Source organism: Vicugna pacos, chromosome 2 (assembly GCF_048564905.1).
Source record: "Vicugna pacos chromosome 2, VicPac4, whole genome shotgun sequence".
In the NCBI taxonomy this organism is placed as follows: Eukaryota; Metazoa; Chordata; class Mammalia; order Artiodactyla; family Camelidae; genus Vicugna; species Vicugna pacos.
Genome location: NC_132988.1, coordinates 71,423,473 through 71,495,561, shown reverse-complemented (window position 1 = coordinate 71,495,561; position 72,089 = coordinate 71,423,473). Strand labels below are relative to the sequence as shown.

The 72,089-nt window shown below is 39.4% G+C and overlaps 1 protein-coding gene and 1 long non-coding RNA gene across 5 annotated transcripts in view; one reads left to right on the top strand and one right to left on the bottom strand.

The window, feature by feature from the left end:
- The window catches only part of LOC140700232 (uncharacterized), an 11,737-nt gene extending 7,519 nt beyond the window's left edge, over positions 1-4,218 (bottom strand). Inside the window, exon 1 of the long non-coding RNA XR_012078582.1 lies at positions 3,959-4,218. This is a non-coding gene — a long non-coding RNA (uncharacterized lncRNA). The remainder of the gene's footprint in view (positions 1-3,958) is intronic.
- A 24,943-nt stretch (positions 4,219-29,161) lies between these two features.
- On the top strand, positions 29,162-66,865 carry BTC (betacellulin). 4 transcript variants are annotated; one of them, XR_012060656.1, is made up of 7 exons: positions 29,162-29,511; positions 45,898-45,996; positions 53,859-53,976; positions 58,655-58,801; positions 60,519-60,629; positions 64,159-64,262; positions 66,086-66,865. XR_012060656.1 is itself a non-coding variant. In XM_031689250.2 (6 exons), exons 1-5 carry the CDS (start codon positions 29,448-29,450, stop codon positions 60,625-60,627), a joined length of 537 nt encoding a protein of 178 aa, XP_031545110.1. In that variant the 5' UTR covers positions 29,162-29,447; the 3' UTR covers positions 60,628-60,629; positions 64,159-64,587. The 4 variants fall into 4 exon arrangements, 3 of the variants coding, with proteins under 3 accessions (XP_031545110.1, XP_006212598.1, XP_072797528.1); XM_031689250.2 differs by lacking the exon at positions 66,086-66,865 and having other exon boundaries at positions 64,159-64,587; XM_006212536.4 differs by lacking the exons at positions 64,159-64,262; positions 66,086-66,865 and adding an exon at positions 62,093-64,129.
- The last annotated feature ends 5,224 nt before the right edge of the window (positions 66,866-72,089 follow it).

Genomic DNA, 72,089 nt, shown 5'->3' with positions numbered 1-72,089 from the left:
ACACACTGGGATGAAGTCAGCCTCTTCATAAAGACTTCAGGTCTTATACTGATGTTGGATCGCTGGGCTGGACTCACCTCTCCCTCCTGGCAAGTTCTCCATACCTTTCACTGGGGTCTCCATCTGCTAGCAGACCTTGTTCAGGGCCATCCTGTGCTATCCAACAGACTTTTCTAACTTGAATTCTTGGGGAGTGGGATTGATTGTTCATTTACTCATATATTCATTCAGTCATATGCAACAAATATGTATTGTGTACCTACTTTGTGCCAGGCACTGTTCTTATCAGTGGATAAAATAAAGTCTCTGTCTTCACTGACATATTTTGAGCAAGGGTGGAAAATAAATTAAATAAAAAAATGAATTCATAGACTGTCAGATGGTCATAATTCTATGGAGAATAATAAAGTAGGTGATGGAGGAAGATATGGGGGTACTGGTGGTAGTTGCTATTTTAAATGGAGTGGTCAGTGTAGGACTCATTGAGAAGGAGAGAGTTTATGAAATGCTCAAAGGGATTTAGTACTGCAGCTCTCTGAGGAAAGGGCATTCTAGGCAGAAGGAACAGAGAGGAAAAAAGCCCTGTGGGGTGAATGTGCTTTGTGTGTTCAGGAAGAGCAAGAAGGCTGGTGGATGGAGCAGAGTGAGAGGAAGATGAGAAGTGGGAGAGGAGATTAAAGAGGTAGTGGAGAGGTAGTAGGGACCAGGTTTGTAGGACTGTGTAAGCATCATGCGGCCTTAGATTCTACTCACGGTGAACGGAGAATGTGATCACTGGAGGCATCTGAGCACAAAAAGGATGTAATATGATTTAAGTCCCAACAGGATCACAATAAACTACAAGAGGAGAATGAATATATATTTTATATATATTAGATTTTTTCTTAAACTCAGTGTGTTGAGTATGTACATTTATCTCTGATTTCTCTTAAAATTCAATTAAAATTATAGTAGAGAAGTAAAATAATTATAAACTCATTAAGAAAGAGAAAATGAGAGAGAGGACTATTTCAGCTGTCAAGAAGTATATATATCAGATAGAACAGTGCTGCCAGGCTCTGTTCTTTGCAGTGAACAAAACAGAGTTCCTGCTTTCATCAACTTATATTTTGAGGAAATGTGGAAAAGGATTTTTTAAAGCAAATACTGATCAGATATTGCAACTTATCATCTTACTGAGGAGGATAAATACCAGGAAGCCTGCTCACTGTAGAGAACCCCAAAGTGGTTCACATATTGGAGGTACCAGGTACAGAAAGTGATGGCAAGAAGGAGGTTGAAAAGAGTGGGCATTGATTAAAAGACTCCATATGGAGCAGACAGATGCCAGCATCCTCTCTTCCACTCCCAGAGGAATGCGTGGGTTTGTTCTTTAGAGAAACTATACATGAGAGAGACAAGGACATTGGACACATCAGAAAGCAGAGTGAAAGCTGGAAATTAAATAAATATCTCCATGCTAAATGGTGAACCTCACAATCTTGTTTTTCCTAGTCTCCTTCCAAAAAGCTGAAGCCAGAGGTATACCCCTTTAAGTGTGAAGGGTTAGTGTAAGAATCTTCACTGTACTAGAAAAAGGCCTCTAGATACTGTCATTGGGGGAACCCGACAAACAATCTAATTGTTCTGGAGTAAAATGAACAGTCATGAAGCCTTGTCCTTGCACAGCAAGCTTCCACTGGGCATATATTTAATGGTTTTGCTGTACAGGTGGAAACAAAGAGGACCTGTGCCATCAGGGATGGATTTGCACAAATATTTGTCCTTGAACTGGATAAGGAAGGAAAGCAAGCCTCTCCATGGCCCATAATATGGGGTGTTTCTGGGAGAGGGAATCATTGAAATGAAGAGATGTGCACTTGGGACAGGAAGGAGATCAGTTAGACTTGCAGTAAAGAGTGCATCCCATAGGAAGGTGTTGGGGGAGGGGAGCATAACTTTGCATAGATTTGATGGCCAAATAGTAGAAATCTCTATAGGCCATCTGAAGAATTTATATTTGATGTAACTTAGAGTTCAGTAGATATTTTTTGAGCAGACAGTGTGCTTGTATGGATGTTGAAGAGAAAAAAATGAGTTAGGCATGCTCCCTACTGTAAGAAGCTCAAAATCTAGGGAGAGAGACAAGCTTATAAGTAGCCAAGGAAGGTTCCACTGTAATATGTAAATGTGGTGAGGGGACACGGTACCAGGGGCACTCAGAGCAGGGCTGCCCCCCGGGTACAGATTTGGGTCTTGGCCCCACCCCTGCCTGGGAGCTGCAGACAGGAGGAGATGGGCTGTGGCTGCACCCCGCCTCTCTTCTCTCGAGAAGTGCCAGTAATGGCGGCGCAGGTCTGAGGAGACAAAGGCTATGGCCCCCTCCCCCTAGGGCACACCAGCTGCGTTGCTTTGCTTTTTTTGCACTTTATGGGGGACCGAGGTTGTCCCGCTCCACATCCTCGCCCAGCCACGGTGCGCAGTCCCCTGCAGTCCCCTGAGGCTGCCTCAGTGCAGCCGCCCCAGTCCTCCGCCCGGCTCAGGCAGCCTGTCCCAGCCCCAGCTGCCGGCTCGCGTCTTGGGCTGGGTGTTGTGGGGACCCTTTGTGCCTGTTTAACTAAGTACTGTCGGTCAAGGGGTACTCGGGGCAGATCTGAGCCTCGGAGGCTCCCCCTCCGTCCCTCTGGCCTCTCTGTTGGAGAGGGGAGACCCAGCAAACGAGCACCAGTCCTCCTTTGCCACTCCCTCCCCATGGGATCAGTTCCACACTGTTTTGCTCTTTCTTCTTTCTTTTTTACTTTTCTCCTACCAGATTTTTGGTGTCTTTGTCTTTCGAAGAGGGCGATGTTCTGTGGGACTTCCACAGGTGCTCTGGTTGGCTGAGTAGGTCTGTAGATGTGAGGTTTGGTGTATTTGTGGGAGAGGGTGAGCTACAAGCGTCCTTCTACTCTGCCATCTTGCTTCTCTTCCTCCCTGTTCCCTTTCTTAATCTTTACTGGCCTCAACCTGCATTCCTGACACTGTTGGTACAAGCCCTTGCTGTGCTTCCATATTCTCCCCATATCCTGAGCACCCATCATACCTCTCTTTCAATCCAGGTTCACTCACATGCTGTCAGAGTCACATGAGTTTCTTATCAAGCCTTCCTTATTTCTTCACAAGGATCCTTTGTAATAAAATCCTTAGAACTGCATTTTTTAGAGTTTCCTTTGAGATGCTATACTCTGGAATAGCTGGTTTGTGTTCTCTTCTTTAATTTTTTTTATCTTGTTGATACACGCTCTCTAGAGCCCCACAGTCTGCAGTTTTTCAACACATTGAATTAGGTATCTCAACAAGTAAGCTTTCGCATATATTAGGTCTGACACTTTGAAGGCCATACCTGAGAAATAAAAACTTAACTAATATCTGTCTCTTCAGGGTTGACAGATGTGTGGAAGTTTAGATCTGGCGGCCTGTGAAAAGCATACATGGGCCTCTTTTTCTCTACTTGGATATCTTTGTAGTGTATATCTGCCCAATTGTGTTTAGACATTTTCAGAACTGGAAAGTCCCAGAGCATTCACTCAGGCACCTGAGGGATAATCTGCATTACTTAATTGAAGTCATAGCAATAAAAAAACCCTATCACCCCTAACAAAACGTGCGGTTAGTAACCTGGTACCATGGGGCTTTGCCCAGTCTCCCTGGCTGAGATAACTCGGTCTGGGACAACACTGCTGAGCACATTTTTCTCTGAGCCACTCAGAGGAACCACACCTCTCAGGTGCAGTTGGCTGCCTTCTGAAATGACTGTTACCCTAGAACCATAAAATAGCTAATGACATACTGTTATCCCATATGCTACTCAAGTCAGTATGACTTTAATTATTTCTCCTGGGATGAGCTCAAGGGCTCAGAGAGTCTCAGAAACCTTGGAATAAGACTGTGACTTAATATGCAGCCAGACAGGGCGTGATGGATCCCCAGTAGGGCTTACCAGCTGCGGCCCATCCACATCGAAGTGGTGATGTACACAGATGTTGCTATGGTGAACTCCATAACTCAGAGGGTGTGGGAATTTAGGGATTCCCAGGGGAACTGCAGTTCCTCTTACCAGGCCCCTGAAACCTGGCATTCACAAGTGAATACAAGTTGTGCCAATTAGGATCTCTAAAAATCTCGTCCCCATACGCAGGTGCAACAACCATGTGAACTTTAATGGAGGAGATTTTGTAGGTGTGTGCACATATGTGCGTGTGTGTGTTATGGAAATGTGATGGAAATTTTATAATACTTGTCTTAATGTCTCACAAGGCAGAACATGACCCAGGCATCCCATCTCATCTACAGTTCCTAGAATCATAATGGTTTCCTTGGTATCCAGTTAATTACCAGAAGGCCAAATTGTTTTCTCTTTACACTCTGATGTTCCTTCTTTGCAACAATCTCAACTTTAGTGTCCAAATTTTAATAAAAATTTAATTGGCTTCTTTAACAAAAGTTATTGAATACCCACTTTTGTATAGAGTTTTACTTTCTGGTTGAATCTTATTTATGAAAAAATTGAATGGAAGGAGAAGAGTTAATTTCAACTGAAGCTGTGAGATCTAGTGTTTCCTTGTTTGGTTTCATCACTTAAATTCTCTACCTTGAAAAATCAAAGTATCTGACTTAATAATGTAGATATACAGAAACAATGTAAGTCAATTTATAAAGTCTGCAGATAAAGAAAATTCCTTATCTGGTTGGCAATAAACTGGTTCTCAGACCTAGATAATCAATTAATCAAAACCCTCATTTATTCATTCAACCCATATTTATTAAGTACGTACTCTAAGCAGAGAGCAGGTCCTGGGCGTACTATGATGAATGAAACAATTAGAGTCTCTGTTTTCATGGGCTTATAGGCTAGTGGAGGAGGGAGACAACAAATGTATAAACTAACATGATATATAATTGTGACCTGAAAAATACATGCAATATTTAAATAGAACAATGTGATAAAGGATACCTGGAGTGTACATGAAATATGGACTGTGACTACATGTATGGTTAAGAATATGGTATCGTACTCAAAGGCTTCTCTCCACAATGGAGAAGAGGGAATTTTGTGTTTGTATCTTACACATTCCTGGTTCAAGTCATGATCATTTGTGTTCAGGGCCTGAGGATTTAGTACTTGAATAATGTAGGAAGATAATGAAGGAGAGGCATTAGTCTGGTTCCTTTTAAGACTGTAGTGAATTTTATTTGCTTACTCTAGGGGTGAGAGAAGACTGCAGGGGTAGGGGCGGTGGAGGTTGAAGATGAGGCTACCACTACCAAAAATGCTGGAAAATAAATTAGTGTTTTCATGGGATGTATTCCCAGGAGAACAAATTTTAAAAGAGAAAGAAAGCTGACATTTGCCAGACACCTACCACATGCCAGGCATTTTAAACATCATCTCGTTTATGCATGGATATTGTTTCTATCCAGGAGATTAGGAAGACAAGGCACAGAGATTAAGTAATTTGCTTAAATTTCTACAGCCTGTGAGTAAAGAATCTGGAATTCAACTCCTGGGATGCCTGATTTTATAACTTTTTAGTCTACACTATTTTTCCCCACCTCTATGCTCTCTAAGCCACAGACAGGCACAATCCCCCTTACGAGGTACATAGACCAATTTTTATTTGTATCTTTCCCACAAAGCATTTTATTTACACTTGTGTATTTCTCTTTAGTATAACAGTAGGTACCATAAGAGTTTAATATAAGTGTCTTAAAATGTTCTTGGAAAATCCTTAGGAACACGGAGAAAGACCATGTTCATGAATTAGACAATCTGTATTATAAATATACCCACTTGAATTAAACTAATTCTATAAATTCAATTTAATTCCAAGAAAATACTAGTAGAACTTATTTGGGAGAAATTTGACTAATTTTAAAATTTATATGGGTGAATGAAGGTCTACAAATAACTAAGAAAAATTAAAGACCAGAGATTCACGCTTCCAGGGTTATTTTGAAACTAGTGTGGAATAGGGTCCAGAAACAAATCCATGGATATTTAGGTTGTATCAGGAATCATATTACAAATCAGGACAAATTGGCTAACTATATGGAGAGAAATAAAGTTGGATTCCTCACACAGCATAAAAATGGATTAAGATTTAATTGTGAAAGATAAAACTACAAAACTCTTGTTAAGCTCCTGATGAGTTAAGCATTCTTAAATAAGACCTCAGAAGTACAAACACTAAAGGCAAGAAAATCCAAAATCAAAACCAAAAAGCCAGTAAGTGTAAGTAAGTACAGCAAAATTAAATAATTTTTTACAGTGAGGTTCCATGTAAACAATTAATATCTGGGTAACAGATTGGAAGGAACATTTCCAATACTGACAAGAGATTAATATTTAGTCTATGTAAGAAACCTTTGCAAATCAACAAACAGACAGAAAATTTTCAAAAAATGCCAAGGGGTATGAAGAGGTAATTGATAAAATAGGAAACTGAATGGCTGACAGGTACTTAAGGACTCCATCTCACTATTAAATACGAAGTTGCTAATTGAATAACAAAGAAATGGTACTTTTCCTTCATAATTTTGTCAAGAATTAGAAAGTTAATTAGAATGTTAGAAATTAGATAATATTAAGTGCTGACAAAAATGTGGATAAAATACAACCTTCATGCCTGTGGGGAAAGTGACAGCTTTCCCAGGCATTCTGGAGAGCAATCTAGCAGTACTTACTCAGTAAAATTATATGGGAAAATACCCTCCAACCCAGCAATCTTACATCTGGGCATATACCCCAAAGAAATTCTTCACATAGATCTATAATTCCACTCCTAGCTTGCGTAGAAAAGAAAAATGTGTACGTATGTTCGCCAAAAGATTTATACAAGAATGTTCAGATAAACACTATTCATAATAACAAAAAATAGATGTCCAATTTTAGAATAGATAAGTAAAGACAGTTAGATAAAATAATTATGATATATTAACAGAAGATTATACAGTAATAAGAATAAATAAACTATAACTACCGACAATTGCAAGGATGAAACTCGGAAACATTGTGCTGAGGGAAACAAGCAAGAATCAAGAGTATGTACAACATGAAGCGATTGTTAAAGATCCCAAAACAGGGTATTTGGAAGGAGGCACAGGTGGGGCTTTCGGAAGGTGCTGGAAATATTCTGTTTCTTGGTGTGGATGCCAGATGTGGTTGTGCTCATTTTGGAGAATTCATTGTGCTGTAGACTTAATAATTTGCCAACTTTTATGTGTGTTGCACTTGAATAAAATTTATATTAAAAAATAAGTACATGTACTAAACAACATTATATGGCTTTTCAAGTATCCATATCAATCTAGGTAACCATTGCATAGATAGAGAACTGGAAAATACCGATCATTTCCAAAGATGTCAAGTGGCAGATCATATACAAAATGCATGAATGTTGAGGTCTTACAGGTGGTGAGAGAAATGCGAATGAGGATCGGGAAAATATGGGTAGGGGTAAACTAACTGTAGGTTGAGAAACATGATTTGGGATAAACTAAAGGAAGGCGTGGCCTGGGCCAGTGCTGATGTTGTACCACGAGCTGAGGAAAGAGATGGGCCAATTTTGTGCACCTGAGTCTAGGGGAAGAAAAATACCATTTTTTCAAAACTTATTAGTTCCAGGCCCTGGAATATAGCAGAAAACAAGGAAAACAGTCCCCTCCCCTCAGAGCTCCATAATCTTGTAGGGAGACAGACATTCAGCAAATAAGTGCTCAGCCAATAATGCATTAAAATTCTGGTAAATGCTACAGCAAAAAGAAAGTGCAACAGAATGAGAAAGTAGGAGAGAAGATGTAAAACGAGGTCCCCTGCCTCAGTCGATCTGGTGGAGAGGGGTCTCCAGTATGGAAGCGTAGGTGAGTGGGAAATGTGCCCAGGGTGCTGGGATGGGCCCAGGGTGTTGGGTTGAGCCCAGGAGTGTTACAGACAAAGCAGAACAAAGTTAGTGATCACAGGATATCAAAACTTGAGACATCTCTGGTCAAATGAGGTTTCCAAGCTCCTTATTTCATATAATATTTAGATGTCTGCCTGCTGGCTTTACCAATATGGCAAAATGACCTGATTTTCATTTGAGGTTGGGAGTGAGTTAGGAGGGAGTGAGAGTAGAAATACCATCTCATTTAAATGGAGATTATCACTCTCTTGACTAACTTTTGAGTCTGATAAACACAGTGAACTGCTTAAAAACTGTTAAGGGGACAAACATCATAAATTATCCATATTTTCTAATAAAATTTTAAACTATTTGATAATATGAATATGGTAATATGATGACTATAGATGACTATTCACCTAAAAGCAACTGTGAGAATGTTATACATAGGGACTGACTTAAAAGTTAAATATTTTTCTCTCTCCTCTATATATGCCCTATGGACTTTTGCTGTAAAATGTACATGACCTGTGGCCTTGCTCTCAAAATAGGTACTAAGACATACAAGACACCAATATTTCACCTAGGACTACAGAATTTTCCACTAAATTTTAAAACTATAAAGCCTGTGAAAGATAGGCAACTTCATCATAAGAGGGCCCTTGAAAAATTTTGTTGTGATACACATGGATCTGTTTTAGCTACAGCAACATTAATGGATTGAAAATTCAAAGCCATTAAAAATGTGAAAACGAATATATGTATGTTCATGTATGACTGAGGCGTTATGCTGTACACAAGAAATTTTCACAACATTGTAAACTGGCTATACTTCAATAAAAAATACATATATATAAAATGCCTGCTATAACACAATGTGTGACACATGTGAATAATGTTTAACAGACTGTTTCTGGAGAAATTTCACGGGTTGTTAAGTACTGATATGATTATCAGAATCCCAACTAGGTCCTTAGCTTTTCATGTTTAGACACAGAATTTCTATGTAGTATGCAGCAGTGATTGGTCTAATGTGTTCTGATGCTTCTTAATAAGAGTGAGTGGGTAGAGTGGATCTGGATTCTACTTGGTTCCATCATTCTATGATCATAGGCAAGTGAGTTAGCCTTGCTGTGGACTGGTTTCCTCACCTGTAAAATTGTGGAATTGGCCAGTAGCAATACTGTTTTGATGGTCTGTGTGTTCATTTCAATGGGTAACCTTTCCCCTAGTGGCTGTCATACTTTGAGTTGGGTTTCTCAATGACTTCTTTTCCAGGATTGGAGTACCTACTAAACCAAATGGCCCATCTGAATGTTACTTAATGAACATGAAGCTGTGACTAAAGAAAGGGATGTACTTGGAGATATTTCACCTTGGCTGCAACAAATCTTGAGGAAGACCCCCTACTCCTTAATAGAGTGCACTGTCTGAGTGAGCCACGGAGAATAACCACTCCAACCACTCTTTAGGAAAGAATTTGCCTTCCAGCCACCCAGAGGGCAGAAAACTGACAGCCTCCAGCTGCAGCCCCTTTGGGGTCTACCAAAGCCTTCAAGCTGAGGCCAAACTCTTTCTGGGCAACTCCCAGTCAACCAGTGAGCAGCGTGGGGCTCCTCGGGCCTCGCCATTTTTACCCAATGGGTTTGGAATGACCCACTGAGTTGGCAGAGACCTGTTAGATCAGCATCACTATTTTGAGGCTTTCCCTGTCCAATCTTGCTTCCTTTTCACTTTCCTTTTGCAGGTGACAAGTCAACCTTGTGGCTAAAAGGCTTTTCCTGCCCAATCCACCTTCTTCCTCCCTCTTTGTCTTTTGTGATGGGCAATTGGAAAGATAGGGGGTGGGGAGAATGCCCTTGCTTTCTCCCCAGCGTCCAGAACTGTGAGAAAGACATTTCCGTTGTTTATATGCTAGCCAGTATACGTTTTTTTTTTTTTATTGCAGCCCTAATGGACTGAGACATCTTTCCAATAAACCTCTTGGATTTCTAAATCTGTCTCGGTATCCACTGCCTGGAGAACCTAAACTGACATTCCTTTACAAATTCAAATGCTTTTCCTATTAGGTTCCATCCTGTTTATCACCTTATTTTTGCCATTGTCTTGACAACATTATCTTCATTTTAATAGAGCCTCACAACAAATACAATTCTCAAAATTTTGTGTTTTTGACTTATAATTTTAGATTGGTTGTGTCCAGTTAATCTTACTTTCATGCTAACATGGTTAATTACTTGTATGCAGTCACTCTGGAAAGGAGTAGAGAGAAGTGACGTTGGGGGTCAGGGCAGCTGTGCAGTCTTGAGTCCTGATCCCATCTTATCACCTAGTATTGGTGTGCCCTTGAAAGAGTTACTTTACATCTTTGAGCCTCAGTTTCCATCTTCTGTAAAATGAGGGTAATATAATTTATATTATTATTATTATACTATATTATATTGTATTATATTATCATTATTCCAGGGAGTAATGACATGTGCAAAGACTTGCAGGTATACTCAAAGTTAGAAAATAATCACTTTGAGCCTAATCTTGACAATGCATATTCCTAAAGTACAATATATTATAAAAATATGTTGCATACAGAAAGAGGTGTAATTAAAGCAAAAAGAAGAGGCTTGTCCAGCCTGAAGATCAGAACCAGAAAGGAACATATCGGTGGTAGTTCTGTGTCCTTCAGGTAGAGAGATGCTTTCCCTGAGTGAGCTGCCTACCATGGTGAGAAGGAGCAGTTCATCACAGCACATTTCTCTCATGGTTTGGATCAAATAGCCCTTGGGATCATCTAGCCCCCTTGCTTAGTAACTCCCTGCTTAGTATGTTCCTGCTTAGTAACTTCTCAGTTTCTTCCCCTGAGTCCAAGGAAACTGAGGGATGGTTATGCATTTCTACTGTTTTGAATCTGCCACCCTGTGTAGATTAAGGCAAGCCACTCATTCATTCTCCCTGACACTTGTTTCTACAACAATAATAGTATTTGCCCTGCTTTCGTCACATTTCTGACATGAGACTCGGATGATAAAACCTGAAACAGCTTTGCCAAAGTCCAAGTCATCCCTCCGAATGTGTTACACGTTTTTTGTTATTCCTTGAAAATGACAGTTTAAAATGCCTATTTTCTGGAAGTTTTTTTAACAGTGACCCTAAGGGGAGAGAACTTCAGGCACTGTCACAGCTGGAGGAGAGACTGAATTTCAGGAAATCATATCGTGTATATAACTGCCTCATTTTACTCCAAATGAGGCTGGGTTCACATGGAATATAACAAAAGTGATGCCCTAATTTTATCATTAAAAACTATCTTATGTTCAAGACTATGTATCCTATGAGATCAATTACTGCTGCTACACATCACCTTTCTCTTTAATTAATGATAATGATTTTATATATCAGCCAGCTTGAGCTGCCTTAACAAAATACCACAGGTGGGTGGCTTAAAAAACAGAAATTTATTTTCTACCAGTTATAGAGGCTGGAAAGTTCAAAATCAAGGTCTGGCCAATTTGCTTCCTGATAACCCCTCTTCCTGATTATGTCCCCACATGAGAGAGAGAGGGAAAGAAAGAGGGAGAGTGAATGAGAGCGAAAGTGAGCGAGAGAGAGAAATATTGTGCCTCTTCTTAAAAGGGCACTAGTCCCATTATGAGGGGGTCACCCTCATGATTTCATCTAACCCTAATTACCTCCAAAAGGCTCTGTGTTCAAATACATTCATAATGCAGGTTGGGGCTTCAACATATGAATTCGGGGGGGACACAGTCAGTCCAAAACACACAGTCTCATCTCTGATGAAGCATCTGAGATTGTAGACTGTCTGCTTTACACACAGCATTCACAGGGGCATCACAAAGAAGCCTGCAGAAGAGAATGCACCTAGAGCTTTCTTGTTCCCAAGTCCAGAGCAGCTGTTTAGTGTGAATACTTCTTGCAGTCATACTACCATGGACGGTTATAAGACTGCTGGGCAGGAGGTGACGACATCACTGTCTAACTCAATTCCAGCTTTATTCACAGAATCAGGACAGATTCAAGCAACTAAACAGGAGGTCAAAGTTAAAGAAAAGGCAGAGAACTGGGCCTCTCACATACTTACTACAAATATAATTATTCTAGTCAAACCACAATCCTGCAACTTCCTACTTACAAAAGTCTCCAATTAAATTTAGGCTAGATTTTCTTTTTTTTAATTAAAATTAAAGGTTAAATACCCATAATATTTATAATATTATAAAATAATACTACTAATAAAATGAACACCTACGTAACTGATCCCAGCTTGAGAAATGGAATATTAACAATACCCATTCTGTGCCTTTTCTGGTCTCATCCCTGCCCTGTTCTCTCCTTAAAAGTAACCACTTGCTGGAATTTTGTGGGATTTTTTTTTTATCCTCTTACTTTTCTTTATAGATTTGACCACAGAGCCTAAAATCATATATTTTTAGTTTTGTACTTTTTGAACCATATATAAATAGAAAGCAAGATTTTCTTTAGCTATTTACTATGATTACATGTCCCCTTTCAAAATGTTACCACAGATACAATTTTAAAAAGAATCCTTCAAAGGCACCTCATTTCCAAAAACGTTCCCTTTTCACGCTTTCATTAAATGTTAATTGGAAGAAAAATGAGAAACAGCAATGCTGCACATTTTTACCTGTGATTACCCTCTATGATAATTTTTCCTTGAGTCTTTGTGGTGTGTGCATGAAATTGAAGAAGAAAGGCAAGGGCTGGAGGGGGATAAAGACCTTCTCATTGGCTGTATGATTGCTGAGATGACACAGATCTGACCGGTCAGAGCATTCCATCCCTTGGGCCATGGTGCTAAGTTCATGGTAGACATGTGACTGAAGTGAGGTCAGCAAGAGTCCAGTCCCTGGCCTTTTTACAATTATGCTTTACTTGTTAAGCCTTTAGATCATCACAGTCAATAGAACCCAAATTGCTTGGATAATCTTTTTTTTTAATCAAAATATATTTGACATATAACATTCTGTGAATTTAAGGTGTACAGCATGTTAATTTGGTACATTTGTATATTGTAGTATGATTGCCGTTGTAGTGATAATTAGCACCCCATCACTGTCACATAATTATCCTTTCTTTTTATTGGTTGGAATAATTAAGTTCTAGTCTCTTAGCAAGTTTGGTAATTATAATACAATATTGTTGTCTATATTAACTATACTATGCAATAGATCTCTAGGGTTTATTTACTACTCACTGTAAGTATGGAACCTCAAACATGTATCCTGTTCTCCCACCTCTGTCCCTGGTAACCACCATTTTATTCTCTGTTTTTATGAATTTTACTTTCTTAGATTCCACATATAAGTGACATCATACATTACTGGTCTTTCTCTGTCTGACTTATCTCACTTTGGTAATGTTTTCAAGGTCCGTCTATGTTGTTGCAAATGGCAGGATGTTCTCCTTCCTAACAGCTGAGTAATATTTCATTGTATACATATCACAGATGGCCCATTTACCTGTTGATGGACATTTAGGTTGTTTCCATATCTGGTTATTGTGAACAATGCTGCAATGAACACGAGAGGGCATATATTTCTTCAAAGTTCTGTTTTGGTTTCCTTTGGGTGTATACCCAGAAGTGGGATTGCTGGATCATATGGTAGATCTGTTTTTAATTTATTGAGGAATCTCCATATTGTTTTCCATTAAGTTATGTGGATACTTTCTATTGTAACAACATAATTAGTGATTTTGCTGAAATGAAGGCAAACAAGGAAAAATAATCTTAAAGAACAGATACCAGTACTTTATAAATTATGTGTGTCTTCTTATTACTCAACTGCTCATCACAAGGCCGCCCAGACTGAGCCACTGTCAACAGAACACGTAGACTTACATAATAACAATTAGATTGAGTCATCCTCAGTCAGAAGCAAAGCAAAGCTTCACACAACTTTTTACTTTGCTGTTATGAATGTGTATTTATTAGGGTAAGAGGACAGAATATACTCTACTGTTTGTTTTTTCTTTTTTTTTTAGCCTGAGTCAAATTTTTACAATACTTAGAAGTATGCTATGTGGGCCTCCATTTTCGTTCTTGCCCTAGGCCTAGCCGTTGTTTGGGGCAGCCTAGCTGGAGCCTGTTCCCATCTCTAGAGAACCCCTAGCTTCAATCTTTATTTTTCTCCAGATATGTGTAAGCTCTTCCCTTTCCATGTCCTATTGCTATTAGCACCTTCTGGTTTTCCGACAGGAGGAAGCCATCCTAAGTCTATGGGTCGACTTCTGCTGCCTCCGGCAGGTGATGCTGACCCCTTGAGCACTGCTACAGAGTTGCAAGGCTTCATCTCAGAGGGCTGAGGCCCAGGAAGATTGTGGTGAGGCCACTGTATGAGTGTGTGTGTGCGTGTATCAGATGGAGAGGAGTATGTGGGAATAAAGGAAAATGAAGAGGAAGAGGTACTTTGAGAGAATAAGTAGAAACAAGGTGTACATGGGTACAAAATGATAACTGATGGGTATTTGTCTTAAAATTTCAAAAAGAGACAAATGATGGTGAGCACAGGGTTCTGAGGATAACAACAAAGAGAACCATTTCTTTATCTGCAGTCCTGGGAAGCTCACTTTGAGAACTGCAGATATTCTGAGCCAGAATTTCTTTAATTTAAAGGGCAATTATGAACCAATTAACTTTAATGGACAAATCAGAATTGTGCTTACTGTTTTAGCCAAAGCCTAGTCAGATTCATTAAGAAGGCTTTACACTGCTTTATGAAGCTTTGATTCCACTTGGCACTCTCCTCTGTCTACTTCAGGCTGAGTTTCCCAATGAGGTGAAACTCTCTCAATCAATTGGTCAAGCCAGCTATGGCCTCATGAGTCCAAATGTCCTTTGATAATAAAAAAAAGCTAACAGGCATGTCTGGGCAATGGCTCAGGGGGTCAGAAATGTATCAATAGGAATTAAAGGCAGTTTAAGATGAAAGGAAATCCTTATACCCTCTTCTTGATGGCTGTAGTCCCAATCTGCTTCATAAGCAGAAATAGGGAGAAAAGAGTTCTGGGGAGTAACAGAATCAAGAGACAAGCTACAAAGCAGGGGTCTGGGGAAGCTTCATTACATTGTTACCCTAGTGGTTGTGATTCCAGTCCAATTAGAACACCAGTGGACACAAGTCCTAGGTTTGGAGAAAATGTAATAGGATGATTATGCTGCAAACCATAATCAAATCATAATTTGCAGTTCCTGCCTAGGAAAGGAGATGTGAGCATGCATCGAGATCTCTCCTAGGATGATCTGAAAATCAAACACTTGTATCAGAGTCACCTGGAGGCTTGTCATGTGGTTGATCCCTGCTCAACTGAGATTTGCTGAAGCAGAAGTTCTGAGATCAGGGCCTGGGGATATGCATTAAACAAAAACAAAACCAAACCAAAACGAAAACAAAAACACTTCCTAGGAAGTTCAAATACACAATAAAATTGAGAATTACTGGCTTAGAGGATAGCTAAGAATGTCAATTTTCCTTTATCCATTGTCTTAACTTGTGTCTTGATTGGTGGGGAATGAAGTCACACTGAAGGATACTAGGGCAAACCCAGAATATCTCTATAAAATGGAAGCTTAATTTCTTAGTATGTCACTGAAGGAAACAACTGCCACTGTGGAGGGTGGGTTGAATGTCCTTAGTGACGTCATCATACCTAATTTGAATCTGAAGAATTACAAATAACAGGAATTTATTAAGCTCATGAGTATAGAAAGGTACTCAACATAACTAAGATATAATGAAGCATGTAGTTACAATGACAATATAAGCTCTGAATCTGTAATGTTTGGATAAGATAACCACAGTCATTCTTACCTATTCATTGAGGCTGAGCAATGGTTACATAACAGGATATTAAAATAGAAGCATCAGATAACTGAGTTATGAGAGAGAGCATTGATTTGAATTTGAAAAATGTAGGTGGCCAAGACTTAGTTGCTTTATAACAATAGAGGCTTTGAGGAGGAAGAGGACTTTTGGGAGAGGACCATTTGTGTACTGAGTTCTGTCTCCTTTTGAAGGGGGAGGATGGGTGAGGCTTCCCCCTGGACCTCAACTCAAAAAGGAGGTGTTTGTTCTAAGGGGACCACTGAAAATTCATTGAGATCATTGAGTTGCCTGCAGCTTGAGAGGCTCATAGTGACTGCGTGGGAATCCTGCCTGAAGAAAGAAAGTGGAAAAGTCTAGTTGCTGATGGATGAGCTGATGGATCAGTGTCCTGGGTTTGGCTTGTACCCCCAGGGTGGTACAAGGAATGTGAAAGGATGCCTGTTTCCCTTTTGCTGATGTGGACTGCACACAGTGGGTTCTGCACACAGTGGGAATGCTGGCCTAGAGTTGTCTTCATTTCAGAAGACCCTCTGGATGGCCAAACAAGCCTCAGAAAAGAGAAGCTGAGGATATGGTCAAGTCCCTAGGGTTGAGGCCACAAGGTGGAATAGGGAGGAACCCAGGAGAATCAAGAGAACTTCAGGGAGAACAAGCCTAGTGATGGAAGTTTCCTGAACAGTAAGTAAATATGCCCAGCAAAGGAAAAGCAGGCTCTAATCATCTGCTGGGCTCTGAAAGTTCTAGATGAGCTTATGACAGGGCCTGTGTCAAATGAAAGCTTTCCTGATTTCCTTCCCTTTTTCTCCCTCTCACTCTCCCACACCCCTGTCTCTTAGCTCAGAAGCATTAGGGACAGCAGCTGCTGATGAGGGAGAATGTGAGAGAGAAGGGGAGAAGCCCATCACCCCTCCCTTCCCAGCTTCAACCTTGCTGCTGGCTGCAGAACCTGGCTGGAGGAGAAGGGCGACGTCTCACCTTTGAGTGAGGACCAGACGTCTTGATTGTGAATTGAGACTTAACAACTTTAATCAGATTTCGAAATATTTAAAGATATTTAAAAAAAAGAATTTTCTAAGTTTTCATCCAGAAATAAGGAAACCACAACAACAAAATAAGAACTGTAGGAAACAAAACATAAAGTCTCTTTGTAATTGCATCCTGCGAGATGTTTCTGATCTTTGTAACAGTTAGTGTAGCTCTAGAAGTGGTGTGCCTCAGGTGTGATTTGAGCATGGAACTTGGGGGTTTCATCAACAAGCATTCAAAAATGAGTAAACCTGATCCTCTTTCCTTCCAAATTTATATTCTATATGAGCATAGATTCTCTCTGCCCAAAGAGTCCAAGTTCCCTGGGTAAATCTCAGGCCCCTAGTGGAGACCAGACCCTTCTAGTGAGCTCACAAGTTGTCTGGTGCCTCTGGCCAGGGTATGGCCAGACCTGGAGAGCCTGCCTTAGATAGAAGGCTCTCCTCCCATCTTTCCCTGAACCTGGATTTATAGAGTCTGACCATTCTTGAATCCCCAGGCAGGAGGTGAGTTTGCCTTATGACACTTAGCAATCAGTGATGCTGCCAGAGAGATCACACAACCACAGAAGGGTGAGCCTCCTTCCTGCTGCTGCCAAGTGCTGTCTTTTCAGAGGTCTTTTTTTGCTTCTGGCTGGGCAAACACCCACCATGTGAAATCTTCCCCAGGCCTTACCGTCGATAACATGCCCACCTCCTGTCCTGTACTTCTTCTGTACCTTACTGTCACCTTCTCTTTATAGCGCCAAGGGTACCACTTTACTATCACATCTTTACGTGGCTCTCTGCTCCACTGAAACCGTGAGGTCTTAGGAGGCTTTTTGTATGTCCAGCACAGCACATGGTACACAGAGAGTACTCAGTGTACACCAAAAAGTAGGGTTACTTGGTCTGATTTAAATGCTTTAGGGTATGTGTCTGGGGTCAAACCAAGGCTTGGCCCTTTATCAACTAGATAAACAAATTACTTAACCTCTCTGTGTTTAATTTTTCTCACCTGCAAAATAGAGAACAGTAAGTCTCTGCCTTTATAGGGTTATGTGACTTAATATGTGAATGAGTCAAGTCCATGAATCAATCCATGAAAATGTGTGGCTGGCACATAGTAGAAATTCAATACATTTCAGCAACTATTCTTCTTTTCTTTAGTTTTATTTTTTATTGAAGTGTAGTTGATTTACAATGTTAGTTTCAGGTGTACAGCAAAGCAAAGTTATACATACACATACATATGCATATGCATATTTTCTTTACAGATCTTTTCCATTACATGTTATTACAAGAAATTGAATATGGTCCTTGTGCTCTACAGTAGGTCTTTGTTGATCTGTTTTATATACAATAGTGTATCTGTTAATATTATTATTCCTGTTATTGTTACTATCATTCTATTCATCATACTTTACAGCGATCTTTGATTTTCTTTTCTGTTCTTTAATTGTGCTAAGCATTCTGAGAGCAGAGACTAGTCTTATTTAATCTGATATGCCTGGTGGCGTGCCATGTACCTGACACAGAGTGGGTGCATTTCTCCTGATTATTGAGTGAATTAATTGAATAGATGTGACCGCAAAGGAGATTCTTTGGGAAGAGAGGGCAAGAAATTCTCTGGTCAATTAGTGCTGCAGACGTGCATTTTGCTGGAAAAGTGGAAGTGGAAGAAATGGAGCTGAGCCCAGGTTGTGTCGTAATATTCCCAGCGAGATGACCTGAGGGCACACTTGGTACATGTGGAGAGAACATTCAGCAGTAGCACTGTGGGCTCTTTTTATTCCTTGTCTCTTGGCCTGTAATTTGAAGTTTAACTGACCTTCATGCACAAAAATCCTAGTAATGAATTCAATTCATTTTTGAACAGAAGGTGATAAAAGTAATACTGTGCATCAGGAAAGTGGAAGAATTAATGAAGTAATTAACCTTAGTCAGCATGTTATATGACCCTGGCCCAAGGAACAGATAACAAAACAAGGAAAAATGCCTGGACTGAGAAAAGAGTTTATGATCAATGGGAAAAGGGGAGGATATTTGAAAGTCATGCTTAAGGGGCAGTGATAGAAAAAATCTTTATGAGACGCGTACTCTGGGACTGTCCCCATAGAAAGGATGTGGGTTGAAATTTGGGCTAATGACAAGCAGGGCATTGCAAGGGCAATTTTGGTGGAGAAAAAAGCAGCAGTTTCTTTCTTTCTTTCTTTCTTTCTTTCTTTCTTTCTTTCTTTCTTTCTTTCTTTCTTTCTTTCTTTCTTTCCTTTTCTCTTTCTTTCCTTTTCTCTTTCTTTCTTTCTCTCTTTCTTTCTTTCTCTCTTTCTTTCGTTCTCTCATTCTTTCTTCCGTCTTCTCCTCTTCCTCCTCCTCCTTTCTTTCTCTCTCCTTTTCTCTGTCTCTGCCTTCTCTACTTGTTCCTGTCTCAACATTTTATCTAGCTTACATTATTGGAAACTCCTTGGAGTAATCTTTGAACTAGTTGTTGCCCTTCCTCTAGCCCCCACACTTCAAAAGAGACTCCCTTGGAGTTAATGTAATTCAGGAAAGACCCAGAGATCCAGGTGGTCCAGATATGACCCTCCCTTGATGGCTATGCCTCCACCAACAGTTGTGAAGACCAGAGGTATGCATGCCCCAGACCTCTGTGTGCTACTGGTTAGAAAACTGTCCTTTCTCCACATTCAGCACTCTCTGCTTCACCTCCATTATCTTCCCTGAAGGCATCAGCATGTGTCTTGAGTTTGTTTGAATGACACGGGCAGAATCTTTGACCTGGAGGAACTTCACTTTCTAACCTAACCACTGCTAATCTTGCCACTGCTATTAGAACCAGAACTGGCAGAACCCACTGTATATCTTTCACTCATTCTTATGAATATACACCACTATATATTGAGTGTCGGTGACCCACATGACACAGTTTGCACTCTGCAAAATGCTGGGAGTCTGAGTAGGGTCCCTGCCCTCATGTACCCTAAGATGTGGTCAAGGAGAACAGAGGTGGAAAAAAGGAGGCCAAAACGGTGACTTTCCTTCTGAGCTACAAGTCTCTTCAGGTTACACTAGGGCCATAAAGGAGAGACACATATATTCCACTAGGAACTGGAAAGTCAAGAAGAGCTTCCCAGTCGAGGTAATACCCTGAAAGGTGAGCAGTATCTGCCAGGCAGATAAGCGATCACAGGCTTTCAGGTCAGCAGAAGATGTTCAGCTTATGGTCAGGAAGCTGCCAGTAGTTCAGATAGTCCAGCAGGACTGTAGTAGGGGGACTGTGAGGTGGCAATGGTCAGAGAGCAGGGTTGAAGGAACCAGAAGAGGCTGGATTATCAGAGCCTTTATATGCTGGCTGAGGGGTCTGAACTGACCCCTGGCCATGGGGAAGTATTGGAAGGTATTCAGCAGGGTGGCAACACATTTATTCATTTGTTCATTCAGTGTTTCATAGAATAAAAAGTTTTCAAACATGTTTCTTGCTGGGCACTCTTCCAGGCATTAGAGCCACATCAATATACTAACAGTTAAAAATCTCTGCTCCTATGGAGTTTACTGTCTACTGGCAGGAAAAAATATATATTATCAATTAGTTAATTATATAGTGTGTTAATAGGCCGTATGTGCCAAACAAAAACACAGCACAGGTTAAGGGGGATCAGTGGCACTTGGGAGAGAGGAAGAGTTGCAGTTTGAAAGAAGGTGATCAGAGATTTGAAGGAGCCACTGGAGTGAATGATGCAGCGTGTTGGAAGAAAGGAGATGCCACAGGCAGAAGGAAGTTCTGGTCCAAAGGTCTGAAGGTGGGAGCAGGCTTGGCAAATGTGAAGAATCTTGAAGAGCCCTGAGGGCCTGGAGTTAAGTCAGGTAGGAGGAGCACAGGTGGCAACGAGGTCAGGGAAGTAATAGAAAGGGCGTCATGGGCTGTGCAGGGGCTTATAGACCCTATAAGGACTTTGGTTTAGTGAAATGAAGAGCCATTAGGAAGAGAAAGAGAGAGACAGAGGGAAGTAAAGGAATAATAGATCTAATATATCATTTAAAATTCAAAAGGATCATTCAGCTACCGAGCCAAACAGACTGTCCAGAACAAAAGCACACAGGCCAGTAAGCAGGCTCTTGTGCTAACTGAGGCAAGAGATAATGGTGGTTTGGACCAGAATGGTAGCAGTGGAAGAGATGGGAAGTGGTAGATTCTGGATATATTCAGATTTTTATTGTGGAATTATCAGTATTGAGTTGTAGAGGGTAATATTTTACATGAGGGAACATTTATTGAGTGATTACTAGGCACCAGATACTATTCTGAATACTTTTTATGTACTCATCCATTTAGTTTCCCCAATAACCCAAAGAAAGAAGAATCATTGTTATTCTCCACTTTATATATGAGAGAATTAAAGCAGAGAAATAATATTGGAGTTGGGAAAATCAGAAGATTATTCCATGCACAAAATGATAAGGGTCCAAGTTAATGCAACAGCATTGGAAATGAAGCCGGAAACCAGACTGTGAAGTGATAGGGAAGAGAAGATAATATTTTCCATCTGTAGCTATTTTATTTCCTTCTTTCTGAGTAGGGCATTGCATAAGTGGCCATTAAGGTGGTGCAGACAGCTTGAATCTCATCTCTGGGCAGAAATGCCTTTGCAGACATTTTCTCTGTAAAGCTATGAGAGACATTTATTGTCTGCAGAGCTATCATTTTGATTTATGGGGAAAATATTTTAGATGATTATAAAGGAGATAGTTGTACTGCAGTGTACATATATCCTTAAACTGAGAGAGATGGTGGAAATACACAAAATTGAGAGGGTTGAGGGAAGGTTTTTATAATAAATGTTTTAATTTTTTTTACCACACCATCTTCTGCTAAGTAGATTTCTAAAGGAGAGGCATAATTTCTATCTTATCTGTAGGATGACAGGCAATGACAATTTGCAAGTCTGGAATGACTTGAAGTGGGTTTTATTAATGAAGTTGTCAGCACAAGGGAGACAGAAGGATATAGTGTACTAGCTTATGTATTGGATTCAGTCGTAGAAGACCTTGATTCTAGCTCTAATGCCGAGACTCGTGTTATAGAACTCCTTTATGCTGTGTTTATAAAACAAAGGTGATAAGAGACAGCAATGGTAAGGGATGCTTCCAGGCTTTATGAGGAAGAAGAAAGTACAAATGAAAGCTACATCATGAAAAATTAAACTTTCAAATTATGAACACTTGGAGGGAGAGAGTTAAGGATATTTACTCACTCGAGGGGATTTTTCTGTTGAATTTACCATTTTGACAGTTTGCCCAAAGAAAGGAATATAGCAGTTAGAAGTTATTAAGATTTACAAACGTCATTTGTCATCACAGCTGGAACTCTCAAGAACAGCTCTGCAGTCTAGACTACATTGCAAATCTGACCCTTCATCTTCTTGGGGCTTCAACTCTAGTTAAAAAGAGCCCTTCCTTTAGATGTCTTTGTTCATGGGAATATTTATTCTGTTTAGTGCAAGCTTATGTTCATACCCCTAAGTTAAATCTCCGTTTCGTGCCCTCAGGAATACATTAAAGAGTGTGATCCACATAGCTGAAAGATAGTGATTTGACCAGCGTCAAGATTTAACCTTGTGCACGTCACATTTAAATGGTTTGATAATTGACGTAATCTTGTACTTGCTGATAGGTTAAGAATGCAGAAATCTTTAAATTGTATCATTTGTGAGACCAATCGACCCCGATTTGCAATAAATATATTTTAGTGCTTAATTTTTATTTCTGTGGGAGCCAGTGGGCATGTAAATATTATGGACCATAAACCAATAGTACCAGTTTTAAATTAAATTTTAACTTAAGTTGCAATTTGAAGATAGTCTAGAATATGGGAGACCTCTTAGCCACTTGTATGCTAATTGGTTTTTAAAAATTATTTTCTAAATGTCTAGTTTCATGGCATATTTAAGCAGAAATAGTTTCTTAGTGACCATGTGGTCACTTTAAAACAGTGTTGGAGGAAGAAAACTTGAATATTGTATTAGCATTTTATGGCTGAAAAAGGCTGTTTAAAGTCATCTAGCCTTGGAATCTCAGAACCTCCAGGTTAAGAATGAAACGAAATTATTTGAATTGCCTTTATAATACACAGCATGTGCATTTCCAGTGCCAGGGAAATCATTATGTCCCAAGGGAATCTATTCTCTCATTAGAACTTTATACAGATCTTTATATTGAATCCAAATTCATCTGCCTCGAACCCTTAGGTCCTTGTTGCAACCACTGGGACTGAGTAATTTGAATAGAATTCATTTTCCATGTGACAACACTTCAAATATTTGAAGACATCTATCATACAAGCCACCTTCCTTCCCTCCCTTCCTCTTTGCATTTGTCCTCTCTGCTTAAGGCTAAACAACCCAGAAAGAACTGTTATTTGTGAAACAGAGGCAAGAACCCTCACCAATCTGGTTAAATTTAGCAAACTATCATTTATGAGATACACATTCTTCCCTTTTGGGATGACTAAAAATAGATTTCCTTATCTGCAGTCTTTGGAAACTAATTTCACATAGATTACTAACAGCTCTTCCTCCTCCCCAGTGTTTTGGAATATAACTCATATGAATCGAAACACTTGATTTCATCAAAGGATTTGGAGACACTCTCAAAATTTCTACACTCATCTTGGAGTTTCTATTTTTAAATTTTAACTTCTTAGGTCAAGAACACAACACGAGCTCTACCCTCGTAACAAAATTTTTAGTGTACGTGATGTTATTGTTGACTATGGGTACAATGGAAGGCGAATCTCTAGGGTGTATTCATCCTGCTGAACAGAAATTTTCTGCCGGTTGATCAGTACCTCCTCCTTTCTCCCTCTGCCTAGCCCCTGGCAACCACCACTCCTTTCTTTGATTCCAAGAATTTGCCTATTTTGGATATCTCATATAAATGGAATCATGCAATATTTTTTCTTTCTGGGACTGGCTTATTTCACTTAGTATAATGTCCTCAAGGTTTGTCCATGTGGTTGCATTTTGCAGAGCTTACCTGTCAGATGGCTATTATATATATATATATAAGAAAAAAAAGACAGCAAGTGACAAGAGGAGAAATTGGGACCCTTGCACACTGTTGATGGGAATGTAAAATGGTGCAGCTACTATGGGAAATGGCAAAAAGTTTCCTCAGAATATTAAAAATAGAACTACCATATGAACCAGCAGTCCTACATCTGGATATTCATTCCAAAGAACTGAAATCAGGGATCTTGAAGAGATATTAACACTCCTATCTATGGTCACTGAATAACAATAGGATGTAGAAACAATCTAAATGTCCATAGACCAATGGATGGATAAAGACAATGTACTATGTACATACAATGAAATACTGTTCAGCTTGAAAAAATAAGGAAATTCTTCACTCATCTTGGGTTTTGATACCTCTTCAGATGTTCTTTTTATTCCCTTTTGTTATGCTTGGCAGAAAAGAAATCAAATCACAATAAAAGTGAAAAAAGTTTACATGTGTATGTGTATGTGTGTGCTTAAGAGAGATTCAAGTGTGTTGCACCATTGGCACAGAGTGATTGGTCATGCTCCTCTTTGATATTTTCATTATGAACATAAATGAAGTTCTGTGATCATGTTCTGAGAGTCATTTTCACATTTCTCAGCCTCTTCAGAGGCTGTTCTCACAGGTCTGTGATAGTCACCCTTGGCTGCATTCCAATATGTGACTTCCCCTCCAAATTTTATAAAATGTTTAACTGAAATTATCAATAATTACATAATTGGGTGTGTTTTTTAGAGCTTTCACCCTTTTTAGCTTCCCAAGTCCTACTAATATGCCTGTTTTTCTCTGAGATGCTTTTGAAAGCTTGTCTTCTTTCAGTTGATGCTACATAGTTGATTCCAGTCTTCCCCTCTGTGGCCATAACTAATTCTAGGGTCACACCATTATTTTTCTCTTCTGTTTTATTTTGCTTAACCTGATATCACCTCGTGAGTTAGAATTACATCCAGCGCAGCAATTCCTCCGTCTCTTCCTCTATATTTTGAAGAGATGCAACTTTTCAGGAAGTCAAGTGAAGAACTCATTAGATACACTGTTGTTCTCAAATAAGACTTTTAGCAGGTGTCTAGAGGATTGGCCTCACTCACTGCTACTATTTGAGCCACTAGAAGTCACAGGGAATGATTTCCCACTAAGTCACTGGATTTGAAGAGTGTGTCCAGGATTCAGAACTTGAGCATATGCAGCATAGCTCTGCCGACCATCAGCTACGTGGCTTTGGGCAACTTATTTAATTTCTGTGTTTTACTCCCCTCATTGTGAAATGAGAATAACAATAATACATAATTCACAATGTATTTGGTGAGCATTTAAAATATTAGTGTACATAAAGTGCTTAGAATGGTGCCTGTTAGACCCATAAGCATCAATAAGTGTTCATTGTAAATTTTGTTCTAGGAGAGGATTGATGAACTCACGTAGACTGAACTGAAAAAATTTCCTCCCCTACCCGTGAAAGAGGCCTATAGGGTATTGGGGAGGAGACAGGAACATTTACCTTGTCCACAGTAAGTTTCTTCACTGTGGGACAAAGGATGCTACAGGCAAAAAGTCCTCATATCAGATGTGTTCATTTGGGTAACATCAATACCTTCTAATACAATGGTGCAAGGTGGGTATTCAATATATATTTGGTGAACTAGAATGTAGGGACAAAAGAAGAAAAAAATTGAAGAGGGGACAATTTTGCCACTGTGTGGGTTAGGAAAATATTTTCTATTTGGCCAGTTGTTTGCAAGTCTTCCCACAATGTTACTTCTATTTCTCTATTCCTTACTCCTCCCTCAACATTTTTTTTTTGACCCCTGATGCATTCTACTGTGCTTCATAAGTCTGCTTTCCTGAGATTCCTATAGAGGTTTCTCCACCTCCTCTTCTAACAACTTCTTTCTAATCTTTTGTTCCAATAATTGCTACAATTGCACCAAATCTTGGGATAAATTTGAAGCTACCAAATGAAAGAAGGTCAGAGGGGTCTACGGGAGTACCAGAGGGAAAAACAGTGCCCAGGAATTTCATGGAATTTCAGGCTCACTGTTACTTTCCCATCAGAGCTTTGCTCAGTGCTCTATCCTTCCCTCCACTAGGACTATTAGTAAGAGAAGGTTAGTGAAGGAAACCAGTTCCTACTAGTTCTTCCTATGTAATCTATAAACAGACTTCAAAATAGTTGAACAACTATAATACACTGAATAATTTCCAATATGCCAGACTTTGCCTTAGAGATATATATCACTGGAAATCAAAAAAACTGTGCCAATCATTACTATCACATTTTGGAAATGAGAAAACTGAGGTTCAGAAAAATGAGTAATTTGTGATCCAGACATTCAGTGACGAGCTCCAATCCGAACAGACTAAACAACCTTCCAAACCAATTGTATGTAGTATTCCACTCTGTTGTTCCACCCAGAAGAGTGTCTTGCTGATGGGAAACTATGACCATGTAGAAAGGGATGGAGCCATTGTGGCAGGTGTATTAGGGAGGGATGTCTAGGGGCTGCCATGTTACAGCATCAAAATCATTAAGCGTCTTAGGTGCTTGCCTACTTAGTCCACAACTAGGGCCTACACACAAACCCAGATTAAGAAAAACATCGGAAGTATCTTTTTGAAGTATGTATGAATATGATCAAAGGAGAAGGTCGTAATGATGAGCTGAAACTGATAGATAAAATATTACAGAGAGGGTTATATTTAAGATTTATTAAACTTCTCTTAAACTGCCATTTAAAAAAGACAGCAAGTCAAACAGACTGAGGCATGCATATAAAAAAAACAATCCCTGAAAGACTGAAGAGGAAGGCATGATAAAGTAGGTAAAGAAAAATAAAGGAAAAATAATAACCCCCTTCCCTGAGACAAACTAGATTGTAAAGCAAAATCACCTGCATACAGCTTCTGAGCACTGAGTTCTTCACTCATGTACTACTGACTTTTAATAATCTATAATGCATAACGTTTATCACTACTATAAAACATTATATTCGCCATTCATATTTCTTTTTATTCATCTACCCTTATTCAATTAAATGCTGTTAATGAACACTAGGAAATCTTCCTTTACTGAATGCTTAAAAGTCATAATTTGGAGAATATGTGCTGATCTTGAATGGATATATTCCAGAATTTTCCTTTCTACCACCACATGTGTGTCTGTCCACATAGGTGTTGTGCCCCACAAGTAACCACAAACATATTTTGTCCTGCCCAGAGAAGGGGGGTGGAGTGTCCCTGCTGGAGGCTGCTTTGTGTGGGAAGAGGAAAGATTGATGCTTAAAGGCCTCCGAAGGCATCCACTTAAGCCTCATACCAGATTTGGAAGGGCTGGTTATACCAGCCTAAAGCTGGAACAGGAAAAATACCATTCAAGCAAACTCTGGCTTGGGGAGTCTGGGTATACAAGTTGTACCTTGTGACTCTGGTGTAGATTGGACCCGTTCTTATTTTAGTAACAGCTCAGGTTACAATCTAAAGCATGGAGACACACCTCAGTTACATGAATGAGTCCTCAAGAAGGTCAGTTCTTACCTCCTACTCTTCCAAAGGTAGTGGCTGGAACTCAGATTTACCTTCTCCTGTGGTGAATGAATTGGGAGAAACAGAAAGAAGAAGGGGGAGGAAGAGGAGGAGGAGAAGGAAGAGAAATAAGGAAGGAAGGCAGGAAGAAAAGAAGGAAGAAAGGAGGGCAGGCGAAGGAAAGCAAGAGGAAGAGAAAGATAGAAAAAAGTTGCTTGACCTTGACGAGATTGGAACTCTGGTGCCAGAAAATTTGGAAGGCATATTCTCTGGTGTACTTTTTACTTTTGGCAATGAATAAAGCCCTTAGGGAATGATATTAATTTATCTGGCCTACTTAATATATTAAAGTACACTATTTCAAACTCTAGCGGCCTGGAAAAGTTAATTGACCATTCGAGTGGCATGAATATCAAGTCCTGGCACTTTACAATATTCGACAAACACCTGGTATTGTTTGCCTAGGTTTGCTTTATTTTATATTAGGATCTATGAAGAAGGAAAATAAAATAATAAGGTTCTGTTGAGGATAGCAGGATGGTTGTTGGCTAGGGTACCATCTCAGAGTGAGAGTTGCCTTAGCAAAGGTCCTGATGCAGAGAGAAGGAGAGAGTATTAGAAAGAAAAAGGGAAGGATGGAGACTGAAAGGAGAGAGATGATGTCAAATCCACTGGTTTCTTTTTCTCTTGACCTTTTTACCTGAGATGCAGTAATCATCTATCCCACAGTCTTGGATTTCTCTCAGCCTCATGCTTGTCCTCTCTACCGATTCTTTTATGAGCTGACATGTGGGGGCTAGAATGGGATTCTGAAAATTAACCGATTTTTAGACCTCTGGATATACTGGTTGCCTAGGGCACTAAAATAATGTGAATTGGTTTTGAAATGAAATGTCACTTGTGGAAGAAAAGTGCATAATAATTTGTTTAATTTAAACAATGAGGTGGAAAGGGCAGACATCTGAACTGCATTTCTTACGTAAATGGATGTTTATCAGACTTCGGATGTTCTAGAAATACAACTTTTGTACTGAGGGGGCATGATTACACATACAGATCTCGCAAGAGGAATATAGATCAGCATGAAAACCGCTGTACCCTTTGGTTATTTTGGAGGCAAATATATGGGTCACGTAAGGTAAAACCAGTTGCTGCTTTCTCTCTTTAAAAGCTGTAAGGATGCCTTCGTGTTCCAGAAAATGCTTGGCGCAGAACCATCAGATCCCCCCTCTCCCTAAAGCGGAGATGTGATGGAGTAGAGATCCTGCTTGGCAGGCCACAAAATGCAAAAAGCATTCTCCTTGTTCTCAGAGATTTGACAAAGTAGAGGAGTTAAAAAAATAAATGAAAATACAATGAATAAACGAGTAAATGGAGAAATAAAAAAATGTAAGTGACATTTCTAAAATAGCTCCTGGTGAGCGCAAACTCCCAGATACTCAACAAATTATATATAGAAAAGAAAGGATTGTAGATTGTCAAATGCCTGAGGTTAACCACAGTGCGTGTTGGCTCTGGTCCCTCCAAGACAACAGCAGTTGGCTGAAATAAGGGAAGTTAGAATTCCAGCCCGGACGGGTCTCTGAGTCTTGCTCAGTGGGTTCCAGGAGTTCATAGCCGCCTTTCCCGAGCTCTGCCTGCAGGCCCCTTACCTCGGACCCCTCCGCGCGCACCCTCCTCCGCGCACTCACCACCTCCTCGACTCCCCAGGGACAGGGACAGGAACCAGCAGGTGCGACCCAGCAGGGGGAGTGGTGAGCTGGCCCGAGGGCAGCCCGAAAGTGTCCTGGAGCGTGGGTGTGGGTGTGGGGTAACTTGGGTGGGAACAACGTAGAGGCCACCACCACGAAGCCCTGCGCCTCTTCGGCGGGGTGTGTGCGGAAAGAGTGCGGATAAATAGGAGGCACCCTCCTCCCGGCGACATTCGCCTGGCCGGCCGGCCGCCCGCCCTGGGTGTTTGCCCGAGCGGTAGCCAGGGTGCCAGCGTGGGGAGTAGTTTCGTTTCCTGCTGGCTCCGGGATCCGTTTCCAGGCACCCCGTCCCGGGAAGAGGGCGCAGGAGGAGGCGGGAGACTTGTCTCGGGGCTGCCGGGCCCCGCAGCGGGGTTGATGGCCCGGGTCGCCCCGGGCAGCAGCGCCAGCAAATTGCCACTGCTTCTGGCCCTCGCCCTGGGTAAGTGGCTGCCCTGGACACTGGAGACCCAGGAGGAAAGTCTGGGGTGGAGTCGCGGGAGGGCGAATCTTTCTCACTGGCGGCTGGACCCGAGGGCGTCCCGGGGCTGGCAGGGGCGGGTCGGAGAACTGGACCTGCTGGGACGGCGTGGAGTTGAGGATCCGCAGTTAGGCACCCGGGGCTGCACCTGACGCTGCGGGCTTGGGCGCGGGGGCCGCACAGCACAGAAGGCCGGGGCGCAGGATGCGGGTGTCCTTCCGCCGTGGGGCGCCGTGCAGGCCCGCGAGGGGTGGTGGCAGGGAAGTCCTCCAAAGCGGGAGCCTGGGAGACTAAACAGAGAAGACACCCCGCGGACGACAGAGAAACGGGAACCCCTAGGCTTGAGATGCGGGCCTCGGGGAGTGCGGGGCAAGGGGGAGAACGATTTGCCTGATGTGTGCGCCCTGGGCGTGTGCTAGGGACAGGAGGGGGACCACCCCTGAGAGCCGAGAGCTGGCAGTGGCCTGAGAATGAATTATTACACCTATTTCTTGCTGGCGAAGTTGAGAGGAGCAGTAGGAGAAAAAAAGACTCAACTTCTGAGACCTGGATCTCCTGTCACTGATAGGGAAGAAAAGAGAGATGGCATATTTTACTGAGGGGTCTATTGATGAAACACGTAGATGCTTTACTTGGAGTATATTATTTCCTCTTTTAAGGAGAAACTGCGGAGAGAAAACTTCCTCCTCACTTTGAAGGTGAAACTTGGGCTGTTAGTTTAGGGACTGCTGGGTGTGGTCACCTGGTGTGAGGGAAAGGTGGCCAGTGGGAGGAGTGGCAGAGGCCACCGGAACCTGCTGGAGGCTCCCCTCACCTCCTTGCGAGTCTGCTGGCAGAGAGATGCAGGGGAAAGTCTGCAGCTGGAAGCAAGGCGCCCCTCACCCTCCAGTATGGGAAGGGAGCAGGAAGGTACTTAGGTGGGAAAATCCTACTACTTCAAGGCATCCTCTCTGCATTATGGCCATTTTGAAGAGAGGCGAACAGAGGGAAGGGAAACCGGCAGTATTTTGTAGTCCTAGCTGGAGTGAGTCATAGGGACACCTGGGCTTGGGGCATCGAGGTGGGAGGATGGGTGTTTCTAGCTGAAGGGTTTATGTGATGAAGACATTGCCTTCCAACCTGGGAAGGGCTTGGCTTTCTCTTATGGAGGAAAAAAGGTGAGATCTAAATGGAAACTTCCATTTAGCTATGTCCTAGGAATAAGAATGGTGTCTAAAGAGGTGTCGTGACCTTGGTTGGAAGTGGATCAGACTTGGATTGTAGATAGAGAGAAAGGACTGATTTACAAACCTTGCAGAGGAAGAGATCAGAAGCGATTTAGTGATGAGTGATGTGGAGCCCGAAGGGCAATGGGCCTGACAGTGAGGCCTAGAGATAGTGCTGGTGCTTTTGCCCTCATCGCTTGGATGAAGCCGGCATTCTCTTCCTTCACCTTATCTGGATTGCCCAACAGTCAGAGTACTTACTGAGAATCTGCTGCAGTCAGCAAGGCGCTAGATGCTATGGGGATGAGGGTGGGAATCTGGCTCAAGAGAGTCCTAAGATACGATTTCTGCCCTAAAAGATGTTATGTTGGACTTGGGAATGCAGGACTGACAGATCTGAAGCAATAAGAGAAAAAGTCATGAAAGCAGAGAAAAGAGAGCTCAACAGGGAGGAATGGAGCAGGGGGGAGACTGCCTGGAGGACCTGAGCGGGTAGGATTGAAACTTGGTAGGATTTGAAGCTGTAGGGAAAAGAGGGGGACAAGAGAGGGGAAAAACATTTAGTATGGGGTTAGTGATGTGGAAATAAGATTACTTTCCTAGAAAGACAGATAATCAGCCTTCCAGAAAGGAGAATTTGTGAGAGGCAGATAGATTATGAAGAGCCAAAAAAACTGACATGAGTCAATAAACAATTAAACATACAGTAACACAGGTCTGGAATACAGGAGTAATATAAAGCAAACAGTGATGTAAGGAGATATACCTGGCAGTGGTGTGCAGTGTGGGAGGAGGGGAGGGGCCAGGGGACCCGGCTGTCTCATAGGTATCATCTAGGCACGAGCGAATTCAGGCCTCGATTAGGGTGATGCGCCGGCTGAAATGTTATGGTAGAAACAACCCTTCCAGGTTGATGGGCATTCTTCCCTAAATACTATCGCATCGTGTTTTTTTTTTTCCCTCATAACTCATAAAAAAGGCAGAAATGAAAAAACAGAACTCTAATTCAGTGCTGTTGTAATTCAGGGTAACCTAGGTGTGCCATTGCCTCGTTGAATGTCTGGTTTAGGGAATTGGATTCAGTCTCTAGATCCCCTAAGAGCCTTACTCTTTGCAGGATGACAAAGGTTGTTGACACCAGTGTTTGTATTAAGTGGTCCTATTTCTCTCATATACACTTTACTTTTAAATCTCATCCCCAACTTAAGTCATATGTTATTTTGTTTACTTCTTGAAAAGAATGTGAGCCATGGTTGTGTGATGTTCTAGGGTGTGTGTGTGTGTGTGAGACACGGTGGAGTGCACCTTTAGAACTGGTGCTGGGCAGATGTGAGATCTGGTTCCAGCTCTACCATTCTGTGACTCTGAGATGAGTTACAACTTTCTGAGTATTGTTTTTCTCATTCGAAAAATCAGGGGGTTGCTTTGGATGAGATTAAGGTCCTTACCAACCTGACATTCTACTCATCTTTAACCAAAATTTCTATTGAGAATTTAAGAGAAAATCTTTTTACAATTATATTTAAGTTCCACTTACTTTGCAATGGATCTTTGTTTCATGTAACCTTTGCCATAACAGAGAGAACCATGGATGCTTGTTTCTTTGATAAACATGGGTAAAGAACCAATAACTTTAAGTGTTTCTTTTTTTTCATCTTGAAGAAATTGGATTCCCTTTTGATTCTGTTTTTAAATTTCTCCCTCTCATCCAATTGCTATAGGAGACTAAAGCTGAAACCATAGCCCATGAAAAAAGGAAAAAAAAGTTTCTTTTTTAAAAAATGAGTGAGTTTTAAGGTCAAAATATGTCCCCCTCCCCTTATAAAAATTGAAACCATTAATCTATGTAAGTTGGTTTTAAGTTCTTCTAGAGAATGTGAGTGTATTCATGATGTAATATCTAGCTTCCAAGTTGTAAAGTAGGTAGGTGGCAGCAAGTAAGATTCTCATTGTCCTAAGGAAGTGACCGAAGCCCCCTACACTGACGATTTTAGAACTTGCCTCTTCAGTTGTGCCCTTTGGCTTAGAATAGCATTGAGAGTTTTTTTCCTCTTCAAAATTCCCAGGTTTCACAGGCCACACTTGCCTATGAACAACTGTTACAAATCAAATTTTGCTATTGCTCCATTCTCAGTTGTTGTGTGGAAATTCTCAAATAATTCTGGAAGAAAGACCTCAATTTTGTAGGCAAGCTTTGTTGTGCCCACTGTGGTGGCCCTGCCATTGCTTGGCCTGCTAATATCTGTGCAGAAGCCAAAGATGCCTAGGACAGAGAGGACCTGTGTCTGTCCATGCCCCTGCACTGCCCCATCTCTGCTGTGACTGCTCACCCCAGTATCCCGTGCTCCTTAAATCCATGGAGAGCCCAGTCCAATCCAGGGAAAGCCTCATCTTGTTTTTTCCTCACCCTCTGATAGTAGTCAGTTCATGCCAGGACACCGGCATGAATGTCACTAGGAGGCTGGTGCAAGTGACAGAGAAACAGGCACCAAACTGCACCCTGAGCCACCCCTCTGATCCATGAAGCCTGCTTGTCACCTTCTCCGTTAAGATTAGTGTCTTGCCAGGAGGGTCCAAGTAAGCCAGAATCTGGGCTTAAGTCGTGATCCTGAAACACTTCCAACATTGCTAACAAACCCCTGGATTCACAAGGAATCCATATTCCAGTTGGTCAAGAATCCCCTAAAAGTAAAATTTAAGAGGAAAGCAATCTGATTAAAATGCTCTGCTTTGTGTTCCTAATGACTGCTAGTTTGCCCAGGCATAATTGTATCTTAAAAAAGGACCTACCAACTGATGGAAAAAATTTCCTTGCCTTTATTTTTCAAATTCCTGCTCCCACTAGTTACGAAATAGATAAAAATTCGCAAAAGAGTTGTATTTTAGCTGGTTTTGATAGCAAGGAACAAATGTAAGAAAATGACACTGCAAAAGCAAAATGCTTATCCACTTTCTAAAAAAAAAGTCTCTATAGATTCTTCTTCAACTGCTGATTCTGATTCTAGTTTTATGCAGTGCAAAGCTTTATAGCACTTGTCTGGCTTTGATACCAAACCCAGCATCATAAGGTGAATCAGAGAAAAGGCTGGCCTTTACTAGCAGACAAAAATAAAATATTTACAAGATAATATTAATATTTTAAATCTCATCAAAGTGGGGTTGTCTCATTTATTTTGGTTATATAAATAATTACCTTAACTGAAAAATAATAAAACTGCCCTTTTGAAAGAATGGATGATAAATACAATGGAAAATAACAAGTATTTTAGAAGAAATTTTTATGACAAAATAATTTTTTTCAGATATTCAAAAGCAGACAGCCATGCATAGATTTTAAGTTATCCCATAACAAATGTCCTGTAACATTGAGAAAATTACTTACTTTTCCTGTGCTGCATTCTCCCATCTACAGGATGATAATTATGATAGTACCCACCATAATGCTGAAAATATGAATGAATTTTTTAGCAGATTATAATTCCAGATCTAGCATAGTGCCTAACACACAATAAATCCTCAGTAAATATTTGTTCCAATACTAAGCCTATGGGTATTTTGTGAGATCAAATGGCATTATACAAAAGAAGACCAAGGCAAAACCATAGAGATAGAAAATAGAATGGCAGTTTCCAGGGACTTGGGGAGCAGGGAATGGGGAGTTATTGTTCACGGGTACAGAGTTTCAGTTTAGCAAGATGAAAAGAATTCTGGAGATAAGGTGTTTATGATTGTCCAACAATATGAATGTACTTAATATCACTGAACTGTACATTTAAAAGTGGTTAAGATGGTAAATTGTGTGTATATATATATATATATATATATATATATATATGACCACAATATATGTAATAGGGGAAAAAAAGAGGACTGAGAGGAGAGTGTTGGTGGCACCCACCTATGTGGTGTGGGAGTCAGAAAAACAACAGGTAGAATTGAATGAAAATGGAAGGACAAGTCAGGAATCCAAAGAGGGGTGGATTTTAGATGGAAGATTTGGGAAGGTCAACCGCATCAAATACTGTGAGATGGAGGAGGCTGTGGCTCAAGAGGAGGTCACTGGAGAGTGAGCTATGAGGAAATCATCTCTTGAAAGACCAGCCAGGAGGTTAATGGTAATTGATGAAGCCAAGTACACACCCACACACCCACACACCCACACTTGAAAGGATAGAGGTCTGGGTGCTGGGTAGAAAATAGAGAAAGTTTTGAGTATGAAAGACAATTGAAAATAGTTGGAAAGTTGACTCAGCTGAGGTTTCCTCTGTGTAGTTCAGAGTACACAACTTGCATGAATGAACTAAAGTTCCAAGAAGACAGCTTTCACCTTAATTTAGGAAATTTTTTCCCAATTAGAGCTTTGGAAAAGTGAAATCAGCTGTCTTGGGATGTGGTGGGCTTCCCATGCCTGGACATATTGGGGGTCTGGATGGCGTTTACAGGAAGCTTCTGTAGAGGTGATTCCTAGGTAAGGTAGTGGGTGGACCAAATGACCACCAACTGTTCTTATGTCTCTGTGAATGATAGGTGTTACTAAGTTACTTCAGTTTGGAAATATTTTGGAGGTTGGTAGAGAGCTTCAAGCTAAGAAACTGCCAGCTGACTTCTATGAGAAAAGGCAGGACATGTGGGGACTTTGGGAACCAATGGTAAAGAATTTTAAAAAAGGAAGTCACTTGAGCCTCCTTCTCCCCTCAATCCAAAGCTGTTCAGTGACCATGTCTTTTCATGAATAGAAATATCAAAGTTAACATCACCAGTAATGTCATGTAGATATCATGTTCTCCTCGTATGATGTGATGGCAGGATATCTTGGGATATAGTACTGACCCCATGCTCCAGGCTCAGTTTTTGCCTTAAAGACTCTGCACTCTTTATTTTACCATCTATTAGGATAATAATTATCACCTGGGATCCGGTAGTGAACGGGAAAAAACCCTGGCATAACAATAGTTGATAAGTTACATTGACAAAAATTTCAGATGTTGTTATTTCAGGAGACAGTTCTAACATTGCCATCTTATGGTAGGAAACTTCTGTGAGAAGATTCTCTACTCATTTTTAGATAAATGATAATTATCCTGTAATAAAGGGCAAGAATAACAAAATGTGATTTAGATGTGAGATGAAACTATGCACTTTCCATTTGTCTTTGCAAAAGTCTGAAGAAGGAAACACACCCCATTCTTTCTTACTGATTTCTACCCCACAGCATGCACCATTATTAAATACTTGAGTGTTTTTTTAGGTTAGTCAGATTCTTTATTTGGAATCTGTCTTTCAGGATGAGATGAACAGATGTTGCAAAGTTACAACTGGAAATATGTGGTGTGACTACTTCTTAATGAGTCTTATTTTCATAGGTCACACAAGAAAATCAATTGAATTATTTCACAGTCACACCACACATATCAAGGAAGCCCTTGTTTCTTAATCCTTCTTTGTATAATTCTTCACTCCAGCTTCACATCTTTACTCATCGTCTCCCCAGACACACTAAACGCATTTCTATGTCATTGCCTCTGACCCAGTTTAGTTTCTAGCTTCTTTTGTGAAAAATTTCCTTATAATTTCTTCAGCTTAACACATTGTCTCTTTTTGGAAATCCAATAGAATTTATTTTCTTTATATCTGGCAGCTATGATATTTCTGATATCTGCAAATGGTTTGATCAACAAAGTTGTAATGAATTAATGTTAAGTTGGGTTGACTTATCCTAACTCATTTTAAGGACCTAAGTTCTGGGGCTGTTTCTGGTTGGATCTGCATCTACTACCTATCTCCTTTTCTTTAGCTTTATTAAATTTTAGTGACTGTTTCCTCATGGGTCAGAGGCTGTGTTAGCTCTGGATCCAGAGGCCAGCTCCACTATTCCTCCTCATTTAGCACTCGGATCATCCTCCCTGACAACAAATCATTCTTTTTCCTTGGTTCCTTTGCTTCCTCTTTTTGAACTATTATGGAAATTCAGTGAGCCCAGAGCTTTTCATTTAAAGTGCTATAATGTCTGACTGTCAGATCTGGCCTTATCATAAAGGAATGAGTATCAAAAGGTCAAGTTTTGACAACTGATGATTTCTAAGAAACTCGCTCTAGGTTACTGTAGGGTTCCCATTCAATTTAGTCACTGTTGTCACAGGCTCAATAACGGTCACGGTAAAAAAAAAAAAAAAGTTGGTTTAGTGGCAATGGCATTATCGTGGTGTTGACAGCTTTCAGATATGGAAGTTAGTTTATGTATGACAGGTTGTTAAATTACTTCCCTCTCTGGGCTTCAAAGATAAAAGATGTGGAGTACTTTTATGAGTTAGAAAAGTGTTGTCCATCATTCTAAGCCCTTCTTAAAGACCAGGATATTGTTTATACCATTTGGAATAGAATTTTGTGCTGGAGTTTGTATTCTACTTTCCTGATTTTGGATGGACATAAACTATCTGTGAAGACTCCCTTAGTTTTTCTCTGCCCTTGTTTTGGCCTCCCCTCTCGGCTGTGAAAATCTAGAAGCTTATCTTTCAGTTTGATAAATTAGGCAGTTCTCCGGTTGTGTCATTTTAGAGACCTTAGAAAAATCCCTCCTTGTCCTGGAACAGGGCTTCCCCTGAGAGCTTCTGATGCCCCAGATCCTCACTGTGTTGGGACACAAGTTTGTACACTTCTTAAGAGCCCTTCAACTACCCCCTTTGTCTCTTGCTCAGCTTTCCACCCATACCAGGTTGCCCCTCTTTTTGGACCTAGATACAACACCATGTTCCAGGGCATGTATCCCAGCCTCTCACTCACCAAGGGCCCAGAGATCAGGGGAGGCAGCACCTAGTAGGATAAACTTAGTCCAATGGGAAATGGGTGATGAAAGTGACTGGGGCAGATAAATTCCTCCTTTCTTCTGTGGGCTACTAGAAGACGAAGTTCCTGTTTGAACCCTTCACATGGCTCATGGATTAGTGAACATGTCACTTGTTTCTGTGTCTGTGGTTCACTCCTGGGCTGCACCCAGCATGATGGGTGCACACGTTGCATTGTTTTGTCTCCTTCTCTGCTCCCTTTCCTTTCATCTCATTCTCAAGGCCTGGAGCTTGTATCTCCCCAATAAAGTGATAACCCCTTGATCTATATCTCAGGCTCTGCTATCCAGAAGACCCATGTTGAAGCACTTGATGCTAGAGTATTTCTGCTGAGTTAAGCAATTTGTCTCCCTGCAGGAGAGAATTGTATTGAAAGCAAATAAATCTAGAGAGGGAAATCTATTAAGGAATTCTGTTCTATTTGGGGTAAAACAGTAGGAGGATACTGGTTTACAGGAGGGGAAAAGACAACAATGAAAAAGATAGGAAAGGAGTTAACAAAAAAAGATGAAGAAAAACCTCAAAGTCAGTCCGTTTCACAGTTTTTGTCTCAGCCACCCACATGCACAATGTTAAACAGCATTTTCACCCCCTAATAATTTTTTTCAACTCAATGTTAGACATGTCTTCTCTTTAGAATTAGAAAAGACTTTTTGTGTATAGCATACACACTCAAGATTCAGATGGGGACCCTGACGTTCAGTGTTGAGTCACTTAATTATAATCACAAATCTGGTAATTAAAAGGTACATTCAAGATTCAATTCCAGCTCCATTTGACTCCACATCTATCCTTTTCCCATTATTCTATACTGCTTCCTTCTAATACAAATAAAGTTTCATGGATTTTGCTATGAAATATTCTTCCAATTTCTGTTTATATTCATAAGTAGATACATTCTCCTTTGACTTATAGTTGGAGAGTCTAATGGGAAACGGAATGTGGTTCAAATCCTGAAATAAGATTGATATGATATCATAGGAAATAACTGGATTTAGTAGACACAAGTAAAAGTTAGGATATCTAAGAAGATGTCCTAAGTAAGTTGTCGGAATACAGATGAATGGACATTTTGTGATAATGTTATATTTATTTTGAACATATAAAATGCACTTGGCTCTAAAAATGGAAAGTTCGGCTCAGAGATGAGGCAAATACAACATCTATGACTGTTTAGGTTGGTCACATTTGATCTTTTTAAGTAGTTGACCCAGCTGGTATAGGACTTACCTCAGCAGAAGTAGTAACTTTGAGACAGTAGTCATTCTCCTTGTCAAGCTATGTCTTTTTGAATGCTTGTATTGTTCCCAGTGAGTTCATTCCCCATGTTGACTGATGGGGATAACACTTTTAATACACTATATAATTTTTAACTTGAGAATCTCAAAGTGCGTAAAAGTAAGTGGAGCTTTGACTCACTAAAGCAGAATTTGGTTTCTTTTCCTTTTTGTCCTTAATTTTATGAATGGAATTGATACTTAAAAAAACAGCCCCAGAAATAGGGACTCAATTTCCAGTCACTTAGTAAATCCAACAAATCTAACATTATTTTGTTTTACTTTGTTTTTATTACTTGAATGCATCTGAGAATCCTGCAGGTCATGTGCAGCAGGGAAGCACAAATAATAGGTTGAATGAAAGACCAAGAAAACCAAAAGACTGTGAAATATTTGGATGACAGGTAAAATTCAACACAAGTGCAAAATAATTTTTAGGTGAAAATTAAAATGAAACAAACAGAACAAAAACGAAAAGAACAAAACAGCCATCAATACACTGCTTTCCAGTAGTATAAGAGATTTAGGAGCTTCATTTTATTCTAAGCAGAATAAAACCCCCGTATTTAATGATATAGTTGGTTAAAAAGGGCTGATATGCAATGGGGCTGCATTATCAGAAATATGGTGCCCACAGTGTGGAGGCTAAGAGCCCCACTCTATTCTATCTTTGCCAGAGTGTGTGAAATGATACTTTATTTTAACCTTGTATTTAAGGGAGGATGACAAGGCTTATGAGAGGTCTTGATGATGTCAGGTAAGATATGGTTAAAGGAATCAGGATGTCTAGCTTGAGAAAGAAATTCTTTCAGGAAGAATTGGTATCTGGCTTCACATATATGAAGATCTGTCATAGGAAAGAGAGATTAAACTTATTCTATGTGATTCCAATGAACAGAGTAAAATTATAGGAAAGCAAAAACCAGTTCCACATAGAGAAGCATCTATGGAGCTTTAGAAATAGGTGTTTAATTTTTTTTTTAATGAATGAATGAGTATGATTGAAGGAAGAGATGAATGGTCTCATTGAAATGGGCCTTAGAAGAGAGTGAAGTCTCTGGGCTGAAACTTTAAAGGCGGGCTTCATGAACTCTTCCAGGTGATGTTTTCAGGGCAGTTGTGTGTTGGCTGGTAGGAGGTTGAATACCTCTTTTTTCTAAGGTTCGTACTAATTCTGAAATTTAATATAACTTGTGACTCTTTTGAATGAAAATCTTATGTTTTTCAAATCTAAGTACCACATTTTATTTCACTTTCTCTAAAATACAATCCATGTGTATTTTATATACTAGATAACTTGAATAAAGTATGTTCCTTTACAAATTCTCTTGGTATACTGTTTCCCTTGATTTTTGTGAACTAGATAACAGAATAGGCAGGGAAATTATGATCCAAATTTCTCTTGAGGAAAAAGGTCAGGATAGTATGTTAATTAGCTCAAGGTCATACGGTGAATTGATGGCTAAGTCTGGTGATATTTCCACATGAGGATGGCACTTCCCCTAATAAATTTTTTTAAGAAGTAAAAATTTGAACCTTTGAGGCTATGCAATTAACTTACAGGAAGACACTAAAAATGAAAGCTATGTTTTAGATAAAAAATATTAAAAGGGTTTGGAGGGAATTGCAATGATTCTAACCAGGGTAATTTCTTCCCCAAGGAAACATTTGGCAAAGTCAGGGGACAGTTTTGATTGTGACATCTCAGGAGTGGGCAGAGGAAGGGAGGTAGGATGCTACTGACATTTCATGAGCAAAAGCCAGGGATGCTGCTCATCACTGTACAATGCACAGCATTCCACAACAAAGAGTTCCCAGCCCCAAATGCCAGTAGTGTAAAAGCTGAGGAACCCATTAGATGTTTCCCACTCGTTTTAGCCAGAACTTGGATTTCCTTGAGCAATGAGGTAAGATGTATTGCCTATAAAATACTTTCAAGCTCTTATTTTCCAAAGACTTTCCATTCACTCAAAATAAAGTTATATTTGCCAGAACTGCTAACTTTGACTGCAAAGGACTACATTGCAGTTGTAGAAGAGACCCTGCCTTTTGGGTTTAACTTTCTAGCCTCTTCCGCTTCTGTTGTTAATCCATCCTTTACCTCTCTCGTACCTTTGGCATCTTCCTGTCAATTATCTTTCATATTAAAAAAAAACAAGAACAAAACAATCCTCTTTTTTTCTGTACATATTGACTAATCTTGCATCTCTCTTTCTTAGTTCAACATCTTTGAATAATAATCTACAATTATTTGCACATTTTTCATGCTATTGCTATTTTTCTAGCTAGATATTGTTAGTGTTTTTGTTGTCAAATCCAATGCATATACTTCAGTTCTTATCTTTAATTCTCCATCAATTCTGTATCAATTTTTATACAGTCGATCAAGTTCTTCAAGAAAAAAATGTCTTCTTAGTTCTGTAGCTCTTCCTTCTTTGTCCCTTGAACATCTCTGCCCCTCTATTATAATTTTTTTTCACGATTCCATCCTTAATCAGCTTTCTCTTTTTATATGGCTCTTTCCAACAGACCCACATCCATGGTATTAAATACCTGTTTGTTTTTCATGATTCCCAAATATAGAACTTGTAGCTTGGACTTGACACCAGAGTTCTAGATCTAATATCCATTTACTATCGCTAAATGAGCCATAGTCACCTTCAAAGAAGTGTGTCTAAAACTAGATTTCTCTCCATGCCTTAGGCAGTTTGGGCTTCTATAATCAAATAACATAGACTAGGAGGCTCGGGCTTGTAAACAGCAAACATGTATTTTTCATAGTTCTGGAGGCTGATAATTTCACGATGAAGGCTCTAGCAGATTCAATGTCTGGTGAGAGGCTGCTTTCTGGTTCATAGGCAGCATCTTTCTGCTGTGTCCTCACATGGCAGAAGGGATAGAGGAGCTCTTTGCTTCTGGGTCTCTTTTACAAGAGCCCTGGTCCATACGTGAGGGCTTCATCCTCATGACCTAATCACCTATCAAAGGCCTGACCTCCAAATACTCAATGTGATGGTATTCACCTTTTGTATTCACCTCCATATGGCTAAACAGTTTGCTTGTAATGCTGTTCCTTGATTTGTCAAGTTTAGAATTTACCTATTGACTTTTTCTTCTAATTTCAATAGAGTCACTATAGGGGTGATACTCAAAACACTTAGGAACCAGCAGAGCACAGATGATGATTAACCACAACCACATGGTCCGTGTGAGCTAATTACTGGTCCTGATTTTATGACACATTTTTGTTAAACTATCAGTATTTACATTATTATGAGCACATATTGTTCACTGCTGAAACAAATGGTATACTATAATTATGTTGTCTTGCTTACAGTTTTTGTTTTCTAAAAGTTGTTAATTGAAGTTTTAAAATTCATTTATTCCTCATTAAAAACTAACCATAGTCCTCACCTTTTCTGTGAGTCTTTGCTGCTAGGCAGAGTTGGTTCTGCACCCTACATTATTCCCGTGCTACCTCTGATGTACTCACCATGCTATGTCGTATACATTTCTGCGTCTGCCTGCCTTGTCAGAATGTGAGCTTCTTGAGGTTAGTGATTACCTCTCTTATCTTTGAACCTTCAGTGTCCTGCATCAGTGCCAAACACAGAGTGTCTAATACATATCTGTTGAATTATGGATGGAACAGGAATGTCCTTTCTCTCTGAAGCAGCCTTCAATATTGAGTAGATGGTCTTGTGAACGTTTCTCAGATTTCTGGGTTGCTCCATACAGATCAAACACTGCAATGCCTGTCAGGGTCTAGGCATTTAAAATAAATGGTGTGGCATGCCTGATGGGATCTGTGGCATTAAAGGGGGTGACCTGCTAGTAGGCTCCAGCCAGTTGTTGCCATGAAAGTGTTTCAGATCTGTGTCACCAGACCTTCTGCTTTTTTAATACAAGCAGAAAAATCCAGGTTCTATACAAACTGTCATGATTCAAATTTTAAAAACTATGCAGACCAAAACAATGGTTCTTCAGGGTTCATTTGGTTCATGACCACCAGCCGATGAAGGTTATTGAGTGAACACTCTCCCAGAGCCTTGAACTTGATGTCTGGTCTGCCTGAGGATGTCTCTACTCTGAGGGGTCCTCCCCAGGGGCTCACCCCAGTGGAATCCCTTTGCCAGCTGATGCCAGCATGTGGAGTGAGTCTTAGAAGACGAGGGCCTGGGCACAGCCTGCCAGAATGTTCCAAGGCCCAGGGAAGGTTTCAGTGGAATCAAGATTTCCTCTGTTGGGTAGAAATAAAGAATGATGTGTTAAATTATAAGTGACAGTGGGATGGAAAATAAGAAGATGAAAAATTGTATCTATGTGCTAAGCAATTTGTGTGCCTTTTCTTATATTATTTAATTCAATTTTTACACAACCCTGAGAAGGAGATGCTGTCACCCTCAGTTTGCAGATATTGAATCTCTAGGAGAGTTAGAAGTTTGTTTTTTTTTCAGTTTCCACCATTAGGCGAGAGAAACTCCAGAATTAAGGCCTCCTGATTATGCCCATGAAGAAAACCCATGTATGAGATTTTGAAAATGAGTTAAACTTGCTTTATAATAAAAAAAGAAATTGATTAAAAATTTCAACTGGAAATTGATATTGGGATCTTTGATCTTGATGTTTGTTTTGTTCATTTTTTTATAGATTGATCTAAGATTAGTCATTCTTTAAACATTTGTTGAATATCATTGTGTTCTATGTTGGGTACCAGGATTACAGAGATGAGTGATATACAATTTCTGGGCTTGAGAAGTCCTAAATGATTATTTCTGATGTATTCTAAGTGTGAAAGGAGGGAGCCAGGTATTGAGAGAAAAGATATGAAAAATCTAGAAATATAGTGGCCAAATTGCACTCTTTTAAAAATTGAGTTACTCTCTTTTTCTTGTTGTAACAAACAAAATATTCAAGTAGAAAAATTAGAAAATACATATAAGGAAAATTAAGGAAAAAAATCTCTTTCTAACCATTGTGAGCAACTGTCTATCTACTTACTTACCCACTTTTTTTGACTATTTATCTATATGGATAATTTTATACTTAAACAGAAACACATGCAGACAAACACTCTCACAGACCCCACTACACTACTATCCCATAGTGCTTGTCTTACTGAAGAATATTTTGAAATGTTTGAAAATCATTTTTTTGTGGCTGAATAACATTTTATTGCATGGAAGTATTTCCATATATTTAATCAGTTCTCTATTGTTAGATATTTAGGTAAATTCTAATTTTTTATAGCCTATGTCTTATAGAGAAATTTGTAGCTAAGTCTTTTTATGTATCTTGAAGTATTTCTTTAGGACAAATTGCTAGAAATGAAATTACTGGATTTAAGTATTTGTTCAACTTTTGAGCTTTTAGCACACATTGTCCTCTAGAAAAGTAGTCCTAATTTACCCATCACTGATGGACATGAATTTCCATTTCTCTTCACTGTTTCCATTGCTAGTTACCATCCCTCTCTTTTTATTATTATTTTCCAATTCAATGGATAGAAAAGAATCTTTTTGAAAATTCTTGGCCTTTGAACTTTCTAGACTGTTGTTCTCTGGTTCAATACTAGCACTTTGTGTTTCGGTTACTCGGTTGGCTGATTACCTGCCTTAGTAGCTTTGGAGCAGTGTGAGAGTAGAGCATGTCCTATCCACCTGTGTATTTCTGGGTGCTCGTGGATGTTTGTTGAACTGAGTTGTGTTGGAGGACATGCGTAGTTTAGAGACCTTGGCTAGACGTATAAATGTCAATACAACCAGTGGACAAGTTATTCTATTCCTACCAGTTACATAATGATGAGTAATTGAATTGAGTATTGATTACATGTCAGCATTGTATTAAGTGCTTTACATACTTACCTAATTGAATCCTCACAACAGTGCTCTGTAGAAAACATAATAATTATCTCTATTTTGCCAATGAGGAAACTGAGAAATTATGAACTTGTCCAAGGTTCATGGCTGTAAGGTGGCAAAAACGGGTGACGAACTCAGGACCAGCTAATTGCCGAGCCATCTTATCTCCTCTCCTCTGCCCTCCCCTCCTTTCTCCTCTCCACCTTCTTATGATAGAAACTTAAAAACATATATATAAAAGTAGAGAGAACAGCAGAGTGAACCAGCTTTAACAGTCATCAATATACGGCCAATCTTGTTTCATCTATCCCTTTCCCTCACTACCTCGCACGCCTCTTCCCTCGTTGGATTATTTTAACGCAAGTCTCAGATACATTAATTTCATTAATAAGTAAGAGACGTGGACTCTGTTTTTTTTAAATATAAACCACAATATCATTATCTCACCTGAAACTATCTACAAGTCCTTAATATTATCTAATGTCCAGGCCATGTCAGATTTCCCTGGTTATCTCTAAGTGATTTTTACTGTTGGTTTGTTTGAATCAGGACCCACTCAGGGACTATACTTTGTATTCTGAGCTGTTCTAGCCACAACACGAGTTCCTCTCTCCCTCATACATTTCCATGAGGCCTGTCCTCCTCAGAGACAGAGATACTTAGCTGGAGAAATGTGAAATTTTTAAATAATCCCTATGAACTGAGTATCTGGTTTCATCTCACCATAAGGAAGCACACTCAATAACTAATACCTGAGAAATACTGGGTCTGTGTGGAATGAAGAAAATACATTGCCACACGGGGCTCACCATCCCTTCTCCCTGGAAATTCTGTGTATTCATCAAGTGGCTGAGAGCTTCCTCTATTTTTCTGCTTGTAGGATAATGCTGCACCACATGCTATGGTCAGTTCTCCTTACTTAAGGAGCCAGGCCTTGTCAGATATAAATGATGCTGGCTTGAGAATTCTGTCTTGAGTCCTGAGCTTAAAATATGAGACAGGCTAACCTGTGGACGCCCCCTCCCCTGCCACCCCACTGCAGGATAATGACTTGGAAATGGGAGACACAGGCTTGTTATTTTCATAAATCGTCATGACTTTGATGGCGTCTTTCACATCGAGCATGTTTTCATGTTTGTTTTGGTTCTGTTTGAATTTGAAGGTCTAGTGATCCTCCACTACGTCATTGCAGATGGGAATTCAACCAGGAGTCCTGGAGAAGATGGCCTTCTCTGTGGAGATCTCGGGGAAAACTGCCCAGGTAACACTCAACAAGTGATTTGTTTGTATTTTGTCAGCTTTATATTCAGTCTCAGAACAGTGATCTCCCTATTCTATTTTTTGAATTTCAGAGTTATTTATTATTTACCTTTTTAGTTGAACTATAGTCAGTTTACAATGTTGTGTCAGTTTCTGGCGCACAGCATAATGTTTCAGTCATACATACACATACATATTCTTTTTCATTATAGGTTACTACAAGATATCTGAATATATCTTGTATATTTATATATACAAGATATATGAATATAATTCCCTATGCTATACAGTATCCACTTGTTATTTATCTATTTTATATATAGTACCTGCACCTCTCAAACTCCCAATTTATCCCTTCCCACATCCTTCCCCGTCCTTGTAACCAGATCTCCCTAAATTTTAAGTTGTTGACAATGTAGCAATCATAAAACTAAGCAGTGTTTTGAGCACATGCTAATGTACCAGGCACTGGGCTAAGTGTTTTACATACAGTAATTCATTCTCTCCTTGCAGGAACCCTATGAGCTGGATATTTTTTTACTCTATTTCAAGATGAAGCCTAGAAAGGAAACATAACTTGCCAAAGGCCACACAGTGGTATATAGCAAATCTGGGATTCCCTTTCAGGTCTTTTTGATTTTAGTGCTTCCAGTCTTTGTCATTATACTATATTGGGCATCACAGATGTGTGCTCCACCTCTTAGCAGGAGATCTCTGGGCTGGATCCATAGAAAAGTTGGCATATTCTATTCAAATTAAAACTTTTTTTTTTTGCTATTTTATAAGTTAAAAGAAGGGAAGAAGGCAACAATTTTTAAAATATGTTTTACCTTAGAGTTTCTTGAAAAAGTATTCTCAAAGTCATTAATCTGAAGCAGAGCCAGCCTTAGTAAAGAGTCAGACAATAAGAATTTAGATTCTGTGGGCCATGTGGCCTTTCTTGCAACTACTCACCTCTGTGATTGTGCTATGAAAGCAACCATAGGCGCTATGCAGATGAATGGCCTTGGATATCTTCCAATAAAACTTTACTTAGAGGAACAGACTGTGAGCCAGATTTGGCTATTGTACCATAGTTTGTTGATTCCTGGTCTAAGGTTCTGCCTGTCCTTTATAGATTGTGTGCTCTGGTCTCCTACAGGAGTTGTTTCTTGTTTTAAAACAAAACACAACACAGGACAATTCCAAAAGTAGGACAGAGTGGAGAAGAGCCTCCTGTGTTCCCTGGAAGCCTATCTGAGCTGGGAGTGTGGTGACTTGGGGTTAAGTGCTCTTTTCCTAGCACCTTGGGGACATTGTAACTGAGCCAGGAACACGCTGATCAAGTTGTCCTGATGTGAGTCACCAGCTCCAGCCCAGTTTTACTCTATCCTCCCTCACACTTGTGGGTGGTCTGGGGAGCACCCATAGCCTGTGGTATCCATCGCTGTCTGAGGTCTTGCTTGTATGGGTCTTGTTACCCCTGTAGTCAGAAGGACAAAGCCAACTTTATGTGTCTGTGTGCTTTTCTTCAGTCTGGTTTCAAATGTCTTAAACAATGGCATTTTCACATTTCCTTTGGGAGATCATTCCATAATCTGACGTGGACAGTGTTAAAAAGTCTTCTTCCTCATTATCCTAAATGTATTTTGTAATGTTTTTATTGTAGTAAGAACATTTGACATGGAACCTACCTTTTAACAAAAATTTAAGTGTAGAATACAGCATTCTTAACTATAGGCATCTGAGGTTTCACAACAGATCTCTGGAAATGATTCATCTTATATAACTAAAATTTATAGCCATTGAACAACAGATCCTTTTTTCCTCTCCCCAATAGTCCCTGGTAGCCACCACTCTACTCTCTGCTTCTGTGCATCTGGCTATTTAGGTAACTCATGTAAGTGAAGTCATGTATTGTTTTGCCTTCTGTGACTGGCTTATTTCACTTAGCATAATGTCCTCCAGATTTATCCATGTGGCTACATATTGTGAGATTTTCTTTTTTTAAGACTGTGTAATATTCATTATCTGTATATACCACATTTTCTTTATCTGTTCATCTCTTAGTGAATATTTAGCTTGTTTCCACAACATGGCTGTTGTGAATTATGCTACAATAAACACGGGAGTGCAACTTTCTCTTTGAGACCCTGATTTCAGTTCTTTTGGATATATACCCAGAAGCCATGTTGCTGGATGATATGATTGCCCCATTTAAAATTTGTGGAATAAACACCATACTATTTTCCATAGAGGCTATAGGTTGCCTTTTCAGTCTCTTAATTGTTTCTTTCCTGTGCAGAAGATTTTTAGTTTGTTTAAGGTCACAGGTAAGTGGAGTAGCCTGACATGAATTTGGAGAGACCTGGCTCTAGAATGTGTGTTGTTAATTTCCATGCTAAAGTCTTAGAATATGTTGGGAGATGAGAATGCCGTATAAATGGGGGAAATTCTGAAAAATAATTGCTTAAAAGTCCAAATAAGGACAGTAGCTTCTAGAAAGAGGAATTAGTGTGAAGTGGGAGCAGATTGTTTCTGTTGAGTGACTGTGTGACCTTGAGCAAGTCACTTAAGTTTTCAGAGACTTAGCTTGCAACCTGTAAAATAAAGAAGTGCATTAGATGATCTTTAGGAATCCTTCCTGTTTCTAAATGACTTTAGGATTTTGTTTTCAGATAGCCCAATCTTTAAGCATTCTGTTTTTACTTTTCTATTTTCTATCTTGAGACACTGATTCATTCTGCCAGTACTTATGAGCACATAATACACAGGAGGTCCTGTTCCGTGTGCCAAGGATGCAACAATGAACAAAATAGTTAAAGGTGAGGTCAGAGAAGCAATGGGAAAAGAGAGGTAGATGCCATTTACTGAGATGAGGAAATATCCCATTCGAGGGGGAAGATCTCTTGCTCCATTTTGGAAGTTAGGTTGAAATGCCAGTTAGATGTTAGGAACAGCTGGCATTGAGGGAAGAAATTTGGGATAGAAGCAAAGTTGAGCATTGTAACCAGTAAGGTGTTTGAGGCCAGGAAACACTGAGCGAGGAGGCAGGGAGAGGAGAAGAGATAAGAAAACATTGAGCCTCACTGCACTGCAAAATTTAGAGGTTTGGGGAGTTGAGGTGGAACCAGCAAGGGAGAATGAACAAAGGAGGCATCACATGCATTCTCGAAAAACAAAATAAAATAGTTTTTTTCCTGTCCGTTCGTCTTTGTCTCCTAGCCTTGAATAATTTTAAATACAGGAAATACACTCAAACCTTAACCCTTTTTTCCTTTCTTTAAAGAGCTAGAAGGAAAAGTGCAGCCCTAAGTGAAGGTCCACTCCTGTAAGCTCAGAAATGGTTGGCACAGTCCTTCTGGCGAAAAGACCTACTGATCAGGCCTGACTGGTGCCCTGTGTAAGTGTTTCCTAGTAGCCCGGGAGGGTAACAAGTGTGTCTGTGAGACTTATTTTTCTTTTCCTGGAGAGACAGACCCATTCACATTTTTATAGGAAATGGCATTGAATGTAAGACAAATGGAAATCCTCAATTACAATACATCATCCAATTTTGCACTTTTTCAAGGACATCATGAATTTACATTCCCCTGTCTCAAGGAGCTAGTTGGCAAGATAAGAAGGAAAATTAAGTTAAAAAATATGAAACTTTCTTCCTCCCCTCTTGGCTTAAGAAGGTTGTAAGAAGAAACTCCTCTTTGGGAAGATGCCTGGAAGCCAAGAACTAGAATATTAGACACTTAGGCTCTACTTCATAGACTAAGAGGAAACTTTTCTCCAAACTTTGCTGCTACCATTTAACTCTTCTGTGTTACTACCCCCCCCCCCTTTTTAGATCAGATATCTGTTTGGGAAGATAAATTTATAAATATTTGTTTTCCTTTTTCTCTCTGTTAACACTTGTGAGACTTATAGCTAAAAATTTGGTATCCCTTTTTAATCTCTTACACAGAGATCTAACTATGTAGCTAACTAAATTTTAGAAATACAAGAGATTATAAACATTGTAATGAGATTTACCAAAAAAAAGTATTGTAATAATAATTGTATATTACCCTTAGAATGGATTTCAGAAGAGTTCCTGATATTAATATCATTTACAAAATTACTACATAGATTTTAATGAACATTATTCTAGTAAGTGAAGGAAGCTTTTATGAAAAATAAACCTAGTATATCAATGGTGAAGGCTTTTAATCACATGGCTTGTGAATAAGAATCATGCACAAAAAGACTAAGAAATCACACTGTTTAATCAAAGCCTGCATCAAATTAAGGAAAATTCCATATTTAAAACAAGTCATTTAGGTGTTTGCTATGTTCCTCCACTTCAGTTTGGTGCAGAAGAATCCATCACATTTCACCTATCTATGTGACCTAAGGAAGGTGACCACTTCTTGTCTATCTGCCCATGCTATCAAAGGAAGATGTTCTTGCTTCTGATCCCTTTCACCAACTCTTAGAAACAAACTTCAACATCAGTGACCTGCAGTAGCCCTTGTGATTTCTTATTTTATTGGCTTTAGCATCTTTGAAATGCAGCATCTCATGAAGGGTTTCTGAGATGTTAATCGTAGTGCCCATCCACTTACGAGATGGTGTTGTGATCTGGCCCACTAGTGCATGTAGTTTGCCTGTGCAGTTTTATGAGACAGTCTTACTCTGTCCCATACATTGTTTTGATTTTGGGAATGTGGGCTGGAAAAGAGTAAGGTGGGAGGGAAAAAGATCAATTAAGTTTCACCACCCCCAGGATCAGGGGAATCTTCACAGCTCTCACATTTTTAAGACCATGCAGTTCACTTCTTAACAGAAAAACACAATACGGCGGACTAATCATTCTTTTGCCATAGGATTAACTTTTCCCTTTTCTTGATAAACATCTCTGGGATGGAAGGGTAGATTTTGCCATCCCGTCCCCTGTGTCATCGGGTCTCTTGATAGGCAGAAAATGTTAGATTTCACAGTTGTTCAATTTTCAGATAAAGTGATCTTGATGAATATTAAATGAAAGCAACTGGAATTTTAGGTGCATTTTGAAAGGGGGAATGCTGATAAGCCTTCTCATTTCCATGAGAGAGGAAGAGAGGATCCCATCTGGTTTGGGGGGTGGTGTGCAGGATGTGTGATTCATTTTTCTTCCAGGTTTTAAATTTCCATAGAGAAATCACAGGTCATTTTCTGCTTGGTGGCATGGAAGGGTTTTTAAATCCAAATAACGCTGGGAATATTTAAAGGCATGCTTATTTGGCAAAGGAGAGAGTTCTGTGAGCAATCAAAACAGGGCCTGGCAACCATTTCCCTGGCATGGATTTGTGTTGCTTGGATGAACCGAGGCTGATCAAATCACTGCATCCAGCAGCTGCTGGTTAAGGCACTTCTTGGTGTCATGCTCTGTGTGGTGTTTATTAAAAGACTGGCTACATTTAAAGGGGCACGGCAGCCAGAGAAATTAGTAAAGTACAAGATACAGAGCCATGTGGCTTATATTTAAAGTCAGGTGTACTTTGCAAAGTAGAAAAGACTTTTCTGGAGCACAGCAGATCTGTCAGTACTGCTTCTTAAATTCATCTCCTCGCCCTTCATTCCCCTGTCCCTGGCTCATATCCTGTGTGTCTGTGTGGCTCAGGTGTGCCTTGGATTCCTCCTCCCCTCCTTGACATCTTCCTACTTTAATCCATTCTGCACTTTCTTACCTAAGACACTGATAAAATGCTTCACAGTTTAGTTTTTGCATATACCATTTCTCTAGAATTGCCAGGATTTTCAAGATTCTCATTATTGTCCCAGGCACTTTGCTAGGAATTTCCACATGTATTTTTGACTTGAGCCTCTCAACCACCTTGTAAGGTAGATGTTATCATCTTCAATTTCCAGATGATGAAACTGAGGCTCAGACAGCTTAATTAGCTTGTCTGGACCCAGAGGGCCGGTTAAAGGCAGAGCTGAAAATGAAACACTAATTTCCTTTTCCTAATCCACTGTTTTCCCCACCATTTCGTTTCCAGTGTCTCACAACTGTTTGTGTGGTTTCTATGGCTGTTTTTACTAGTTGGTCGCTTATTATTGACTTTAATTTGCTCCGTTGTAAATACCAATGTAGAGAGTTAGATAGGCTATCCCTTATCTCTTTGATGTTTTCCAGTGCCTACTACAGAGCTCTGGAAAGAGGAAGTACTTGACCAGTGGAATTTGACTGATCGATTTTTTTTGCCAAAGTACACAGATCTTTGCCTCTGAGTCATGTTGCAGTTTTTCCTGGGAGAAATTTCAATGAGTCCCGTTGATTGGCATGCATGGGAACAAATATCTGGCACATACAAGGAGTCAGCATCGCTGGTTATCAAGTCAGCTATCAAAACCAGGTCAGCCAGCTCCTCTGCAACACTCTGACCCCCTCTGAAACCCTATGACCTGGCATCACAGGAATCTGCTGTGTATAGATCACTCAGATTTCTTTGCGATTCCTCTTACTGGTGGCCCTGGACAATCATATATACTCATGTCATAATATTAATTAAGTTGTTTAGTAGTCATTGCTGTTAATAAAATGATTGTTTAATGTCACTGGGGTGCCATATCAAACCTAGTATGAAATGCCCTTCTGAAGTGACCACCATGGTCTTTCTAGTTCCACAGTGTCCATGGCTGTGGAAAGTCCAACCCTGGGCTGCAGCTGGCTAGTCAGCTGTTTTCTCTGTGCGTGGGCACCTGTCTGTCGTGAGTCAACACGGAGTAGCTTGTTAGCATTTCTATATTGTTTCTCTTGACAATCCTTATTTATTGAAACTTTCTACAGGTAAGTGATGGAGAAATTGTTACATATTACTGCTCCCCTCCCCCACGATGAAAAAGTAGGCAATCAAGACTCTAAAAGGTAAGACAAGAAAGTCAGGATAGGATTGAAATCCCATTTATGAAGCTCCCAGTGTTTTCTTCTTTCAGGGCAAGAGAAACCCTCCAGAGGTCAGATGAGAGGGAGAACCTCCCATTCAGACAAGCACAACTTCCGGGTGCCTTAGGCTGAGAGCAGATGACAGCTACCTGCTTTACAGAGTGCCAGAGCGGAGCAGTCAAAAGCTTGGACTCTGGGGCAAGACCGCCTGGGTTTGAGTCCCCATTCTGCCCTAGTCCTGCGCTAACTGCATGATCTGGGAAGGTGACTTAGCCTCTGTGTGCTGTGCTTTGCTCATCCATAAGTAGGAATTAGAAGGATTCTTCCCTCACAAGGCTGTTATGAGTATTAAATGAGTTAATACAGTCTTCCCTCCGAATCTGTGCATCTGCAGATTCAACCAACCACAGAACCAAACCAGGGAGTATAGGGGGTCGACGGTGAACACCATTTTACATAAGGGACTTGAGCATCTGTGTATTTGGGTATCACATGGGGTCCTGGAACCAGTCCCTGTGAATACCGAGGGAAGATTCTCTTTGTAAAGCATATAGACTGGCATCAGGCACTCAGTAAGTGCTAGGTGTTTAAATTTAAAAAAGAAAAGGAAAGAAAAGAAAAGAAAAGAAAAAACCGTCTCACTTTTCAGTGCCGTCAGTCCTATGGCTCAGTCTTCATGCAAAGAAGAGCCTTCTCTCTTGTCACAACGACGCTTTACCCTTTTAACAATACCAATGTTTCTGAGAGGTAGTTTGGGCACAAGTCTTAATTAAAATATGAAATGTTCCCATCACAATTCCCATTACCTGTTCCCATTCTAGAGTTAGTTTCTGGTCACAAAACTCAGACATATTCCAGTGCGGAGAGAAGACGAGAGATTGGCATCTGGTCTACAGAAAAAGTGTCAGCACAGGTAGGAATATGATTCTCCTCCCAAATGTGTATTTAAAGTGAGTTGATTTATTGAACCTTTTCTCATTCTTCAGCTACCACCACACAACCAAAGAGAAGAGGCCACTTCTCTCGGTGCCCCAGGCAATACAAGCACTACTGCATCAAAGGGAGATGTCGCTTCGTGGTGGCCGAGCAAACGCCCTCCTGCATGTAAGTGGAGCACGAGGAGCTGACCAGCAAAGGTGCAGGCTGGTGCCGGCTTGGGGCTAGACAGCACTGGAAAGTCTGAGCTAACCGCGCCATCTGTGGGGACGCAGTTCCCCCTGGTCCTGCCACCCGGCCACTTGCTTAGGGGCTCGCAGCTACTTATGGAGAAACTGACGCACACTTTCCTGCTGAAATTTGAGCGTGCGATCCCCTGCCAGGCGGGACCGTGTCCTCTGCTGCCTTGCGCAAGCAAAACTGTTTCTGTCCAGCATTAAGGATGCTTTTCAGCTCAAATAATCTCCCAGGTGGTGCCAATGGAAACACATTCTTCTGGCATGTGTTAGGTGGTTCACAGTGAACGTAAATATGAAGGCATTTCTGCCAAATTAATAGCTACTTTTGCAGGGGACAATTAAGTGGCTAGAAATCAGTCCTATTTACAGAGATTCACGAAGCCTGTTGAGTATAGCAGGGAACTGGGAGAAAAGTTCTCTTTCCAACTCTTAGCAGATTGAGTCCAAGTTTAATTTTACTCAGGCACAAAGAAATGTTTTGCATATCTTCAATATTTATTCTCTTCTAAAAACATGTTCCTCTAAAGTGCTGTCTGAGACTACCTCATAGGGAGCAAGGTGGTTTTTAAGCACAATTTTGATCTAAGGTTTATAGAATGTTTATGTTCTTCTCTGTGCTTGCCCGACATTCCCTTTTTTTTTTTTAAACAAGTATCTCAGAACAGTGATTCCAAGCCCTGATGCAGTGGAACATTGAAGAGGAATGGACTGCTTCAAAGTTTAATTATAATTAAATTTAATTAGAAAATAAATATACAGAGATAATAGAGGAGAATAAGAATTGCTATGTAAGAAAATAAGAAAGATGTGCTTGGGAAAGATAGAGCTAATTTTAAAAAACTTTCATTTAATTGCTAACTGGCTTGGGAGAGTATAATGAACTTTAAAAAGATTAATAATCCCCTTTAACCAGTACATTTTTCTGACTGGTCCTTCTGTCTGTGATTGACTGCTCTTGAACACTGCTGCCTTCTAGAATGAAACCACAGCATGAGATTGACCTGCCTTAGATCAATACGCAGTCTGGCCCCTCAGTCAGAGGTTAAAACTCGTTTCTTCTGTAGCTCCTCTGATCCTGGCTTACCTTTCTAGCCGTATCTCTCATCATATTCCCAAATGGTCTGAAATCCTACACTCCTTTGCAAGGTTTATTGGACAAGCTCTTCTCATAGCCTGGAAAGTTTATTCTTACTGATGCTTTAAGATTCAACTCAAATATCAGCTCCTCCTGGACCCCCGCATTGACATGAGTTAGATGTCCTTCCTCTGTGATCCAGTCACACTTCTGTGAAAGCTCTTTTGTCCTGAAGCATAACTGTTGGTTTCTTTGAAAGTCCCCTCTGCAGCTGTGAACTCCTAGAGGGCGTTATTCATTTCATATTCAGTGCCAAGCACAGTGTCTAGGATTTGTGAGGTGCTTAGGAAATGTCTGATGAATAAGTAAGCAAGTCCCTCAATCACGGTTACCCGAGTGTTGTGCAAAATGTCGAAACCAAGGCCTTCGTCTGAACCAGGAACACCTTCTCAGTGGGGGAGTGATACAAAATCGAGGGGAGGAGGAAGAGGATAGGAGTCAGGACATAGACTCTGGAGTCAGATAGACCTAAGTTAAGATTTTGTTTCCACCAGTTATAAGCAGCATTAACAATGGGTCAGCCACCCTTCCTAAGTGTTTTATCATCCACAGAAGTGTTCCTTTCAAGTGCTGAAAATTAAGCAAAATAATACATCAAGCAAAAATACTTATTGTGGTACCCAGTGTAGAGTCAATGTTTGGTAAATTGTACCATTGAAATGAATGGGAGATATTCCACCTGGACCTGACTTTATAGGTGACTTGGTGTAGCCCTGATTCACGCAAAACTGCCTTGCCATTGGTGATTATGCTGTCTTAGGAAACCAGAAATATCTCCTCCTGCTTGGGATCATAGTGGTTTGTATACTTCTGTCCTTACATAAAAAACCAAAGTGTGTTTCAAATAACTGAAATCCCCTCTTGGTCTTCTTAGTATTTTTTTTGGAACTGTTTGATCTGTTTTCAGATACATAACTTTTATTTATTTATGTGGCACAGTTTGTGTAGGCAGTGTGACATGTGGTTGGACACATGACCTTGGGAGCCAGACTTCCTGCCTTGAATTGTAGCCCCACTCACTTACTCTCTCTACACCTCAGTTTCTCCACCTGCAAAATGGGGTTAATAACAGCAACTACTTCAAAGATTGTTATAAGGATCAATTGAGTTACTATTCATAATCTCTTAGAACATTGTCTGATTATTTCAGAATAACCCCCCCCCAAATCCTGATTTTGAACAGTCCTCAAGGGTCATAGCATCTTTTTTTTAAAATCATAGTGACTTTATAATAATACATTTTATTTATTTATTTATTTATTTATTTATTTATTTATCATAGCATCTTTAAACGTTATTTTTAATTCTAACTTATAATGTTAATTTGTAACATAAAATTAATTTAATTATAATTTTTAATTTTAATTTATAAGATTTGATTATAAGATGTTTACTAGATAGAAACTCATTCATTTACTCAGCATTTAATAAAAATTTACTAGCATCTTTCACCTTTTGCCTCTTCCTCTCCCATTGAAATGGCCATTGGCTAATATATGATTAGTTTGATGAGCAGTGAAATAATGTGAGAGCCATTATAACTGGCTATATAAGAATCTGACCTTGTACGTGGCTTCACTGGGTTATAACTTACAGGAAGGACTGCTCACTGAGAAACTCATTTAAAGCATGGTTGAGCAACTGAACCCTGAGCTTATCATTAGAAAAACATTCTAAAAGAGCAGCAAGTAATTGCTATGTCTTTTATGGGCAAAGTTATTGTTTAAAAATGCTGTTTTTAGTAAATTTGTTAAAAAAATTTCAGCTAATTGGCAGAGACTATATTTGTAAGATTTTAATTATAACCTTTAAAAAAACCTTAAAAATCTCCCTCCCACACATGCAATTAAAAGTGATATTCCCCCCAGGTCTAATCCTATATACAAGAGATTTTTGATATTCAAGATATTTCTAAGCTCTCTTCCAGTTATTTTGACCTTGAAATGAAGATCCCAGCTATTCTGCAGGAAGCAATTTTCCCCCATATGTGCTGAGGTCATTTTGCAATAGACAGCGTTAGGTGTTTTTTGTCCTTTGCTTACATTTAGTCTTACCTTTCAGTTGATGTTTGTGACTGAGCTAGATTTATTTTTTAAGCATTGTGCTGGCTATAGTTTTGTCAGTAAGGGATCTCCTTACTTGAGAAATACAGGCTTTGTGGGCGTTGACTGCCTTGGCTTTTATCAAACATAAACTCCAGAGCAACCTGGCAATGGATCCTTTCTTCAAACAAACAATAACGAAAAAATGAGGTTACACAGAAATCTTTAAATCTTTTCAGGAAGCAGAGTTTCACGTGTCTGAGGTTGAAATAATTATGTATATGACCAGTATCTCTTTGTGTTTGGAATGAGCCCAAGGAGGAAAAAAAGGAACATATTTGTTAGTGTAAAGGTCCTGACATTGCAATGTATCATTTTGGTTTTAAAATGTCCTTTTCATGCGTCTTTTAAGCATCTGACACAATTCAGAGAATACTGTGGATGGTCCGTAAATCACTGCTACTTAAGTTGGTTGAGTGTTGCTTGGACGGTCTTGGCTTGGTCCAATGAATCTGTATCTGTAACTTCAGACATGGGGGCATCTACTAAGTTGAGGTGAATTCAGGACTGAATATTGATAGAGTTGGGAGAATGAGAGAGGTGACAGTGTCACTTGGACAGCTTGTTGATTTCTGGTCACTGCACTTTACCAGGGTCACGGAGAAGAGAGGGGAGCATTCAGAGGACAGTGGAGGGGATGGTGTACAGATCTGAAAATGGGGCCTTTGAGGATCAGATGAAGGAACTGGAGAGGACAAGCCCTATGATGTTTTGAGGGGATGCAGTTGGGGGGGTGGTGAATAGAAGAGAATCACCTAAAAATCTGTGACTCCTACAAGCGGTAGAACTAGACCTGAAAGCTGGAAGTTATAAAGAGAGGCTGGGGGGAGTGGGGTTGGGGAAGGGGAGAAATCCTGTAGAATAACATTTATGGAGCTTTCTGTGTCTTCCGTGGTTGACTATATAAAACTGTATACTTTAAAAATAATTTATAGTAAGAGAACTTGTGCATGCTGAAACTGTTTGCATTGCCCTCTGATGAAATGGGGGCTCCTAGGGGTTTTTGAATTCCCTGCCATGGAGGTATTTAAGCACTTGGAAGTGCTATGTAGGGAGTTTATCACCCCTCCCTTTCAAACTCAGAATCTAAAATTTCAAGAAAATTTTAGTAAACTGTTACCATCCCTAGTGATTTATATTAGGCATATTGTTACTGATGTTCAAGTGATGACAAGTTTTCAGCAAAGTGAAGAATCAAACTTCTCATGAATGCAGTGGTTGTACAGCTTAAAGATTTTTTTAAACCAATTGTGTCCTTTATTAATTCCAGGTAATGAAAACTGTTAGTTTCTTTGAAAAAGACATAGTAGAGATTCTTAAAATTTTTTCACTTTTCACCTTCTTGCCCTCTTCTTGTTCTATTTTTACAGCTGTGAGGAAGGCTACGCTGGGGCAAGATGTGAGAGAGTTGACTTGTTTTACTTAAGAGGAGATAGAGGGCAGATTTTGGTGATTTGTTTGATAGCAGTTATGGTCATTTTTATCATTTTGGTGGTTGGTGTCTGCACATGCTGTCAGTAAGTATTTTTAAATTTACTTTAAAGTAAATCTGAAAATTTTTTATCTTGTTCACAGTTTCCTTTCCTTCTCTCTCTCCTACCTACCTTTTCTCTTTCCTTTTGGCTTTGATGTAAATTGCTTTTCACAGTTTGCCATCCTTTACTTTGAAGTAATGAAACACATGACACTTGATTTTTTTTCATTTTACTGAGCACAATTATTATAATTTAAAATAAAATTTATATAAATATCTTAAATGAAAAAAAAGGAAGTGGGCAAAATGGATGAAGGTGACCCAAACGTACAAGCTTCTAATTGTAAGATAAATGGGTCCTGAGGATGTAATGTACGCTGGTGACTATAGTTAACAACACAGTATTGTGTATTTGAAAGTTGCTAATGGAGAAGATCTTAAAAATTCGCATTTCAAAAAGGAAACATTTTATAACTGTAGTGATGGATGATAAATAAACTTACTGTGGTGATCATTTTTCAGTATAAACAAATATCAAATCATTATGCTGTATACCTGAAAAGGATACAATGTTGTGTGTCAATTATTTAGTCCTGTAGTCAGTCATAATTTTTGTGTGTTTATTAGTGGGCTAAACAAGACTATTAAACTGTACCATGACACAGTAACTTTGAAAGATAGAAACAAGCAAACCAAAATGTTTTTTTCTTTGTCACACTGAAAACATGAATTTTATTTCCAAAAGATAATTGCACTGTTTTTCCTGTCTTTACTTTTCACTATATATCACAGCCTCAATAATCAAGAACAACCTTGTTTTCTTCTCTGAGACAGAATGGCTTGTTTCAATTCTTAAGTTAGTTTTGGAAACCTGTCAATTTTTTTTATCTGACCAGGACTCCCTCAGAATCTTAAAATGCTAGCTTCTTGTCTTGAGAAGCCTCCTGAACTGTTACACTTTGAAGCTGTGGTACACCTTAGAAGAGGGTGTCATGTGATTCCTTTCTTTACAGCATCCTTGGTAGAAAAACATGAGCATAGCTATCAAGAGTCTAGAGTCTTTGATTTTCATCCCAGCTCTGGCATTAAACATTTTTGAGAACTTGAACAAATTTTTTAACATCTTTACTTTTATTTTCTGTAAGACAAGAGGATTAAACCAAATAATCCATAGGATTTCTTCTAGCTATAAAAGCAAAAGTTATTTTTAACATTTTACCTTTATGGCAAAAAAAAAATACTTGGCATTTTTATAATGCCAAGTTTGGGGCAGAGCTGGGAAATGCCCTATTTTACTGAATTTTGTATTACACTTTAAGAAAACTGGACTGCAGTCTAGAATATCTAACATATTTCTTAATATAGCACATCCAGAGCTATCCTCCTTCTCTTTGGTTTTCTCATGTCTGTTTCCATTTTGTTCTATTTCTTGTTTACGTACTAAATACTTATCAGTCTAGTTTGTGACATGGCTTGACCCAAAAAATCTTCCTCTGCTCCCCATGCATTGTCAACAATCAGGCACCCTATTCTTTCTATATAGATACAACTAAATTCTATCCACACTGTTGCGATTGTAGCTGTCATTTCAGCCTAGAGAAAGAGATGGATTAAGAGAGAAAGTAAAATATATATTTTTTAAAAGGAACCCATACATTTCTAACAGTCTAGAAATAAGATCATAGGTCCTCTTGATGATTAATTTTGTGATTCTATGAACTAATAGGCCCACACTAATTTCTAACACTTTATTTTCCAAGTCCTCTTCGGAAACATCGTAAAAGAAGAAAGAAGGAAGAAGAAATGGAAACTCTGGGTAAAGATACAACTCCTATAAATGAAGACATTCAGGAGACTAGTATTGCTTAACGGTAAGTTCGATAAACATGGTTGATGGGAAACTAATCAGGGACATTTACCTGGTAAAGTGGGGCTTAACTGCATCTAGTAAATCATTGACTGGAATTTGATTGTGTTTAAAAACATCTCAAAATAAGATGATGATTTTTTCATAGACTCTGAAGCCAAATAAAAGACTCTCTCATATCTTTCTTTTGCATGATACTGCAGAGATAGCACATGGGAGAAAGGACTTTTATATATGTTTTCTAATGTACTGAGATCAGTGTGCTTTCTGGTTCTGCATGGTTGTGGTAGTGACTTTATATTTTTATAAAACATTAGCGATATTTGGTATATTTTTCATTTGGGGACACAGGAAGAAGTATTTTAGATATCTCACATTGAAAGAACATAGCAATGTTTTAATAATAACCATATTTATTGAGCAGTTACCACATGCCAAGCATTTTTTTGGAGCTCTTTAAATGTTCTATCAAATGGGACAGTGGGAATCACAAATCCCCCCGGATGATCCAATAAAGAGATTCTGATGAAGGGGCTGGGAGGGCAGGGTGGAGGGAGCCCATAGGAATGTGGGAGCTCCTGGAGTCTATCGAGGGCAGGCAGCTGTGCCCCTCCTATGCATGGAAGGGCTGGGGAAGAGTGATTTTGGCGTTGAGAGGCTGGCTGCACCTGGGTCGGGGGTGGCAGGGTTTAGGCAGGAGCTACTGTAGCTGTAGCTGTGGATGGTAAGAGCCACTGCCAGCACTTGAACAAGGAAGCAGGCAGGAAATGGGGAGAATAACCCCAAACCTTCTCTCTCTTGCTTTCAGATCTTCAGCAGGTGCCTCCCACTAGCCAAACCCCATGAGAACTCAGAGGGTAGGGTAACCCTTGTGATACAATCTGAAGGTCAGCCAGCCCCCTGGAGCATAGAGCAGGGCAGAGGAAGGTTCCGGAAGGGCAGACCGAGCACAGCCAGCTCAGTCAAACAAGATTGTTTTGTCTGTAACAGCATCAAACCCAACCAAACTAGTTCAAAATGAAGGAGACGTATTGGCTCACATGCACTGGCAGTCCAGAGGAGGCGTAGCATTCACACTTGCTTGTATCAGAGTTCCCACGCAGAGAAACATTATTTCTGTCTTTCTGCTCACCATTTGAAGAGTTGATTTCATCCTTGGCTAATTCATTTTAGGTCATAGAAGAGGCCAGCAGGGATCAGGGCCACATGCTTCCTTATCTCCATCAAGCAAGAAACAGCAGTGACTTTCCATAGCTTTCCCAGCAGTACAAAGAATCTCCTTTCCCAGATCATCCCAGCAGATTAATAGGGTAAAGGCTTATCAAAAAAATTGTAGTGTTCTCCTAACTTATTACCAAAATGACACTAATGAGTTGAAAACAAAAATGCTGGCTCTAGATTTTTTTTTAATTACCTAGTATGTTTCTTTTGAATGGTTTGCTCCTTTTCCTCCTCTTTTTTCTACAGTTAATGAAGGTACCTCCATTCTGGTGGCAAGCTACAAAATGCCTTATTCATTTGAAAATGGACAGAATGTGTCTCAGGAAAACAGCTAGCAACATGAATTTTAAATAATGTATTTACTTTTTGTTTGTAACGTTAACTTGTGTTGTTTACTATTGTTTTTATAATAAGAACAAATAATTTTATTATTGTTTGGTAATTGGGGAAAAGCACCCAGTTAAGAAGGGAAATTTTAATAAACTTCCACTTAAGTTTTGTCACCAGGGATTATTAGTCAAACAAACAAAAAAAATAGGAAGGAGTTTAGATCTTAAGAACTGAATTAATAATAAAGCTGCCATTTATATGACACTATGTGCTAAGAGTGTGAAATATATTGTTTTCTTTAATTCCTTCAAGAACCTATGATCCTCATTTCTCATGCATAGAAACAGGCCTTAAGAAGTTGAATAATTTAACCCAGATTTACAGAGTCAGGATTTGGTGGAGCTGAAATTGGAACCAAGATTTACCCAAGTTCAACATTCATGCTGTTAACCATCATTTTTGTTCATTGGCGTTTCTGCAAACCAATTCATAATATAACCCAATATTTTACACTAAAGTGTTGTTTTGCCATGACTCTGGGACATTGGGACATTTTCCTGCAGAAACTCAGAATTCAGAGTCCTGGGTATATGTTACTGTTATTACCAACATGCTTTCTGTAGTCTTGACTTTCATTATGTTTCTTTGCTCCTTTATAAATTCTCAGTGATTTTCATACATTCTTACCTTAGTTAAGCAAAATTTGCCCCATTGCTAGGGTAATGAATAGAGATGGAAAGTAAATGTCTGACAGTCTTCAAGTCCCAGGTAAGTGTCTATGCTCATTAAAGGAGAGGTAACAGCTCTAAAAGAGTTTATTTATCCTCTGGTAAGTGGTCAGTGACAGCACAGCAGAGCCCAGGCAGAGACTGGCTGTGACCACATCCTCATTTTTGTTCTTCTGAAAAACAATGCCTGTGATTACTCTCAGGTAAATTTTGGTGAAATGAAATCATGACCATAATCATCTATTACTTGGAATCATCTTGCCAAATGCTTCTTCAACTCCATATTACATTGAATAAAGATTCTTTTAAAACTGAAAAAGCAAAGTGCACATTTAGCTGGAATTCCATAGAATATGGAAAGTTCTACTCTGACTGAGTGGACCATTTTCAAAACTGATGACAGATGTCCCCAAATTATGGCACGTTAGCTATTGTGCTTGTCAGCAAAGCAGCTTTTCCAGAATCTTTGTAACTTTTGCCTGGCAGTGTAGATGCCATACACCAAGGAAAAGGGGAGTTCAGAGAAAAGGTGAAGCTGAAAACTGCCGTCTATCACACATCATGTTTTAAGTGAGACTGAGGCTGTGATTAAGGTGTAACACAGAAATAGCTCAAATATCAATACGGGCTAAGTCAAACCACCGATAATTTTCTAAATCCATTTTTCCTTCTGACTTAACATCCTTGAAATAGGATTATATTCAACTGAACCCTGTTGTATATGCTATATTTTCAAAAGCCTCCTTCTGAGTCATTCTTTCCCTTTCTCAGTCTTCTTTGATACTAAAAGTGCTTGAAGCCAATGCTTATTAGAATGTTAAAGTCAAAAAATCAATGCTGTTAATGCTGCTTCTTTCCTGAACTGAGGTTGCTTGACCAATGGAAACTCTCAAGCCAATTCAAGCTTGGGAATTTTGTTTTGATTCTAAAAATGTTAAGGGTGTCTCTTGAAATTTGGTAGGTCTGAACTACCAAGAAAGACCTTCAAAGATTCATATCTTTTCAAAATGTATTTTATAATTGTTTGGCATATGCTAAGTGACCTTGTTTATGTAGACTGCCAGTATTATCATGTAATAAAATAAATTTATTTTTAAAACAAAGCAAATGTATGTTTACTTAGGAATTTTCTATTGTTACCCTGAATTATTAATCAAAATAAATTTGAACATTATTGCCTTAAAAAAGTTTATTTTATAGCAAAAATCATGAATACATTTGAAATAGTCTATTTTGACCATATGTTTTCCTTAGAATCTGAAGGATTGAGAAGTGCGCTAGACACCTAGGAGATTGTCTGCCCCACAGCCTGGCCCTATTTTTTAACACCATCTTCAGCTGCATTTGGTTGGTCTAAGGTAGGCACTTAATGAAGTTGGCCAATTGGAGCCCTTCCCAGGGGGATTGGGAGCTTGAACTAAAGTTCCTCCTCTTTGAGTCCTTGTGGGGCATAAAAATGCATTTTGAAGCTATTGGCAGTCATGTTTTGCTACATGTGGACCAGAAAAGCAAAGAGAGCTTGTGAGAGAATGGAGGTGAGACATAAATTTCCTGGCAGTTTGAGTTACTGTTGTGGGCATTTTTAAAGTTTAGCTTTATTCCCTTCCTGTGTGCAGGCTCCATGAGACATGTTAGTATCTTTATAATACATTCTTCATTTGGCTTAAGCTAGTTCTGTTTGGATTTGTGTAACTTGGAACCAAGATCCTGACTACTCTGGTGCATCTTGAGGTTGTGGATAACAGTCTCTGAAAGCATAAATGACATCCTTTATGGAACAGTACTATCAAAGTGTGCCTTCAGTTGTATCAGAACACTTCTAGGAACAATGTTGCGTTTTCACCATACAGCCATTCAGGACAGCAATTGCAGGGGAGCATGGGCTGGGAGCAGAGAGCCCAGCAAGCACTGATTGGGCACCTCCTGCATCCTAAGCACAATGCCACCCATCAAGACAAATAATAAGGAAGAATCAGACATGGTCCCTTAGGTAATTTATAATTTAGTGGGAGAAACGACTACTCATTGATAATTTCAATACAATTTGGTGCTCTGGGAAAGGCTTAAGGTATTAGGGGATTGGAGAGGAGGATGATTTAGCCAGCTTTATCAGGAATTGGAGAAGCCCCCTGAAGGAAATTACATCTGAATTGATGGCTAGCTCTGAGAAATAAAGGTCTTTGCCCCAAATCCCAGGTAAGGCCAGATATTTCTTGGATCCTTGTCAAATTGTATGGAATTTCTTGGAAAGCTCTAGCAGTAGAGAGACTAATAAGTGTTGCTACAAGGGAATAAAAGAAAGAGACAGAATCAAGGCTTCATGCCTTGTTTCAGAACGTCCCCCTCACGCGCATGACTGGGTGAAGAATATGGGCACGTGAGCTGTCAGGTGAGATGTTCCTGGTTCCAGTGATGTTACATTATTAAGCGATAGGTTGAGATGGAGAAGGGCTTTTGATTTCTTCCCTAAAGTGTATTATTTGGCCCTTTTACATTTCTCAATCTATATTACTGTCCATGGTGAAGGAGGGTTATGTAGAGAGTGGAGTCAAACATTCTGGGTCAAATAACTAGCTTTTTTGAAAAGGCCCTGGTTTGTGCAAAATTCTGTGAAGGAAGTCTAGGACATATTTCAATGCCCACACTTTTAAGACCAAGCTATGACCTTAATGAGACCTTTATTTTAGTATCATATTCTGCATATATATTTAGTTTATATTCTGCATATACTATGTTATGAGAACCCAAATGTATTGGGGAATTGCTGTCGTTCATTAATTCAAAAATATTTATTAAGCACCTACTAAGACTGAGTACCTTAGGTTCTGGGACCTCATCAGTGAACAAAAATCTATGACCTTGTGGTCTCACTAGCTTATGTTGCAGTGGCTATAATCTTTCCTAGCATTAAATTTAAAACAAAGCTTATCCAAGAGGTTACGTTATCCAGAGATCATTGTCATTAGACTTTTAACCTATGCCATTGTCTTGGAGCATAAAAGTCAAGGTGAGCATTCACAGAAGAACCCAGTATATGGTAAGATCAGCCCATTTCTTTTGATCCCCAAATAATTCAAATATTTTAATAATGACAATCAAAAGCAAAAAAAAGTATAACTATGTTTTTTTGGGTAAAAATCTTGGTTTACACATTTTTTTTTGTTATGGTTGATGAACATAGGTGCTGTATTTGGGCATCTGTTCTTCAAAGGATCCTCTGTGCTTCAGAGTATTTTTCGGCAAAGGAGCCTGTTCCCATGTGATCAACTTTGGCAACTGAGTGTTAATGCTGGAACATAATGTGCAAATAGTCTATCCTTGCCTGTGTGCTAATGTTACTCATCCTGGGAATGTGTATCTTATAATAACATCTAGTTGGCACTTCTGTAAACTCATTTGCCCTCAGGACCTGTCAGGTGTTTGAAGTAGTCTGAAATTCTATATTAGGAAACTAAATAAATTATGTAACTTCAAAAACTATATCGGCAATTATTTTCAAGAGATAAATTATGCTTCTGCTATTGGAAATTTCAAAATGTGGGTATCCAGAAATGTTTCATCTACAATTACAGTCCGTGCTTGTATTAGAAAAGAAATGTTAACTAAACATGTTTTTAAAGACTTTTTCCTCCCATTTTTATTATTCTTACTCAAGTTTAAGTTACCAAAAAAAAATAGTGCAACAGAGGTACTTCAGTAACTGTTTCCTTTTTTCTCCTTCTTCAGTTTATTTAAAAGAAGCTAACAAAACAGAATTCTCCACAAACACAGAACTCCTTAATGTTGCTTGCTGCTGCGGCAAGTATAATTATTCTTGTATGGTGTGTGCAGAATGATAAATTTTTTTGAAGCTCTGTGATCCAAACTGGATAATTATTTGTCATATGTTGGGTTTTAATAAGCAGTGAAAGAGAACTTTTTTCCAACTTGCTCTGTAAAACCATTTTTGAAATACTGCAATGTATAAGCTAATTTTAATAAACCTGTTTTAAGCATATTCTTTTTTAACACCTTAGAAACATTTGTTTACTCAATGAACCAGAACTAACAACCCTAAAAAAAAAATCATTTGCATAGTGTTTTTTGTCTGTTGGTTGGTTTCGTTTATTTTACTCCTGAAGATCATCTGGTCATGGTGATTTACTCCTGGTGATCAACTGGGTTGTCACCTCTCTGCCTCTTAATTCAAACTGCACATCAAAATCTCTGAACTCTTAACCAAACCAGTGTCCTGGTTATTCTATAAATGGCATAGGGATGGGGGAAATTTGCTTTTGAGCTATTATGATGCAAAGGCTTTGAGCGTAGGATCTTTATTCAGACAGATCTGGGCTTCAGTCCCTGATCTCTCACTTACTGGGAGCCCCTGGGCAAGTTTCGTAACCCTACGAATGTTCCCATCAACCAGGTGACAATAAATAATAAATAGGGTGGCCTGAGAGGATTAGATGAGATAAAGCCAGCAAAATGTTTAGCCTCACACCTGGAATATTTTAAGCATTCTTGAGGTAAACGTTCAACTAATATTAATTACTATTAGAAAGACCAATAATATTAAGGGTGATAATGATGAAAATGATGTTCTCTGATTACTCTTACGGAAAACAAGGATCTCATTTCTGAAGTGAAATCAGTGCACTGATGCAGTAAAAGTTCTCTGTGTTTTTAAGGATTCATGATCCCTGTGGAAAGGAATGTCTTTCTGCTTTGTCTGAACAAGCCATGTTTAGGTAAAGAATTCCAGCTTGGTGACTGGCCCTAAAGACTGCCTCATTTCTCTCTCTATATTCTTCCCGCCTCCCTTCCCTACTCCTTTCTTGAAAAAACCCAATGAGATAAACTGAAGAAGAGTTATTACAATGCTATTGAAAATAATTAATAATAATTAATAATTAAAGGCCTAATGATTTTTAAATTGTGCTGTGATAAGTCTGCTATTTTGGGAGGTGGAGTTGGACTTTACCACTTGTAAACTCAACGTTATTGGAGGAGTTAAAAATAATTTGGGCCTGGGCCAGGAAGTAACCTCTCTTATTGTTTATTCACAGTGTGCTTGCACGGTAAGAATTATTATCCACATTTGCATGATTATGACCCTAAGGTTCAGGAGGCTTACATACAGATCCTGCCAGATCATTTTACTTGTAAATCATTGTCACCTGCCTCTTAACTTTGGCATCTCAAACCTTGAAATAAAAGTACAACTGAAATTATTTACCTTCCAAAGGAGAGAAAAAGAAATGTAGACTCTGCCAGTTAGCTCAGTAAATGACTACTACGTGTGACAGCATTTGAGACATTTTCAAAAGTGAAAACTGAACAGGAATAAGATAAAGGATTCAGTGGCAACCAGCTGATTAGCTTTGCTTGTTTTTAGAATTCAACCTTTCAGCCAGATTGAACAGGTTTAGCTATCTTTTCTGAAGTCTGTTAAAACATCTAAAAATAAGAGAAAATGACATTAAATAAAACACATGTAGATTGAGCAACAGGGCATGTGCACTAAATCAAGGTACTCAATTTGGCAGGACCAAAATAATCTCTTGAACCACAAAGGATATGAAGAAGTAAAAAGCCCGGAGAGTATTTGGCTGTTCCTGAAGCTTTTACAAATAGTAAAATTTTATACGAACTGATTTATTTAAAAATATTTTTCTGATACCCCAAATTAACTCCATATTGTTCAGGTCCCTTAAATTCAGTGGAACTTCATTAATTTAAACCCCACCCATCAGCATTTGTCACCATTTAGACATGGAATAAGCAGGTGTTTACCTTCACGATAATGAAGAAATCGTATTTTTTAAAACTCACAAGTAGGTATCAATGTTAAAAACCTTTCCAATACTTTGAATAAAAGTGGGGAGAGTGGACATCCTTATCGTGTTCCTGATCTTAGAGGAAATGCTTTCAGCTTTTCACCACTGAGAATAACGTTAGCTGTGGGTTTGTCATATATGGAGTTTATTATGGTGAGGTATGTTCCCTCTATGCCCACTTTCTGGAGTTTTTTTTTTTTATCACAAATGGATGTTGAATTATCAAAAGCTTTTTCTGCATCTATTTGGATGATCATACGGTTTTTATTCTTCAGTTTGCTCCTGTGGTGTATCACATTGATTGATTTGCAGATATTGAAAAATCTTTGCATCGCTGTGATAAATCCCACTTGATCATAGTATATGATCCTTTTAATGCACTGTTGGAGTCAATTTGCTAGTATCTTGTTGAGGATTTTTGCTCCTATATTCATAAGTGATATTGGCCTGTAATTTTCTTTTTGTTATATCTTCGTCTGGTTTTGGTATCAGGGTCATGGTGGCCTCATAGGATGAATTCGGAAGTTTTCCTTCCTCTACAGTTTTTTGGAATAGTTTCAGAAGGCGAGGTATTAACTCTTCTCTGAATGTTGTGTAGAATTCCCCTGAGAAGCCATCTGGTCCTGGACTTTTGTTTGTTGGGAGCTTTTTATTTACTGATTCAATTTCAGTGCTGATAATTGGTCTGTTCACATTTCCTACTTCTTCCTGATTCAATCTGGGGAGATTGTAGCTTTCTAAGAAGCTGTCAATTCCTTCTAGGTTTTCCATTTTATTAGCAGATAGTTGCTCACAGTAGTAGCCTCTTCTGATCCTTTGTATTTCAGTGGTGTCAATTGTAACTTCTTTTTTCATTTCTGGTTTTATTAGCTTGGGCCCTCTCCCTTTTTTTCTTGATAAGTCTGGCTAAAGATTTATCAATTTTGTTTATCTTTTCAAAGAAACAGCTTTTAGTTTCATTAATCCTTTCTATTTTTGTTTGTCTCTATTTCATTTATTTATGCTCTAATCTTTATGATTTCTTCTACTAACTTTGAGCTTTGTTTGTTCTTCTTTCTCTAGTTGTTTTAGGTGTAAGTTTAGGTTGTTTACTTGAGATTTTTCTTGTTTCCTGAGGTAGGCTTATATCACTATAAACTTCCCTCTGAGAACTGCTTTTGCTGTGTGCCATAGGTTTTGGATCATTGTGTTTTCATTTTCATTTGTTTCTGGGTATGTTTTGATTTCTTCTTTGATTTATTCAGAAACCCACTGGTTGTTTAGTAGCATATTATTTAGCCTTCACATGTTCGGGATTTTTTTTTTCCTTGTAGTTGATTTCTCTCAGAGTGTTGTGGTTGGAAAGGATGATGGAAAAGATGCTTGGTATTTCAATTTTTTTAAATTTACTGAGGCTTGCTTTGTGGGCCAATATGTGATCTATCCTGGAGAATGTAAAAATACATTTCAGCAGCAAAATTTTTTTCGTGGTAATATTATTATTTCACATGACAGTACATGTTTGAAATTAAACTTGTCATTTTTGTAAACTACCTTCAAATCCTAATTCAACTGATCAAATATCACCAAAAACTGATAATGGGCACATAAACAAAAGTGTTGTAAGTGCGGGGAGGGTGGAGAGGAGAACACGAGATAGTGTATTTTTTCAAGTACACAAAAATTATAATAAAAAGCTGAATGAATTTCATTCATTCATCTAATGAATATTCAGCGTTACTATATGCACATCATTAGAGCTGTGGATAAAAGGATGAGACAGACTTAGTCCACGTTCCCATGAATTTTACTCTATAGTAGAGAAGGTGAGAGTTTTACATGTACAAATGATGCCTTGCCAGCATGCACTAGGGACTGAAGGGATTAGGGAAGACTTCTCAGAGGAGGTGGCATTTATTTAGGCCTGAAAGAATGAGTGGGATGTGAGAGGCAAGTATAGATGAGAAGGTTCAAGTGCCTGGGTTAGTGCAGATGAGAGCACAGGGGAGTCTATGACTGGTTAGGGATGAATATGCTCACTTAAACCAGGTATCTAAAGCAGTCTAGGAATGCCCTGGTGCGATACTCATGTGGACTACGATGATGAACAGGACAAGTGTACGTGTAGCCAAGAGGAGTGTCTGCTACCAAATGAAGTGTATTCTGCCCAATAGGTCAAAATGTTCTTTAAGACTTCTGTGGTCAGAGGGGGCATATGGTACCAGTGCATGCCGTGAGGAGTGCACCATAAATCAGACGTTCCATGTAAATTGATACCCAAGAATACAATGAGTTATCAACAGTGATACGCCACGTTATCAACAGTGACACACTGCAGCCTGGGGCAAAAAGAAAAATGTGAGTCCCTATGACAAAATATCCTCCTACATTTTGAACCAAGAAAAGAAAGTTAATGAAAATTCTGTAATCAAAAAACTTGACCAAATATGTGGGGAAAAAAATGACTAATATGTAAAGGCCTGCGTTGCCCTCTCTCTTCACATGCACTGGTCATCCCTCCTAAACTTGCCCTGACGGGGACCTGACGAAGGCAGGCGGATCTGAGGCAGACTGTTTCCACTGCATAATATGTAATTCAAGACTGTAAAATAAATAACCACTGCTTGTTTTTATTTATAATTTTGACAGTTTATTTTCATGGGCTTTTTGCATTTATTTTGATTTTAAAAATCACATTGCATGTTATTTATCTTGAATCTTATGTTTCATTGGCCTCCTTAAATTTTGGCAAGTGAGAGCCTCACTCTCACTCTAATCCCAGTGCTGATATCGACAAAAGGCAGGGAAGGGACTAAACTCAGCAGGCCCTACGTGCAATTTTCCATAAACAAACAACCACAAACAAAATCTTCACTACGACTTAATGAATTTTATATTTCATTATCCCTGTAACATTCTAGAGACTTAATATAAAGTTCTTAGGATTAAATTTAAATGTGAACTCCATTCCTGGCTTATGAAAGGACTTTGAGCAAATCACCTGCATATACTTAGCCTCAGTTTCTTAGTCTGTAAATATGATAGAATAATACCCACTCCACCACAGACTGGTGGTAAACATGATTGAAATACTGTTCATGAAAGCCTCTGGCCAGGGCCAGCTTTATGGGCATTTGACCTGTGTAGCACATGGGCCCTATGCTGAGAGTGGTGCCCAGTATTTTCATTTGGCACTGAACTGCACTTTATATATGTACATATAAACATGCACAGTATCTATCTATCTATCTATCTATCTATCTATCTATCTATCTATCTATCTATCGTTGGTCCTGGTCACCGCAGAATAAGCATTCAGAAAGCATTGGTGGGCCTGGCTATATTGTACTTGATTTGTGGGCACACACATGTTTACTGAGCATTTGT

What these genes read in the sequence shown, in the direction of transcription:
- BTC (XM_031689250.2), top strand. Translation starts at nt 29,448, where the DNA reads ATGGCCCGGGTCGCCCCGGGCAGCAGCGCCAGCAAATTGCCACTGCTT. An exon ending in GAGCAAACGCCCTCCTGCAT is followed by an intron (nt 53,977 to 58,654) that starts GTAAGTGGAGCA and finishes CTATTTTTACAG; the next exon opens with CTGTGAGGAAGGCTACGCTG. An exon ending in GGTGTCTGCACATGCTGTCA is followed by an intron (nt 58,802 to 60,518) that starts GTAAGTATTTTT and finishes TTATTTTCCAAG; the next exon opens with TCCTCTTCGGAAACATCGTA.